This window comes from Gadus macrocephalus, chromosome 11 (genome assembly GCF_031168955.1).
Source record: "Gadus macrocephalus chromosome 11, ASM3116895v1".
Classification (NCBI taxonomy): domain Eukaryota; kingdom Metazoa; phylum Chordata; class Actinopteri; order Gadiformes; family Gadidae; genus Gadus; species Gadus macrocephalus.
The window spans coordinates 23,993,990-24,066,078 of NC_082392.1; the positions used below are offsets into that span (position 1 = coordinate 23,993,990).

General features: G+C 46.1%; 1 long non-coding RNA gene across 2 annotated transcripts; it reads right to left on the bottom strand.

Moving 5' to 3' along the window:
- Positions 1 to 16,538: 16,538 nt before the first annotated feature.
- On the bottom strand, positions 16,539 to 18,949 carry LOC132467233 (uncharacterized). Of its 2 annotated transcripts, none has more exons than XR_009527974.1 (3): positions 18,638 to 18,949; positions 18,133 to 18,226; positions 16,539 to 17,490 (listed from the first exon to the last, which is right to left on the bottom strand). It is a non-coding gene; the product is annotated as an uncharacterized LOC132467233 (long non-coding RNA). The 2 variants fall into 2 exon arrangements; XR_009527973.1 differs by having other exon boundaries at positions 16,539 to 17,694.
- Between the last annotated feature and the right edge of the window lie 53,140 nt (positions 18,950 to 72,089).

Consider the following 72,089-nt stretch of genomic DNA (forward strand, 5'->3'; position numbering starts at 1 on the left):
TCTCGCTCCCTGTCTCTGCCTGCCTGTCTGTCTGCACCTTTTACAGTCTATGGTCTGCACACTACACGTGCACAGTATTGTTGCGCACGCAGCACGCACAAAAAAGTAAACAAAGCAGATACAATATGAAACGGTCGATAGTTGATTATTTTAAGAAAAAAAATTGCCAGAGGAAACAAATGAGGCTAGTGGTGCAACGGTTCACGGGTTTCCCGTGATCCGTACGGATCAACCCTCACGGTTCGGGACGCAAGTGATCCGCGGATCGGCTGATAAAAAAGAAGAACCGGGTTTTGAACCGGAAACCAGAACCGGAAGCGGTCATATTTATGTTTGGTTGTAGTCTTTTCGCTCGGTTCTCCGTATCAACAGTAGGGCTAAAATCGAGCGAAATGACCCTTGCAATGATCAATGAGTCTTCCAACCGAAATCAATGGATTTACAAAATGCCAAATAAAACACGACAGAAACTGTATTTCGCTACCATACTTGATGAAAAAAAAAAAGAAGATGAGGATGTCTGCATTGTCTTGGGAGAGTGAAGACTCTAAACTCTCCCCAGGCAATGCAGACATCCTGAATTTAAAGATGTAAATCCAGGGTTAGGGATTATTTACTATCCATGATAAAAAGAAGAAGGAATAATGGCTCAGATTGCAATTTTTTTAAATATTGACTATGCTTAAAGGAAGAAGGATTATTACCTATTTTTTCACTTTATTTAGTTTTTACACATTTGAAGATTTATTTAAAGTCACATTAGTCTAGTTATCTTTTTTGCTGTTGTTGATCTGAAAATGATCCGACCCGTGACTCAAAAACCGTGACACGATCCGAACCGTGAGTTTTGTGATCCATTGCACCCCTACTGTTGTTGTTGGTGGTGGAGAAGGGTTAGCAGAGGAAGCGACAAGTTGGCGAAAAAGGCGGGGGGCAGTGGGGAGAAAAGAAAAAAGTACAGTTTTCAACAACAATGGCTGGTGCAGTTCCCGTGGTTACGATATGAGGGACAAGCCATGGTGTGTGTGTACTGCAGGACATGTGGCCCGTCCGTTGCAGGCAGGAGGACACATTTTGTAAATTGATCTACACAATTCAAAGTTCAGTCATTAAAATTACACAACAAAAGCCAAAAGCACAAGACGTGCAGGGACCGCTGCATCACACGAAGCTCCCAGCCCCTCCCCACCTCATTTAATAGGATAGATGAGCGCAGAATGAAGAAATAATCATCAAGTTTAATACCGCCTACAACATCACTAAAGAGGAACTCCCGTTCACAAAAAAAAAAAATATGGTGCTACCTAATTTGTTTTGGTGCTACTAAATGAAAAGCTAGGTGGCACCAGTGATACCTGTGAAAAAGTTAGTCTGGAGCCCAAATGAGCGCAGAATGAAGAAATAATCATCAAGTTTAATACCGCCTACAACATCACTAAAGAGGAACTCCCGTTCACAAAAAAAAAAAATATGGTGCTACCTAATTTGTTTTGGTGCTACTAAATGAAAAGCTAGGTGGCACCAGTGATACCTGTGAAAAAGTTAGTCTGGAGCCCTGCCATCAGGAGATGTCCACGGAAAGCTTGTTGTACTGATATTCCAGACATCATATGTTGGACTGCATTTGAGCCATAGGCAACTTCCATGATGTTTCTGAGTCCTGAGCCTTCCATCAGTGTTCCAATTGCACCAAGTAGGTTCATGAATGTGTGGAAACATCCAAGCATCAACACAATGCTTTTAAGCTGGCTACTCTCTGGTGCATCTATGATGATCTCTGCAGCTTTCCAGTACAGTGGCTGATCGAATATGATAATAGGTGTGACATGGTGTTTGATGGCAAGATCACAAATGAAATTTAGCGTAGATAAAATGCATGTCTTGTCCCCAGAGTACAAGTCAATCATAGGAAAGAACACAACAGATGATTGGCCTGTGTGTTCTTGTCCTTGGTGAATGATATGCATCATTCCCTGCCACCCAGGGGTTTCTTGTTGGAAGTTGAGTGAGAGCTCCCACAGTACATCAACTGTCCTATCACAGTTGACTAATGCCGGGAGTTTTTTGAAGACAATGTTTTTGCGTACATGTTTCGCAAATTGATGTTCGATGATTGGAATTGTATTCTTCTCTAGAAAATCCAGGTTAGTAATTTGTCTCCTTGGAATGACACAATCCTTCTTTCGCCCTGGTGTGAGTGCTGCTACAATACCCATTCCGTGGAAAGTCCCCCTACCATCAATGGTAAGAATATTGTGGTCAACGTTGTCACCGCCAAAAAGAAGTGCTATGTCCGGCAAATCTATGTCATCCGCTAACTTATCAGGTGCAATTGAAGCTGCATTCTTTTCAAAACGCAAGACTTCATTACACAATGTACTAAATCCCATCCCATGAAGGGTGTCCACAAGGAATCATGGCCGATACAAATGGTGTACCTGCACTGCCAGACCAAGTTGTAATGGAGCTACAACGGCATGTGGCCGGACTGCTTGGACAATTGCCCGACCAATTGCTGCAACCTTTCGGTTTGTCTCCTTACCTACAAAAAGACAATTTAACAATGTCCGAAAAAGTTCCAGGAACAAATGAAAGGGCATAATCAAGCTCAAGCGACTTTGCACTTGGATATTCATTGGTAAGAGATGGGACATTGGACTTGATATCACTTTCAATCAATCGTGCTGCTGTTTCAATGATCACTTGTTTCTGTGATTCCTCGTCCTTTGCTGGGGCTTTGAAATAAGATCTCAGTAGCTGTGATGTCTTTTCCTTCATAGTCACTAAGTCTTGGAGGCCTTCCGTTTCAGCAAAATGTACACTCTCCCCATACTTTTCTTTTAGCTTTGACTTGAGGTAGGACTTTCCAAATGGTTCGGAATCAGAATTTGTCAGAAATTCCTTTATTTTATCGTTAAATTAACACTACATATCTGATGGTAAATACTGTCCGCAGCATGTAGATCACAGCCATAAAATTCAATGCTGCCTTTCACAGTGAAGGCCCATTCATCTGAGCGATTGTGCTCTAGTGCTTGCTGCAAGTTCACTTTAGTCTATCAATGAAATCGACAGCCATTGTTTAGACGTGATCTCGCAGGACTCGGGTAGCTTTAGTTCTGCACGAAACTCTGAGGGAAAACTCAGACCCAACAGAGTGTTCAGAGCACTTTCGTCCGAGCTTAAGGTCGGAACCTCAGAATCAACCAAAAGGGGGCGTGCCTCCGTGAAATGTCGCAAGAAAGCTGGGAGATTTCCCCACTTACAACTCGGAAGGCTGGTGTCCGAGGCGTCTGGATCACACCATAAAGCAACAGGGCACCGACAAAGTGTTTTCCGACTCTACGCAAAGACTCATGAGAAACAGACCTTAGTGATTCTCACCATTGGCGACAACCTGATTGAGATCAATACGACAAGAACGCATGGATCGAAATAGCACTTGTTGTAGTCCATCTTCGGAGAATTGTAGTTTCAAGCTAGAGACACCAGAGGTCAGCAATACTCGCCATCGTGCAATGACGTCGGTTAGGAAGAGTGGAGTCTAAATACATTTTAAACAGTGCTGTCTTTTCCTATGTTCGAAAGGAATCACCTTGTCATCTCTCCTTGACCCAATGACGTTTTTCACAAAGGTTAAGGAAAGGAGGCATAAAGGTTAGGAGATTTGACTTTCCGAATTGGACCCAGCACTTTAGTAGGCATACATTGACGGTTGCTATTGACCCGAAGGGTAACATTACAACCGCCAAAAGGCTGCAATGGCTACAGCACTCTCACTCAATAATGTACTACATTCTAAAGTTGTTGTCCTCAGAAGTAACTTAGACCCAAAATTATGATGAAAATTGGGTCCAAGTTGAAAAATAAAGTTATCCTATCCCCAGGAAAGTTTTATCCTCCTTGCTGCCATGGAAACACACCAAAAGGGGTTCTGATAATCTCTCTGGTGATATTATATCATTATTTTTTAAATTGTACAATACTGTCCAATCTAAATGGTCAGTTGTGAACTTGTAACATTTTAACAATTTAAACTCTTCAATTGAATATAAAAGTATTTTATCAAGGAACTTGCAAGTTCAGGTATACATACACATATGTATACAGTATATAATCCTATACAACATATTGAAGAGTCCTTCTTAAACTGGGTGAGCTGGGTCCGGTCACCTTGGTCTTCTGAATCACAATCACATCTCAACACTGTATCGCTCCACTCTGGGTTCAGTCTTCCTCTGCCACACCCACAAACAGCAGTTATCGCGGTTTTGGTCACGTCCACCAACCTCAGATGGACGACCTCAAGCAGGACTGGGGAAATGTGTAGTTCAGGTTAGAACCACAGAGGAAGAACAGAAGGAGATTTAATCTCTGACTGAAACATTGGTTCATCTTAACATCCAACACATTATTTTTGTATAACAGCTGTCATTAAGAAACAACGGTTTTACGGTCTGCCACATTTATTGGAATACATTCTACTTCTTCTACTCAGAACCACATCCCCGATCACCAACACTCGTGCGTGTCATGTTTGTCAATGTCTTTGCACACTAACTGAGTTGTCCGGATCTACACCTTGCAGACCGAGTCTGATGCAAAGTGGACACAGCACATGACAGTTTTCCACTACCATGTCTTAAGTCATGTTAAAGGTCCCATGACATGAAAATCTCACTTTATGAGGTTTTCTAACATAGATATGAGTTCCCCTAGCCTGCCTATGGTCCCCCAGTGGCTAAAACTTGCGTTTGGTGTAAAACAAGCACTAGTTGTTCTGCCCGCCTTTGAAAAAACGGAGGCTCAAGTGCGCTGATTTGGAATGTCTGTGTTTAGGACGTCATCAAGCATGATGACGTCCTAAACGTCATCATGCTCCTCCCCTTACTCTGCCTGGCCCGCCCAGAGACGTTGGCCTGCCAATGAGACTCGACCCTGCGAGCGCCACATGTGTGTGTGTGAATACACACACTGTAACGCAAGTGTTTCTTGTCGGTTCTTTGACGTGTCTTGTATTTCCACAACGAGACTGTTTTGGGGGTTATCTGAGCCATGGTTGAGAAGGAATTGGGGGAAAGGAACTTTGGCTTTGACTCGCTGAAGTACATGAACTGCGACATGCTGCCTGTTGCCGCGAGGCACCATCGCCCGGCAGCGGGCAGCCGGCAGCAGGCAGCGCGCGGTTCAGTCGACTTCAGGTTGATGTGAAAGTGGAAGAACCAGAGACGTCGCAGAACCCGACAAAGTCGTTTGTGATTCATAATATCGTCTGGAGGCGCACACAGCTTTTGGCCATGATAATATGTATTCTATGATATAGATATCTATGTATTATATGATATTATTTAGATATAGAGCTCCAGGACTGTAACGCAAGTGTTGGGAAAAATAACCTGATGAGCACATCACATGGCAGGCACATTAATATATAGTCGACTCTTGCTCTAAACCCAACGAACACACAACACAAACATGATAATATAGTCAGGTCAAGGCCAGAGCCGAAGGCCCCATTTCCCAGGCAAATGGTTGACACTCAGACAATGCACCAGTGATCCTCAAGAACGGGAGAGCCACATTAATTTATCACACAGGAGACACCTCGAAGCTCTCCCCCACTAGAAGGAACACATGCAGATACTAGGGGCCTCAGAGCCACATTCAATTATCACACACGAGACACTTCGGGGGGCACTCCCCCGTTTTAATTTATCACACCGGAGACACGAGGAGCTCTCCCCGTTAGGAGAAGACCCAGGGCCTGGGAGCCAAGGTGCAGCAAAAACACACAGAACCGCACACATCTCAAACGCACACACCTCATCGAGAGGAGGATACAGCATAAGACTGCATCACACAGGGACTCTTCATCTTCTTCTGAAGCAGACCTTCCACGGAGGCGAAGCTCCGGACGAACCATCAGCGCTGATTAGGGACTTAGACATATTCGATTTCTCACGCTTTATGACTCTGTATAACCGTTGCCTTTACTTAATAAATCCAAGGTCCTCGTGCCGACAGACTTTATTACCTCTCCGTCTCATTTTATCTGGTCCAGTAACTAGACAGACCGTTTTTCCCCTCAATTTGGTGACCCACAACGTGATATTTTTTCTGAATTGAACCGCAACTGGGAAACGAGAGACGGAGAGCGGCACGACCTCGGGACCCCGGAGCACCGGACCGGTTCCTGCAGTCTCACCTCGTGCACGCCCAACAAAAGGTAGGCAGAACCTGTTGATAAAATCCAAACTCTGCATAGTTATATAGGAACCACATTAGGAGGTGAGACTGTGAGAGCGGTTCGCTACGGGATATCTCGTGGGGACGAATAGGACTGTATCCCAGCATTTCCCCATAAACCCGATTGACCCTGAACGCGTGACACATCGAATATCGGCTCGTTGCATGGTGAAAGAATACCCTCGAGACCATAGGGCCTATAAGAATCGGGCATAGTGATACAAGACTACCGATGGCCATGTAATGGATGTGTAATAAATGGACCTGTGTCTTAAGGGGGTTAAAGTCCCTCGGCTGGGGTTAAAGTCCCCACCTGTGACTAAAGGGGGTTGGAGTCCCTCGGGGTGGGGTTAGAGTCCCCACCTATGTCTTAAGGGGGTTAAAGTCCCTCGGCTGGGGTTAAAGTCCCCACCTGTGACTAAAGGGGGTTGGAGTCCCTCGGGGTGGGGTTAGAATCCCCACCTATGTCTTAAGGGGGTTAAAGTCCCTCGGCTGGGGTTAAAGTCCCCACCTGTGACTAAAGGGGGGTTAGAGTCCCCTTCTTTGTTTGTGTATCAAATAATTCTATGTGGTAAGAAGGTTAGAGATAAACTAGGCTTGTTGCGTGGTGAAAGAACACCCTCGAGGCCTAAGGCTCGCCGCCCTTGATAAGTGAATCTGAGGTGCCCGAAGAAGCACAACGATTTCTTGGCCATATATTCATTGCATATGCGGGGACTGACGGACAGACACCTGAACTGACGCAGACTAGGGATAGCAGAGACCTCTCACCCCCACCTTCACGACCAGAGAGCAAGTGCGTGTGTATGGAGTCGAGAACGAGAGTCAGCGTGGGTGGAAGAATAGGAGAGCATGGGTGAAAGGGAGACAGAGTGAGAAAGACTGTGTGCGTCTCTGTGCGCGTGTACGCAAGAGGTGATGTTTCTGTGTGTGCGTCTGCGGGAGACAGAATGAGAAGTCTGTTGATATGTTTCTGTGTGCGTCTGCGGGAGACAGAATGAGAGGTCCGTTGATATGTTTCTGTGTGTGCGTCTGCGGGAGACAGAACGAGAGGTCCGTTGATATGTTTCTGTGTGTGCGTCTGCGGGAGACAGAACGAGAAGTCTGTTGATATGTTTCTGTGTGTGCGTCTGCGGGAGACAGAATGAGAAGTCTGTTGATATGTTTCTGTGTGCGTCTGCGGGAGACAGAATGAGAGGTCCGTTGATATGTTTCTGTGTGCGTTTAGAGGAGACAGAGTGAGAAAGGCTGTGTGCGTCTCTGTGCGCGTGTACGCAAGAGGTGATGTTTCTGTGTGTGCGTTTGGAGGAGACAGAATGAGAAAGGTCTGTTTAGGTGTGTGTGTGAGAGGGAGCGAGAGAGATAGCAAGGAGAGATAGCAAGGAGAGCTAAAGTCGAAGGACGATCGAGAGGGACCATTTTCCCTCTAGACAGTTGGAGGTAGCGATAGAGTGCGTTTTTTTCTAACAATGAACGGTTGTTTCAGGACCACGAGAAGGGGCTCTGTATGGTTTTCAGGCCCAGAGTGTAATCCCCTTTCCCATATGTGTAGTCCTCCCATTTGAGGTCCCCGTCCACCATATTTGAAGTCCTCTACTCCACCTCATGTTGTAGTTCCCCTCCCTAGAATTGTATGGAAGTTCGAACCTGTGAGGGTGTTTTGGTTCGGCCTGACGAGGCCTGTACCAATTTCGGTGGTCAGCTTCGTAGTTTTGTGTATATAGAAATTTGGAAAGGGGGAGCAGTATTAAAGTTATTTATAATAAAGTGAAAAGTTATTTGGGAATGGATGCGGCAAGATGGGATTGTGAATGAAGGGACAGAAGGATCTTTTTGTGTGTGAGAAATAGTTATTAGGTCTTGTTCCATGATGGGGAGTTGAGGATGTTGCATTCCAGGCTTATCTGTTAACGGTCCTAGCTGCTGCTTGACCCTAAGGGGAGTGAGGAAGGGTGAGAGAGAGAGAACACATTTCCCCCCCCCATTTGTCGACCTACACCATTCAGGCAGTACAGAGAGACACACTAACACACAGTACAGAGAAAGGAAATAGAGTGCGTTCAACTGAAAGCGTGTGGTGGCCATACGCCATAAAATACCACATATCAAAGGAATGCAGGTAGAGCTCTGTTGAGTTTTCAGGCTTTGATAAATTTGTAGTTCCCTGTCTGCCATGTTTGAAGTTCTTTGTCGTCTCTGTCCATAGGTTTCACCTGAACAACCCCTCTGCTGGCCGAGAAAAGGAACTACCCATGGTTTCTCTCACACCCAGCCCCCAGAGCACGCTCGCTTTCAAGGCGTTATGGCCGCACCCAACGTGGGAGGGAGACACCCTTATCTGTTGTCTTGCACCAAACAGCACCCCATACTGAGGAGGGAGAGAGAGCGTGTTCTCCTGAGGGAGGGAGAGAGTCACAGGGAGACACGCAGTGGATATTCACATTATGGCTAATTTGTTTTTCTTTAAGTTTAGTTTTAGTTTTGTTTTTTATTCAGGATGATGAACATCCTGACACAGTTATCATTCAGGATGATGAACATCAAAGTTCATGAGGAGGTTATAAGGACAATAACGTTGATACTTTAATAGGACAACAGTGATGATAATCTAATGCAATTGGACTAAAGAAGGTGTTGCTATTAACTAAGTGATTCATATTATTTTCACACAGGAACGAATAATTGAATAAATATGGATATGATAAAGATGAGGATAATAATTAAAAAATATACATAAAGTAAATACGTAATCTTGATAAACTGTACAATAGGACTACACCAATTAAAATATAGGGTAAATCTCTTCGGTCAAGGATGACGGGGATTAGCGCTACATCTGCTGGGAAGGGATCCTACATGCTATGTTGTCAATTTGGATTCGGAAGTAGTGGGTTTACCTTTCAAATGCCACTACTGCTGCTGCAACACTTTAATAATTTTAACTCTGATAAATTACCTTTTGTTTTATAGTTTCCCTGATGTGAATCCAATACGCACACACTTGGCTGCATAGGGCAGATGGGGCTGAAGACTCTGTCTCCATCCCTCCACTTTGCGATCTATACCACCATATAGGTGGGGATTGATTGTATCCCAAGTATGGCATCCTGCAGCGAGCCAGTATGGAAGGCTGGTTAGCCAACGACGGGTAAGATCCCACCTTGACACCCGGGACGACCTAAGGCAGGCACAGTCACGATTACTTGGCAGAGTCGCTGTGGGCACTGGCTCACTTGATCATGAAGTCACGAGCTGCAACAATCATAGGAAGTGCCGGGTGGGGTGTGAGGTGGAGGAGGAACAGGAGTCAGACATGTCAGCTCTGGCAGCAGAGGTGGTCTTGGAACGGGGCATGTCGCGTTTTATTTTGTTTTATTTTACCTTTGTGGTATAGAAGCCCACTAACGCATGTACGTTTTTCGGTTTAGTGCATGACTTTGGAACAGCGTGGTCTCAGGCGGCTGATGGTAAACCCACCCATATTGGGCTTTGGTTTTGGACATACTGGTTTCGATTTCCCTTCCCAAAAGATTGGTTTTAGTTGGCTGATGGTTAAGGTTAGACGTTTCGACGTTGGTTGCACCAACGGCGTTCTTAGATTTGCTTATCATTTAATGTGCATGGTTTTGACCATTGCCCAAGGGGGGAGGTATTGAGGAGAATAATAAAAAAAAAAATAATAATAATAATAATAATTAGAAAACATGGTTTTTCTTCACCATACTTGCAAACAATGATTGACATCCAGCTACATGAGTGTGAAATACAGTGTTCAACAGATGGGTAGAAGCAGTCCCATCAAAAGACCAAAGTACGACTACAGTAATCAAGTTTCTGACTGGAGAAGTCAAGGCGAGGTTTGGACTTCCGTCAGAAATAAGCTCAGACAAAACGTTTATTCAGAGAACACTCAAACATGTGATTCAACATTTGCATGTCAAATAAAGACTAGATTACGCCCCAATCCTCAACCACAAGGTATGGTGGAAAGAGTGAATGGGACGCTCAAGACAAAAAATTAACAACATTTGTGCAAGCACTAAATTGAACTAATGCACTACGACTGACACTAATGAGTTATCGCATGAAAACTAACAGAACGACGCATCTAACCCCGCATGAAATGCTTAAGGGTCGACCCATGCATTCACCTAACATTCAAGGGTCCCAAAAGGGACTTCCATTAGAGTAATTAGAAATAGAATTAAGGAAAATATGTTTAAACATCTAACTGTTGTACATAAGTTCGTAATTCCAGCAAGAGAAACACAAAGTTCCAGGGCCGGAGGAGGAGCCAGATGCAGACACGCCCGGAGCCGACGAACTACCCAAGGATGATGCAATCAGATTTCGCACCGGATGGGTCGGTGGCCAGGGTGCTGGCAGGGTTACAGTCCCTCAGATTAGAGTTGGCAGAGAGCTCCGGCATTAATGACCCCTTCACAGGATGGATGGAGAGCCCAATGAGCGATGGGCGCTACAGGTGCAGCAGGTGCCATCCAAGCTTACCTGGGGATCGAGTATACACCGGAGAGTTTGGACGAGGGACCACCAGAGGGGCCCGACCTGATCCGGCTGGAGAACATGATGGAGCTCGGGGATACACACGGGCGAGATTCCAGGGGCCTTGATTGCCCGTTTATCAGGTGAGGTCCTGAGCGCAGTTGAATAAAAGGGTCTAATGCTCAGGTGGCGCCTTGCGACCACCTGCCCGTGATGACGCTCAGGACTATTCCGTGGTTTCAGTTGTTCCCGTGCCCCGGGCCTACCCTGAATACCCCATGCGTGTGATTGCTTATTGTTACACGACCAGTTAACTCCTCCTCACATCCTTAGTGTGTGGTCAACTAGGGATGGGTTGAGGGGGATTGCCATTCGTTGTGTACCTCATATCTTTCTGATATTATTATTATTATTATTTAGGGACACGTTTCATGGTTACATTTCTTTCCTGTGATTGTTATTGTGTAGTGTTTGTGTGATTGTTGCATTTTGTTTAGATCATTATTGTTTACTGTTAGTTTTGTTGTTGCATTTTGTTGTTGTTGTTATGGTTTGGTGTTGGTTTTGTTGTGTATCATCTGCTGCCAGTATTGTTGGTATTGTCTGCTCGCGATGTAAGGCCGGGGTGGATGCCACCCCTAGGTGGGGTGTGTATGGCATACCCATGTCTGAAGCATGGGTAGCGTTTCTCCCACGTGGTTTCCCCATACACCAGGTCCAGCGAGTTGTTTTAGTCCCATGCTCATGGTTGTTTGTTTTTATGATCATTTTGCCTTCTTTCTGTTATTTCTAATGGTGTTATAATGGTAGTCCCGCGCTGGAGTCCTATCCCTCGTACCCCTAATGAGTAAAAGTCGTCTTGCGACGACTTGAGGGGGATATGTTGGGAAAAATAACCTGATGAGCACATCACATGGCAGGCACATTAATATATAGTCGACTCTTGCTCTAAACCCAACGAACACATAACACAAACATGATAATATAGTCAGGTCAAGGCCAGAGCCGAAGGCCCCATTTCCCAGGCAAATGGTTGACACTCAGACAATGCACCAGTCATCCTCAAGAACGGGAGAGCCACATTAATTTATCACACGGGAGACACCTCGAAGCTCTCCCCCACTAGAAGGAACACATGCAGATACTAGGGGCCTCAGAGCCACATTAAATTATCACACACGAGACACTTCGGGGGGCACTCCCCCGTTTTAATTTATCACACCAGAGACACGAGGAGCTCTCCCCGTTAGGAGAAGACCCAGGGCCTGGGAGCCAAGGTGCAGCAAAAACACACAGAACCGCACACATCTCAAACGCACACACCTCATCGAGAGGAGGATACAGCATAAGACTGCATCACACAGGGACTCTTCATCTTCTTCTGAAGCAGACCTTCCACGGAGGCGAAGCTCCGGACGAACCATCAGCGCTGATTAGGGACTTAGACATATTCGATTTCTCACGCTCTATGACTCTGTATAACCGTTGCCACTTTACTTAATAAATCCAAGGTCCTCGTGCCGACAGACTTTATTACCTCTCCGTCTCATTTTATCTGGTCCAGTAACTAGACAGACCGTTTTTCCCCTCACAAGTGTTGTACACTTCCTTGTTATTTGGATAAGCGTTCTGCTTTTGGTGTTATGGCGCATAACACGTCGGACTCTCGTCTCTGGTATTTCTACAACGAGACTCGTATTGGGGGTTATCTCAGCCAAGGTTGAGAATGAATTGGGGGGAAGGAACTTTGGCTTTGACTCCCTCAAGAACATGAACCACGACATGGAGGAGAAAGGGATTGTTGGCGGCGAATGTCTCCCGCTTGAGCCCCGCTGAGGGACCACCGCCGGAGGCGGAGGTGCCTAAAGGTACGGCCACACCAACCGCGTTACTCGCGTTAGGGGCGTTGAAAATCGGCATCTTTGCATAGGGAACCATTGGTCTAGGCGCGTTACACGCGTTGAAGCGTTGCGTTGGGGGCGTTAGACGCGGCAGTTGCGCGTAATTACGCACGTAAACGCAGTAACGCGTCCAACGCACCAACGCCCGGAGTTCAGAAAATTGAACTTTCAACGCTCCAATGCGTGACGCTTAGCCGCGATAGCCAATCAGCGTGGAGCTTGACCCGACGTCACTGGCAGAGAGTAGTGAGCTTGCACAGAAGCATACGGCCGACATCTTTCTTTATTCTGGGTGGAAATAGTAACATAGTTACGCCATTAAATGCGTTTATGGAAACATTTCTAGCGAGAAATGTGCATTTTACTTTCATAATGTTCGCTCTGTGAATGTGAAGGATGTTTGGTTTGATAGTTATGACGAAGAGGGAACGCTCCGTTCACTTGCATGGACAGAGTCTATGGTTGCTAAGCAACCTCAACGTCTTGGCGGACTATATCTCTGCTGATCAACACTGCGAATGCTGGAAACACACCAGACACACCATGTGAAGTTATTTAACCCGATTATTGTTATTTATATCCGAGATTATTTAATCTAACCCGATCTAAACTCTATCATGCACCCAAACACGGCGGCGTTTGGGTTTCCTACCTCGGACTCCAGCGCAGCCACGGCCGACATCTTTCTTTATTCTGGGTGGAAATAGTTACATAGTTACGCCATTAAATGCGTTTCTGGAAAAAAATTTAGCGAGAAATCTGCATTTTACTTTCATAATGTCCGCTCGGTGAATGTGAATGATGTTTGGTTTGATAGTTATGACGAAGAGGGAACGCTCCGTTCACTTGCATGGACATGGACTCATCTAGCTGCGTTGACGCGTTGGAAGCGTTGAACCACCACACACTGATCAAGCGTCAGGTTAGGCGCGTTAGGGCCGTTACATAGTCGACGCGGGCAACGCATACGCGTCCAAAAGGCTACGCGACGCGACGCTTCGGCCGCCATTATGCGTCGACGCATAGCAAAACGCGTCCTCCAAATTTTTGATACGCGACGCGCCGATCCATGCAATACCATGCGTTGTCGGTGGGGGCGATACTGCAAATATTGTACATTATTGCCACTATAGGTTATATTTACAGAAGAACATATGAGAGGATGCGGGAACGTGATAAGAATGACTTGACGTCTCTTTTACTAATTATCTGTGCCAATTCATGCGAACCCTTCCACAGGGGCAAAGTGCTATTTTGATGCGCGACATCAAACAGCTGATGCGGGATTTTGAGCCATTTTAATGATCTTGTCACCCGATATTCGTTCTATTACTGGCCTTATTTGTTTTAGTGTTAGCCTATTTGAATTAATTACGTAATGTTTTGTGTTCACGTTCTATGTGAAACATAAGTGTTCATGTTCTGTGTGAAACATAAGTTCAGTAGCCTCTTTGAGTGAATGAAATTTGAAAGCGTGAGTGTGTAGTGAATGAAAAATGTGTGCGTGTATGGTGGGACTATTTTCTGTATTTTATAAATAAACCCCTTTTCTCTAATAATGTTGCCTACCATATAATTTCTGTGGACATTATGCGCTATAGCTTAAAGCCTTTGGCTATAGGCCTACACTTAAATAATTCATTCATCTGTCAAGGCAATAGCTCGTTGTATAAACATTTTATATGGATATGAATTAATGAGTTTGACGTAAACCAAATTAGGTAACTTGTGTAACATGATAACTAATGAATCAAAAGTCATGCTTCCATGTGACCAATGTATAAATTTATTGGTCAGTGCGCATACCCAATCGTAGCACATTGTACTGGTGGGGAAACACGCCAGCATCTGACAAAAAGTAATCTGCCAGCTGCTCCCTGACAAGGGCCGGTTTTGGTGAGAGTCGGGAAGATATCGGATGACTCGCGAAAGGAGATCATCAAACTTTGGCGCCGACTTCCGAAAATACTGGAAATGCCTCTCCTCGTCCATGCTTCGCATTGGAAGCACCAGAGAAACAAATTCCCCATCCTGATCTCGTGTGGTATTTAAAGGGCGCACATACCACCGCCTATCTCTGCGCTTCATCACTCTTCTTCCGTAGCCACTTTGATCGGAACGTCACCTGGAACGTCCCCCCGCAAAAACACCGGTGACTCTGCTGCCACCCATGGCGTGAGTGGTGTATTGCATGTCATGCATTGCCCGCGACGTTCGCGTATGCTGTGTAGACTATGAAAGGAAGCGCGTCGCTCGCGTCGTTTACGCGCGTTGCCCGCGTCGACTATGTAACGGCCCTTACTCGTGTTATCCAACGTGAGTAACGCGGTTGGTGTGGCCGCACCATAAGCGCTGCCCGGCAACGATCCCTTTCTCCTCCTTGTCGCGGTTCAGTCTACTTCACATTGATGTGGACGTTGAAGAACCAGGAACGTCGGAGAACCCAACGTGGTCGTTTGAGATTCATAATATCGGCTCACACAGCTTTTGGCCATGATAATATATATTATATGATATAGATATCTATGTAGGCTATATGATAATATTTAGATATAGAGCTCCAGGACTCCCGTGTGTTCTAGAATATTTACAGAACATGGCTAAAGGCTGTGTGCGCCTCGCCATTGCATACATCCACTGTAAACAGAACGCATGGTACCGTGGCTGCAAGCTGCTCAGGGCCACACCCCCACCCTCCTCCTTGACCCGCCTCGCTCCTCCTCATTTGCATTATAGCTACAGACACAAAAACAGTGCATTTGGGGGAAGCTCAATGTGCGACTGGCTCGGAGTGGCTGTAACTCTGCACCACGGCTGAATTTCGGGAACGTCTTTGAACACTGTGTTAGTTGCCCACTAATACCTATATTAAAGAATACATAAAATAGCATGTCATGGGACCTTCATGTTAACAGCAAGGAGGCTTGATTGGTAATCTACCCTGCGCATTCATTTCCTATTGGTCCCCTGTTTAACTGAAGAATTAAAAAATGCGATCATCGCAGTACAACAGTATAGGGTTAAATTGATTGTAAAAAGATTATATTACGTTTTTTATGGCCGTAAAATACTGATTTTGGGTGCAAAGCTGTTTACAGTGTGTTTATTGACCTCCATGCTGCAGGCATGGAGGTCTGCAGCATGTGTTTATTGACCTCCATGCTGCAGGCTAGCAGTAAGGGAGCGCGGTGGGCCACAGAGGTGACCGTGCACAGGGTGGACCTTGATGGTGTAGATCTGCTCAAGGTCCAGGTCACCTGAAGAGGGTACAAGAGTAATTATCTTCCTCATTGTAATATCCTCATCATCATACTGTGGCTGTGTCTCAATTCATAGGACGCATCCTTCGTAGACCGCGTCCTTCGAAGGATGCGGCCTTCGTAGACCGCAAAGGACACTCCGAAGGCCGAAGAAATGGGACGGTCTAGCCTACGGAGCATTTCCGGTTTACGTAACAAACCGTTACCGCCCTTTATTTTGCGTGACCACGGGCTGCTCCTGTCACCTAGCAACCCTGACAGCTGACCTGACCTGTTAGTAAACAGAAGTTAAACCGGACAGCGCGAAAAAAATAACTAAGAAACCAACAACAATTAATATTGATCGTTATGTTTTTGTATATACTAGTTTTATAATAATTGTTGTAAATAGTCACATGAATGTTTTTTGTTGTAAATAGTATTATTGTTGTATATATGTTTTATAAGTTATATACGAATACATTAGTCAATACAAAAAAGTTAGTTAGGGTTATAATAAATAGTTAATCAAAAAAGTTAGTTAAATAGTTAGTTAAATAAGTTAGTTTCAATAAATATGTAAATAATAATAAACAATGTGTTAAATATATGTTTTTGTATATACTAGTTTTATAATAATTGTTGTAAATAGTCACATGAATGTTTTTTGTTGTAAATAGTTTTATTGTTGTATATATGTTTTATAAGTTATATACGAATACATTAGTCAATACAAAAAAGTTAGTTAGGGTTTTAATAAATAGTTAATCAAAAAAGTTAGTTAAATAGTTAGTTAAATAAGTTAGTTTCAATAAATATGTAAATAATAAACAATGTGTTAAATATAACAGAACATAAGTTATTTGTCCACCAAACGCTCAAATTGAGAAAAACCTATCCATTCTTTCCCTTCTCTCCTGGGCTCTTCTCTCCTCTGCCTCCCTTTGTAGCCTCATGTCCTCTTTTATTAACTGGAACATTTACATTTTACATTTAAATTTAGGGCATTTAGCAGACGCTTTTATCCAAAGCGACTTACAATAAGTACATTTGTCATAAGAAGTGCATCAATATATCGCTGTCGGTACAGAAAGGATGTTCATAGAACCAAGTGCAAGTACCACAATCGGCTAATCAATTCCCTGTGTTACAGCCATGATAGCAGCTACTGCAGTTGTTACACAGTTAAGTACTGTCTATAATACAATACAATACAATACAATCCAACACAGTGTACATTGGTGGCCAGAAGGGGGAGGGTGGCTATGCAGAGTCGAGGTGGACTCTGAACAGGTGAGTCTTGAGTCCTTTTCGGAAGATAGTGAGCGACTCTGGAACATGTCTTCCTCTCTGTCCCTCTTTCTGGACCTCTGCCCTCGCTGTCTTTCCTCCTCCTGATCCTTGTCCTCCACCTCCTGATCCACCACTGCTGTACTTGCTGTACTTGGCCCTGGTGTGTTCTCAGGGATGGAGGCAATTAGGACAGGGGGGTTGGTGGAATGCCTCTGTCCCAATACCTCATCCATGAGGACCAACCAGGGCCAAGTTGCAGCAGTGGGTTTCCCACCTACCCCCTCTCCTGACCCTGGATACTTGCAATCCTAAGGCAGAGGAAATCAATCATGGCTGTTAACAACAGCAGTATTAAAACAAATTTCAGCATGGTTAACTTGCATGGTTAAAACAAATAATGTATATTTAAAATGACATGTACAAACTTTATATATTTTTTTAAATTGTCCCATTTTTTCTTTGCCTGCAGGGGAGTCACCTTCCCCTGCAGGCCTATTTTCTCCAGAATTGTCCTAAACACAGACATTATTAATCAGAGAAAACAAGAGACACATTTACCAATCATGTTAATAGCCCATGTTAACAATAGGCCATTTATAATATATATATTTGAAACATCTTGTAAAGGTTACATTTAAATTAGCCCTCATCCTATATGAAGCCCATAATAATAAGACAACCAGTAGAAGTCAAAACACCCTTTTTCTTTGTGTGTTTTTCTAGTGCTGTCTAGTACTGATGCGAGCTGTGACTTTTTTTGTCTTTCTTTCTTTAATAACCCAAAATAGGACATCGTAGTAAACGATTTCTGGGGATGTTGTATCTTTCCTGCTGTTTAATGAGGGCTAATTTAACTAACCTTTACAAGATGGTCAAATGTAGATATATAAATGGCCTAATATAATTTTTATAAACTAACTTACGATATAAATAAACGATTGTTTCCTTACCCCCAAGCCACACTTGCTGAGTATTTCACCCCGGTGAACAGCTCATCGTTCTCCCCCCTCTATAGAATAAATCGAGCAGTATGCTGCTGGCTCCCTAAACCAAAACCAAATGTTAGAATTAGTTTTGCTTTACACTACCAAACAAAAGCAGCTTAAATAGCAAAATAACCAAGTTAACCGTGTATTCAATCCCAACGTCTGTAACGTTACGGTCTGAAAACCAGGGTCCACAACCTGTGTTCGCGTTGGTCCATTTATCTAACGTTTCAGAATAGCAAATTATCTATATAATCGCCACAATTTCGGTAAATATAACCATTTTGACCTCTTACATTTGAAACTATAGGGCTTAACGGGTGTTCTTAGTTAACGTTACAGCGTCACTAACTGTAACGTTACCTTACTTATATTGCCTATTACTTTAATGAAAAAAGTTTTAAGGGCCCTTGTTTTTTTTAACATTTGTATTGTTAAATACTCCAGTGACTAGAAACCAAATACTTACATTTAAATGCAAAACTTAAATCGCCATTCTCCGCCAACTCCATTGATTGAGTGCGCAATGAATCTTGGGAGGGATACGTTGGGCCGTGAAGGATCTTGGGATACGTTGGGCCGTGAAGGATACAGCCGATGCATCCTTCAAATCCGGGAAAAGAAGGCTGCATTCGTAGGCCGCATTTGAAGGACCCTTGGAATTGGGACAGCACTTGGCGCGTCGCTGTGACGCAATCGGCGTCGACGCATCCTTCGAATGCAGCCTTCGAAGGATGCGTCCTAGGAATTGGGACACAGCCTGTAATTGTCAGACAGATAACTAGCATTGTAGGAGCGGTCAGTAAATCAACGCGCATTCATTCTTTCGTAGTGTCACGATGTGATCTTTATTGCGTAACCGTAACAGCAAAATAAATTAAACTCATCTGAAACAGAAAACTCGATTCATCTCGTCATGCGGTTGAAAATCGTTTGCCCCTCCGCTCTGTAGCCAAAAACACCTGTGCCCAGGTGACGTCTACATATAGAGTTACCACCCCCTGACATCATCATTGCATCATCATCATCATCATCATCATCGTAATCATTGCGCGTCAACATGATCAATAGTATTTCATCATAAGTTACTCACATGAATATGATAAATCGGACATAGGTAAAACACAAATCAGTGTAATGGCTTCAACACTCCGGCCCCTAATTGACCGGTATAGGACAAATCATACATTTATATCGGAAGCATACACATTTTTTTTTACCACAGAATTTCAAAAATAAGACAAAAAATAATCCAAGGTAGTTCCAATAGTCCATTTCCGAAGTTCATAAAAAAAAAGATTCAACGCAGGTCCTTGTTTGAGAAAAAGAGAAAAAAGAGAGAAAAAAGGTTCAACTAAGGTTTCAGGGGTCAAATAAGAAAAAAGGGCATAGGTCCGACCTGTCCGTCATGTCTTGTAGAAGGCACAGCTTTGTGATGGACCTTTCCAGGGTGCCATTTTGTGTTTTGAACGTATATGTCCCTTTTTGTCGGGGATGGTTTCTGTGATTCTGCCCATGGGCCAGGAGTTGCGTGGTGAGCTTTCATCAATGATCAGCACTGTGTCTCCATTCTTTAGATTATTTTTAACCTTATTCAATTTCTGTCTCTCCTGTAGCAATGGGAGGCACTCTCGTGTCCAGCGTTTCCAGAAGAGATCAGCTATGTATTGGGTTTGTTTCCATCTTCTTCTGGAATAGGTATAACTTTTGTTGAAGAGTCCAGGTGGAAGAGTAGGCAGTCGCTTCATTTGAAGCAGGTGGTTGGGTGTCAGAGGTTCTGGATCCTTCACCTCCTGAGATAAGAATGTGATGGGCCGGTCATTCATGATCGCCTCTACTTCACATAAAGCTGTTTGAAGACTCTCGTCATCCAGGGTCTGTTCCTTTGTGATGGAGTAGAGGATCTTTTTGATTATCTGGATGAGCCGCTCCCATTCGCCTCCATGATGAGGACCATAGGGTGGATTGAAAAGGAGAACATTCGAGTGCGGCAACTAACGTTCAAACTTTTTTTTTTTTTCAAGTCAAGTCAAGAATTACATTTAACTTTTGCCTAGCAACGACACAAATTATGCTGTAAGTCGTTAAAGTACCACTCGACTACGAGCAACATGAGCGCACACCTCCATTCTGTCACGGTCTCTCCCACCGGATCCTAGCTGCCGCTAGTTTTCTCTGTTTGTCTTGTCTGTCTGTCCATGTTCTGTTTCATGTACGGGGGCGTGGCCTGCTGAACTCCCCAACCCAGCCATGGTGATCACCCGCACCTGACCATCATCACCAATCACGCCCACCTGTATATCTTCCCCAGTCATTCAACCTTTCGTCGCCAGATCGTCAACTACACTTACCTAGTTAAGTTATCCTCCGACCTCTCTAGCCTTTTCCTAGTATTCTCGTTGTTCTCGTTCACCACTCGACTCTCCTCTCCTGCAGGAATACTAGTTCCTCCGAACCGTCGAGGGTGACTACCTGTCCGGCAATCCACCCGACCAACCATCTCCGGATCGCCACAGACATTCTCCTCTGCTCTGTGTAGCAATAAACTAGCAATTGGTTAATTGCTACCAACCTCTTCCTGTCGTCATTTGTGCCGTGCGTTTGGGTTCACCCCGTCTTGCCCCGTAACAGTACGATCTGGCCAAAAGATGGACCCAGCCGACACAAATGACGCAGCCGATTCCTTGGCCGCTCGCTTAGCGAATTTAACCCAGGAGGTACGCCGCCAAGGCGGCCTCGGGGTAGAACATTCCCGGAACCTGAGGGAGGCTTCCGCAAGCCTAGCCCGATTTGCTACGGCATTGTCGTCCCTCGAGTCCCGGCTGACACTCTCGACCCCTCCCTCTGGTTCGTCCGCGGATCCCCCCGCTACGGTCCCTATCGTTCGTCGGGAGCCCTACGTCCCAACCCTGGCACCATATGGGGGTGATCCTGGAGCCTGTCATGGGTTCCTTCTCCAGGCGGGAGGAGTTTTCCAGCAGCAGCCACTCACCTACGCCACCGAGACCTCCCGCATCGCCTACCTCGTCGCCTGCCTTCGAGGGGTGGCGCTTACCTGGGCTTCGGCTGAGATGGACCGCGGGGGTCCCGAGGCCTCGAACTATTTAGCCTTTACTACGGCGCTGCGACGGACGTTCGATCATCCAGTTCGGGGCCGAGAGGCTGCCCAGAGACTTTTGGATTTACGCCAGGGCAGTCGCAGCGTGGCGGAGCTGGTGATTGACTTCCGTATCTACGCAGCAGAGAGCGGCTGGCGTGACGACGCTCTGAGAGACGTTTTTCAGCGCTCCCTGGCTGATCATCTACGGGATGAGATCGCGTTGCGGGACGAGCCGTCCGACTTGGAGGCACTCATTACTCTCGCCATGCAGTTGGACAACCGCATTCGGGAGCGAAGGAGGGAGAGTGTCGTCCGGACCCCGTCATCGTTTCCTTCCCAGCACACGACAGTGAGACCTCCGCCGCGGATTACCGAGGCCTTTCGTGAGCCTCCGAGCCTTCCCGAGCCAGAGCCCATGCAGCTGGGGCGCGTCCACCTAACCATGGAGGAACGCGACCAGCGCCGACGGACGGGCGCTTGCATGTATTGTGGGAGGACGGGCCATATCCTCCTTCACTGTCCCCGGCGCCCGGGAAACGGTCCGGCTCGGTCATAATGGGAGTTTATCGATCGAGTTGTGTCCCTAACTATTCTAACTCCCGTACTCTGCTGAAGGCCACTCTGTCTTGGCAGAACCACTCCTTGCCCCTCTCCGCCCTCGTCGATTCCGGAGCAGACGAGAGTTTTTTGGACCGAAGGGTGGCTCGACAGCTGGGAGTAGACCTCATCCCACTCGACGTGCCTATGGAGGTGAGTGCGCTCAACGGATTGCACCTGGACAGAATTGAGCACAAGACCGCTCCCATGTCCTTGCTGCTCTCCGGTAACCATCAGGAAAAGATTTCCTTTCACCTCATTGACTCACCCCAGACTCCTGTGGTCCTGGGCCATCCCTGGCTTCGTCTCCATAACCCCAGTTTGGAGTGGGTTTCTGGTAGGATCACTGCTTGGAGTACCCATTGCCTATTGAACTGTTTACGCTCCGCCTCAGCACCTACGGCAGTCTCCCCACCGACGGTTCCGGAGTCCCCGGACCTTACGTTGGTGCCCCTGGACTATCATGATTTAGGACCTGTATTCAGTAAACAACATGCACTATCTCTGCCACCACATCGCCCTTATGATTGTGCCATTGATTTACTTCCTGGTTCCCCTCTCCCTAGCAGCCGCCTGTTTAACCTCTCACTTCCAGAACGAGAGGCCATGGAGGGGTATATCCAGGACTCTCTTGCCGCAGGGATTATTCGGCCCTCATCTTCACCGGTAGGAGCAGGTTTTTTAGGTAGGAGCAGGGATAAGTCCCTTCGCCCCTGCATTGATTATAGGGGACTCAACGACATTACGATTAAGAACAAGTACTCGTTGCCCCTCATAGACTCTGCCTTTGTTCCCCTGCGGGGTGCTACAGTTTTTACCAAGCTGGACCTCCGTAACGCCTACCACTTGGTCCGCATCCGAGAAGGGGACGAGTGGAAGACAGGCTTCACTACCCCATTAGGTCATTTCGAGTACCTGGTGATGCCTTTTGGTCTTACAAATGCCCCTGCAGTATTTCAGGCCCTGGTCAATGACGTATTGAGAGACATGCTCCATCAGTTTGTGTTCGTGTACATTGATGATATCCTGATTTTCTCCCGGTCCCTCGCAGAACACAAGCTGCATGTCCGTCAAGTGCTGCAGCGCCTCTTGGAGAATCGTCTATTTGTCAAGGCGGAGAAATGCGAATTCCATGCGCCATTCCATGTGACCTTCCTGGGATTCGTTATCGGCCAGGGGAGGCTGGAGATGGATCCAGGGAAGGTAGCTGCTGTAGCTGATTGGCCTACTCCCACCAATCGCAAGCAGCTCCAACGCTTTCTGGGGTTTGCAAACTTCTACAGAAGGTTCATTAGGAACTTCAGCCGCATCGTCGCGCCCCTCACAGCACTGACCTCCGTCAAGGTGACCTTCAGATGGACCTCGGAGGCCGCGGCGGCCTTCGAGGTGTTGAAGCGACGCTTCGTCTCCGCTCCGGTTCTCACGCAGCCCGATGGCAAGCTGCAGTTCGTGGTGGAGGTCGACGCATCGGACACTGGGGTTGGAGCTGTACTGTCCCAACGCTCAGCTTCGGACGGTAAGCTTCACCCTTGTGCTTTCCTCTCTCGAGGGCTATCTCCCCCAGAGCGGAACTACGACGTGGGAAATCGGGAGCTCCTCGCCGTCAAGCTCGCGCTCGAGGAGTGGCGTCACTGGCTGGAGGGGGCGGAACTGCCGTTCGTCGTGTGGACGGACCACAAGAATCTGAGTTATATCCAGTCTGCAAAACGTCTCAACTCCCGCCAGGCAAGGTGGGCGCTATTTTTTGGTCGCTTTAAATTCTCCCTTTCCTATCGCCCGGGTTCCCGCAACACCATGCCGGACGCATTGTCCCGTTTGCACTCCGTGGACGGGGAGTGTTCTGTTTTGGACTCCATTCTACCACCCACTTGTGTGGTGGGCTCAGTGGTCTGGAGGATTGAGTCCTTGGTTACCCAGGCCCAGGCTCATCAGGCCGATCCGGGCACGGGCCCTCCCGGTCGGTTGTTCGTTCCGGATGCAGTCCGTTCAGACGTGTTACAGTGGGGTCACTCGTCGAGGCTGGCTTGTCATCCCGGGATCAACCGGACTCTGGCTTTCCTGCAACGCCGGTTCTGGTGGCCTACCATGGACCGAGACACCCGGTCTTTCATCGCCGCATGTACCACCTGTGCGCGCAACAAGACAACCAACAAACCCCGGTCGGGACTGCTTCGCCCGCTCCCCATCCCCAGTCGTCCGTGGTCCAACATCGGTCTTCCTCCATCCAGAGGTAACACCACCATACTCACCATAATTGATCGTTTTTCGAAGGCAGCCCACTTCATCGCTCTACCCGGACTTCCCTCTGCGAGAGAGACTGCAGAGCTGATGGTTTCTCAGGTTTTCCGAATACACGGCATCCCTGCGGACATCGTGTCGGACCGGGGCCCCCAATTTATCTCCCAGGTGTGGCAAGCCTTTTGTTTGGCCCTGGGAACCACAGCCAGTCTCTCCTCTGGATATCACCCTCAGACCAACGGCCAGGCGGAGCGGGCAAACCAGGAACTGGAGGGCATGCTACGCTGCGTCACAGCCGCCAATCCCGCTTCATGGAGCCTTCATCTTCCTTGGGTTGAGTACGCACACAACACACACAGAAATGACACTACTGGAATGTCTCCCTTTCTCTGCTCCCTGGGCTACCAGCCCCCGCTGTTTCCCTCGCAGGAGGCAGAGATTGCTGTTCCTTCAGTTCGGTCCCACATCCTACGCTGCCAACGAACATGGAACAAAGCTCGGGCTGCGCTGCTTCGGGCTTCCACCCGCTCCCAGCGGCAGGCCAATCGCCACCGGACACCGGCACCTCGTTACGTCCCCGGCCAGAAGGTCTGGCTCTCAACTAAGGATCTCCATTTGAAGGTAGCCTCTCGGAAACTCGCGCCCCGGTTCATTGGACCTTTTGAAATCGAGGCCATCATAAACCCTTGTGCTGTACGTCTCCGGCTTCCTCCCTCTCTTCGGGTTCACCCCACGTTTCATGTGTCATTGATCAAGCCTGTCTCCTCCAGCCCTCTGGCGGTCGCTACGCCTGCGCCACCTCCACCGCGCATCATTGACAATCACCCGGCGTGGACGGTCCGGCAGTTGCTGGACATACGTCCTAGGGGGCGTGGTTTCCAGTACCTGGTGGATTGGGAGGGTTACGGACCAGAACACCGGCAATGGCTGTCACGGAATATGATCATGGATGATACATTGATTTCGGATTTCCATAAAGCGCATCCTACTGCCAGACGTCCGCCAGGAGGCGTTCGTAGAGGGGGGGGTACTGTCACGTCTCTCCCACCGGATCCTAGCTGCCGCTAGTTTTCTCTGTTTGTCTTGTCTGTCTGTCCATGTTCTGTTTCATGTACGGGGGCGTGGCCTGCTGAACTCCCCAACCCAGCCATGGTGATCACCCGCACCTGACCATCATCACCAATCACGCCCACCTGTATATCTTCCCCAGTCATTCAACCTTTCGTCGCCAGATCGTCAACTACACTTACCTAGTTAAGTTATCCTCCGACCTCTCTAGCCTTTTCCTAGTATTCTCGTTGTTCTCGTTCACCACTCGACTCTCCTCTCCTGCAGGAATACCAGTTCCTCCGAACCGTCGAGGGTGACTACCTGTCCGGCAATCCACCCGACCAACCATCTCCGGATCGCCACAGACATTCTCCTCTGCTCTGTGTAGCAATAAACTGGTTAATTGCTACCAACCTCTTCCTGTCGTCATTTGTGCCGTGCGTTTGGGTTCACCCCGTCTTGCCCCGTAACACATTCAGTGCATTACTCGGAGTACGCAGAACAGTTAGCGGCTGAGGAAGAGCCACGGTCAAAACAGCCAAGAATAACATCGTTTTTGCCTCCCTCCTCATCTCGTTGTCTGCCAGCTGGGCGGCAAGAGACAATAACGAAAAAGCTGACTGAGTTTATCTGCAAAGATATGACGCCAGTTAACATCTCGCAGGGGGACGGGTTTAAGGAGTTCATCCGCGAGATTGAGCCACGGTACACGATTCCCTCTCGTGGGACAATTACCAACAGAATTGTAAAGCTGTATGATACCACTAAAGAAAACATCCGTGAAATTATTAGTGGACAATCGATCGCCCTAACCACAGATGGATGGACATCAGTGACCACGGACTCATATGTGACGGTCACGGCACATTTCATAAACAAGGACTGGGAAATGAAGGATATCGTTCTCCAAACGACAGAATTAAAAAAAAGCCACACTACCGAGAATGTTGCCGAGGTCATAGATAACATCCTCCGAGAGTACAACGTCAGTCATGAGTCAGTTCTTGCCATCACTACAGACAACGCTGGTAACTACGTTAACGCCGTGGAGAGGCACCTGCAAGTCACCAATCTCCCCTGCATGGCGCACACTATTAACCTGGCTGTGAGGAGGGGGCTGGGAGTGCGAGCTATTGAAACACCGCTCAGCAGACTTAAGGCCACAGCACTGCATTTTAACTGCATCAGCTTCTTCATTAAACATCATTGCTTGAATATTTCTGCCGTTATATCTTACCTATTTATATACGTTTTGTATTGATTTGGTAAAACTTGTTGCAAATGTTACATAACAGATTTGGTTGACGCGCCCTCTAGTGGACGCGGGACGTAGGCCTAATAATAAGATGGTATCGATGTATATAATGATAAAAAAATAAAAAAATAAAAATATTCGAATATTATTCGAATATTCAACATAAGAAGCATTAGAAATTCGAATATGATTTGAGGGGAGGATTGACAGCCCTAGTACTGAGTATGTATCATCTTTTGTAAGGGTGTTTTAGGTATGGTTCCTATCCGTGCAAACTCCAGTTGTGCTAGGCTTCCTTCTATATTGTCAGATGCGTTTATTTTTTCCTCCATTTCTTTTCCAGATCCTGATGCCTCATCACTTTCAAATTCTTCCAGAGCCTTTAGCCTTGCATCGGCTGCAGCAATATCTGCCTCCAAGTCCAGAGATTCCATTTTTAAACCCAGCTGATGCTTCTCCATTTCCAGTTCATGTTTCCTCTTGAGAGCTTCAGCTCTGGCCTGCAGAGCAGCTTTGTCTGCAGCAGCCTTCATGCGTGCTTAAACAACAGATGATGATTTTGAACTTTTGGAACCTTTAGAACTTTTAGAACCTTTTGAACCCTTTGAACCAGTCTGTGAGACACTGTCCCCAACATCCACAAGAGCTTGTGGGTCAGGCTGAGTTTTTATCCATTGACCCACCTTAGTTAGGAAAGCATCATAATCAACCATTTTTGGCTCATACCAGTCCAGAGTTTCATTCATTCTTACATCCTCAGGCAGCAGTTTTTGAACAGATTCATGACACCTTTTAAATTCATCCAGCAGTCTCAGAAATTCATTTGCACCTTCATTAAGCGCTTTGAGTGTGAGAAAGCGACGTCAAAGACTTTGGCGAACTTTGGCAAACAATGTCTCTGCTGATCAACGCTACGAATGATAACAAATACATTGGAAAAAGATTGTTTTTTCGATTTGGCAAGTAGCCATTACTATAATAGCAATAATCTTTGGCTGGGATTATGAGGCATCAGACAATCAAGTCATTTTAGCCTGAATACATAGGTAAAAAGCACCAGAGCAGGTTGCTAGTAACATGGACAGTATCAGAACGATAACCTGTTGAACTAAATGGATGTGGTAGGCTACACCACGGGATGCATCTGCAGACCACTGCCACATAAATGAAGGTCAGACGCAATATTTATTGATTAAGATTTGCTGGTGCTGTCGCAAGGTCTTCTGTGTTTTTTGTTTTCAAGTGGTCGGCTGTTTTAACTTGCAATTGATAGTCGGTGGAGTCAGTCTCTTGTTGACACAAAGTGACTTTTGGTCATTCTTGCTTTGCTTGAATTCTGGAATAATTGTGGGGGGGGAGTGCATGAGTTTTGGTCAGAATGCCTGATGTAGACTAGTTTTGATGATATGCGTGTTGTGAATTTAGAACAGCCAGCTCATGATGTGATACAGTGTTCAGCTGTGCAATAAATATTTTTTTCTTTTTCAATCTTGACGACTTTTGTAGTGCTGTGTGTAGCCACACGTTTGGCCCTTCTGAACTTAAACACACAGTTAAATTCCTTTCCTAGCTCCTCTTGTTTATGTTGTTAGCTTAGACATATGTCACGTTGTCAACATTGCAATGGAGCAGAACATAGTGGGTCATATGTCCGATTGCTTTTTGGAAAGGTATTCTTCATAAAACGTACCAGACAGATTTTGTATACATTTTATTCCTTAGTAATTAGCTACATCGGTATGCCGTCTTTCAGAACCTTTCATTACCGGTGTTACACCGAATTCTGCGACCCACCGAAAAGTGTGACCCCAGGGGGCGCTGTTGCATATTTTCTGCCGGTGCAAGTACCATATCGGCTCGGCTTCCAGATCGGCTCGGGGTCCGTCGTCTGCTGATTACGTTACACAATATCATTGGCTGTACGCTTGAATGGGCGTACATTGTGACAGACAGTTGTGATTGGCTGTTTTGTGCTGTAGCTCTGGCTGTAGTCATAGCAACCACGAGGCAACAGCGAGCACATGTGTGAGCGCGAGTAGGTCTATGGCTGTTTCCCAAAGTGAAGGCTGCAGCCTTGCTAGGACGCGTCCTTGCTAGTCGCGTCCTATGGCGATGAGACTAGAGTGCTAGCTCGAGTGCTTCCTAGCCGTTTGTAACGTCTGACTTTGGGAACGACTTGGTAGTGTGGAAGCTAACCCTACTATGAATTGATTGAATAAACTGCGTAATCCGAACGCACCCCTGGCTCCAAACACAAACTGCTAGTGAGGAGACGGGGTGGGTTAACAACGAGATAACTGATTATGATTGGCTAAGGCAGAGTCATGTTTCATGGTAGCCAATCGGAGCCAGTGTTTTTACACACAATCCAGGACATGCGCCACACACACGCACACACCAACAGATTCGATGAAGCAGCAGAAATGGCGAGTCCGGAGAAATCTGATGAAAAGTTAGCATTTTCTATTCGGCAGATGTTCCACAGCCTTTGCAACCAAGCAAATAAAAATTCAGTTGGAAGTATATCAGGGCCTTGAATGGGCAGTTCAACCATTTAACACATTAAGGCCAAGTGCTCAGAAAGATCCAAATTATTTGACATATAACAACTTCCTTTTGTTCAGAGCTGCAAACTTGTCGCTTTTCGGCGACAATCGCCGTTTTCTTGGTCAATTTGGTGTCACATGCTGGCTCTAGCATGCAACATGAAATGGGGGAGACCACGCCGTTTTACAATAATAAAATAGTTTATTATAGTAAGAAGATAATTTTACATATAATTAAATAGAATAAAGATAAAGAAGTGTGGTGTAAATCAGTTAAATGTAAAGTAACCCAAAGTGTCATGCAAAAGTCAGTCTGTGTGTAACCAAACAAAGGACAAAGAAAACCAACACGCCGGGAAGAGGGAGCGACCATGACTGTTGTGAAAGCAGGCTTTTAACCTGCTGCCAACACAGGCACACCTGAACTGCATCACCTATTAAGAGAGAGAGAGAACAGGCAACCCAAACAGCCAGGGTGGAGTCAAAGACTCACCAGGGTCGTCACATCCCCCCCCTTAAGACAGAAGCCCACCTAAGTGGGATTCTGCACTTATGGTATTCAAAAAAAAAAAACCCCAACCACACAAGCACTACCCATCCCCTCAACCAACACCAGTTACATCAACACTCCTACCGGATCAACTAGAAACCCCCCCCATACACACACTCTCACCACTCCTCACGCACAATCAGTCACCCAACCTCCTGACCCACAGCAATTCCGGGCCCTGGAAAAGTAATCTAAGAGGGACAGGGGCATAGAGACAGCACCTACAGAGGCCGACGCTAAGGCGAAGGGCTACGAACGACGGACGACGGACTACGGACCTACGGACTACGGACCTACGGACTAAGAACCTACGGACTAAGGGCGACCAAATCATGGCAAAATCTCACAACATCTGACTTAAGTCCAGGCCGAAAGAAAGAACGGAGGATACGGCTGTAGTTTTTTCTAATACCTAAATGACCGGACATGCTATGGTCATCAGCCAAACCTAGCACCTGGGGACGAAACTGCTGTGGCACTACCACCTGAGTCAGTCCCATAGGCTGGACCAGAACGAGGACTCCAGCGGCGCAGCAGAACCTCCTCATCTACCAGGTAGGACCCAGACTTATGACATTTTGGATCTCTGGAGACGGGAACACTTTACCACCGGCCAGATCATTTCCGAGGATCAGATCAATACCAGATATTGGCAACTGGGGTCTCACAGCGATTTTGAATTTTCCTGACGCAATCCCAGAAGTTAACTGAATGAAATGCAATGGGGCAAGTCCAGCACTTCGCTCCACCCCCCATGCTATAATGTCAGCACCAGAGTAAGACTAAGCTGAAAAGGGGAAAACACCTTCACATATGAGACTGTTTCGCCCCGGTATCCCGCAGGATAGTGATTGGAACTGGCTTATCCACACCCTCAAGGGAAACAGAACCTTGTGTAACAAATGGGTGTGGGGCAGGAACACCAGCGAACAAAATAACTAACCAGATCTCTGGCAACCTCAGAGTGTTTGTCTGTCAGCTTTCCTCCAGTTTCTAAATCGCTGAAGGTGTTGTCGGGTTTTGCTACCAACAAGCACGGTGACGCCCAACTTCCACTCCCAACTTCTCCCATACCGACCAACTCTTTACCATACCGACCAACTCTTTACCATACCGACCAACTCATCTCCATACCGACCAACTCATCTCCATACCGACCAACTCATCTCCATACCGACCAACTCATCTCCATACCAACCAACTCATCTCCATACCAACCAACTCATCTCCATACCAACCAACTCATCTTCATACCAACCAATTCATCGTCATACCAACCAACTCTACAACGAGACAAAGCTCTTCACAATACCTGGTGTCTAGGACAATCATTTTTCCAGTGCCCTCGCTCATGGCAGTAATTACAAATTCTACCTTCTGCATGCCTCAAACCGCTTTTGCTCCATCTGTAATTTTAAAAGCTGCATCTGTTGCTCAAAACTAACCGCATTTTTATCAGAAATGAACACTTCATCTGAGCCATTTGGATTTGTCCCACTTGGAATTACCTCCATAATGGACCTCTCTACTAACACAGATTTTTTAGGACCTCTTTTTTAAGATCTCTCGGCAGATCAGTCAATTGATAATGTTCAGCCACTTTCCTTAACTGTTCCTTTGTGAACTTATCAAACAGTGACTCAGATGGAGACGCATAAAATTTATCCAAATCCATTTTATACTAGGAATGTTGACTAACAAGCGCTCGGATGGATATTGTGACAATTCTTTTCCAATGTTGGGAGACCAATAAGCTGACGGCTATTACGCGCAGCCGGCAACTGAATACAGGTGTACCAACCCCTTTCCCCCCCCAGACTAGAGCAGCCCCGCATCTAACTTCAGACCACGGCCCTAGCTCTTTCCTAGCTGGTCTTCAGTGTGCCCTCATGCAATTGAGTTGCAAGCAACCCCAGCGCGTTCGACACACCAAAAATAACAAACACAAAAATAAAAAAACAAAACAACAAACAACGGTAAGCGCTCTATTCCTAGCGAGGGTTCACGTGTGCTCCGGTAGAATCTAACCTACCACCCCCCCACAGTTACAGTTACACCTGCACCCAATTCGCCTACCTGCAACGCAAACGTCAGAAACCGCAGGTAGCCTCCCAAATGGCACTCCTCCTCCTCGGCAAATCAACCAAAGCAAACCACTATCAAACCAAATTAACAACGAAATCTCAATGAACACCAAAACACTAAATTATCATTTACCAACTACAAATTTAGCGTGTGTCTCCCCATTTTCTGATAATTTGACTGCACAGGCAATTTATTCCCGTCAGTACAATCCAAAAGCCAATTCAACTATACAGCCAAGTCAAAACAAAGCATACTTACAATTAAGTTACCTTACCAAATTTTGGAAAATTAATCCCGGACGAGCCCCCATATGTCACATGCTGGCTCTAGCATGCAACATGAAATGGGGGGAGACCACGCCGTTTTACAATAATAAAATAGTTTATTATAGTAAGAAGATAATTTTACATATAATTAAATAGAATAAAGATAAAGAAGTGTGGTGTAAATCAGTTAAATGTAAAGTAACCCAAAGTGTCATGCAAAAGTCAGTCTGTGTGTAACCAAACAAAGGACAAAGAAAACCAACACGCCGGGAGGAGGGAGCGACCATGACTGTTGTGAAAGCAGGCTTTTAACCTGCTGCCAACACAGGCACACCTGAACTGCATCACCTATTAAGAGAGAGAGAGAACAGGCAACCCAAACAGCCAGGGTGGAGTCAAAGACTCACCAGGGTCGTCACATTGGTCATTCACGTGAATCGTGTAAATTGCGAAAAATTATTGGATCATTCTTATAATTGACATTTCTCTGGGCCAAACGGAATCTTGAAGCATCAGCGCCAACTGAGCTCGCCATTGGATGAGACGGTCGCCTGGCTACCGCGCGGCCAAACAACGCAAGAGAGCTTGCGAAACACTCGTCCAGAGGGGTGTTCCACGAACTGAGGTTTTAAGGCCTATTTAGGGTCGTTTTAGACGCAGAGACGTAAGCACGTAATTTACACAAGGGACTTGTTTTAGACTAGTTTTGATTTACGGTTCCCGTAAGGTTCCTTAAGGATTGCGCGTGTTGCAAGGGGATTCTCCGCCAGAACAGTAGGGGGAGCAACGAACGAATCTGTGGAAGTGGAAATCGCTGGCTTGTTTATATTTATAATCATAGCCGCGGAAACGTATTCTCAGCAGGGGGTGCTGGGAAAAAAAACTCAGCCTGGACTAGACTCGCAACTCGCTACATTGATAAAAAAAGATATATAGCAGCGCAGCTCAATTACACCAGTGCATGCGCGCACAGTCGAAAATCGATCGTTGTGTTCACACCATGGTTCACATCCAGCTGCTCACAGAACAAGTTTAGCGCGCCACCGCTCCCCTCACACTTTTTCATATAACTTTTTTTCAGCACTAGGTCATATGAGCATTAAATACATGCTGCGTCTCAAAATGCCTTGGACAGCAGCGACGATGACCCGCTTTGCCACGGGCCGAAACAGTGCGGAGCGACCACAGCCAGAGCGAACACAGCGGGGCAGAGGAGTGTCAGGAATAGTCTTTTGTGTACACATCAGTACGGCCTATTTGCACTACTGTTTAGTGGCAATGCAGTGTTTTATTCTATGCCTTTTAATTTTCGTATATTATTTCAATGAATACAATTTATTTATTTATAAAAACAAGATCTGGTCTTCAAATCTTTTTTCCAAACATAGGTCGGGTTTGTGTTTATATTCGGACCAATACGGTACAGCGGGCGCTCACATGACGTTAAGCATTTCCTGGTGCATAATGTGACGCTTCAGAACCTAAAATCCCGTTTCTCCCCGTTGACACAACACATAACCGGCGTTTTAAGAAATCTCCACTTTGGCCGGAGTTTTTAGAAATAATCGTTTTCTGTGATAAGACAGGGCCTCAGACAGGGGGTGCGGCAGCACCCCCAGCACCCCTACTTCTCCCATAAAGACTCGATCACTGATAATTATGAACAGGATTTATTTAAATAACGACATGGGAATATTTTGCATGGTAAATCTTTGGCATGAGCCCCGTCACTGATCCAGGGTGACGTGCGGACTCGGCGTATCCTGCCAGGACTAGCAGGGGCGGAGCCTTCCCCTGGACAAGTAGACTGAGGCCGACCTGGTGGTGGTGGGGTGGATGGAGGTGCGTCGAACGAAGACCTGAGCAGCAAAGACATATGTTAGACTACTCTTTATAGAGCAGGTGTAGGCAGGTGATTGGTAGCTGGTGATTGGTGGCCAGCCGCGCGTGATTTGAGTCCTCCTGGTAGAACTACCAGCAAGCTTAACATTTCTCCCATAAAGACTTGATCACTGATAAGTATGAACAGGATTTATTTAAATAACGACATGGGAATATTTTGCATGGTAAATCTTTGGCATGAGCCCCGTCACTGATCCAGGGTGACGTGCGGACTCGGCGTATCCTGCCAGGACTAGCAGGGGCGGAGCCTTCCCCAAAAGAGAGGACGTAGGCCTACGCCGGAAATAGGTGATAACTCGGCATGTCCTGCCGGGACTGGCAGGGGCGGAGCCGACCCCAAAAATAGAATAGCGAAAGGGGGTAATGAGACCATACATACCTGCGTAGAAGAAGTGGACAAGGATCTATACTGCTTCTGGAAGATAAAAGGCATACCCAATATACGACATATTAAGAGTCAATCATACATACCGTAAAACGATAAGCTTAAAACCGTCAGCGAGATCGATGAATCACGTAAAAGCAGTTGACATGAAATGAAACGAGATCAATTAAAATTTAGAGCACTCTGCAGCTGTTACGCAGCGAGCCACGAGTGCTTTCGTGCTGTACCAACTGCCGTGGTCGATTCACTCTCCGGGGTCGCTGCGTGACCTGAGTGCTTTCGCGTTGAACCACCGACGTGGTCAACGAACTCACGAGTGCCCTTGATGTGCCACCGACGTGGTCACGCACTCACCGGTGTTGTTGCAGCAAGTATTGTGAACTTCTATGTTGAACACCGACGTGGTCAACGAAATCACGAGTGCCCTTGATGTGCCACCGACGTGGTCACGCACTCACCGGTGTTGCTGCAGCAAATATTGTGTACTTCCGTGTTGAACACCGACGTGTTCAATGAACTCTGAGTGCCCTGCACTTGAGTGTTTGATATTATGCCACCGACGTGGTAATTAAATTTGCATGTGCCCGAGTTGTGCCCACCGACGTGGTCAACGCACTACCAGGGTTGCTGCAGCGAACGTGGAGTTCTGTGTTGTACCGCACCGACGTGCGCAACGAACTCACGAGTGCTTGAGTTGTTCCCACCGACGTGGGCAACGCACTCACCGGGGTTGCTGCAACGAACTAGAGTTCTGAGTTGTACCGCACCGACGTGCGCAACGAACTCACGGGTGCTTGAGTTGTTCCCACCGACGTGAGCAACGCACTCACCGGGGTTACTGCAGTCAAACCATGAGTATTAGATAACGTGCCACCGACGTGGTCATACTCACGAGTGCCCGAGTTGTTACCACCGACGTGGTCAACGCACTCACCGGGGTTGCCGCTGCAACCTTGAGTTTTATTTTCCTATTTACGCCACTGACGTGACAGCGAACTCAAGAGTGTTTTCTAGATGATCCACCGACGTGGTCACACTCGCCGGGGTTGCTGCAGGTTAACCTGAGTTATGAAACCGAATTTTGCTTCATGAATTTAGTACCTGATAACCACCACCGCCGGTAGTTGCAAATAGTGTTGCTTTTGGCAATGAAAATTATGACTAAGTTGTCATCAACAAACCTTTATCGCGTGAGAAAAACGAGACTGGACGCAACGTGGATGCTGGGCATGCGACAATAGCAGTGATTGAATGCATAGTACAATATAGTTGGCGCATAAACCAAGACTAAAAAGTGTTTTACGAAAATAAGACTGCTAAAATGCCTCTTCATTTTCGTTGACCTAAACTAGGCGATAAAGACTTATAACGTTATTTTGTTCGACTGAAACTTCAACTGTTCCAGACATAACATCAATTTTCAACCATTTACCTTATTTAACAAAACTACGCACTTGTAACTTCGATAATATCTAAATGGAAATACGATAACACTGGAAAGAGTATGAATGTAACTAAAACTAATAAAAACTAAAATGACAGCTTGACGCAAGACTAGACCAACACTAGAAAGGAAACAGGCCACCAAAAACAGCTATGGTTGCAAACGTGTAAAACCTGTCTTAACCGACGTTAGAGAGCATCGTGTGCGCTTGAAGAAAGAACCTTGAATTCGACCGGATGTAGGACGTCGAGTTCTGTGTTGTACCGCACAGACGTGTGCAACGAACTCGCGACTAGTGCCCGAGTTGTGCCCCAGTTGTGCGTTGACGTGGTCAACGCACTCACCGGGGTTACTGCAGTCAACCATGAGTAATAGATAACGTGCCGCCGACGTGGTCATAGTCACGAGTGCCCGAGTTGTTACCGCTGCGCTTTGGTCAACGCACTCACCGGGGTCGCCGCAGCGAACCGAGTTTTATTTTTTCCATGATATGCCACCAACGTGACACCAAACTCAAAGAGTGTTTACTAGATGATCCACCGACGTGGTCGAACTTGCCGGGGTTGCTGCAGGTTAACCTTGAGTTATATAGCCGAATTTTGCTTTATGAGTTTAGTACCTGATAACCACCACCACCAGTAGTTGCAAATAGTGTTGCTTTTGACACCGAAAATTATGACTAAATGTCGTCATCGACAAACCTTTATCGCGTGAGGAAAACAATGCTGGTCATATGACAATAACTATAATTAAATGCGTAGTGCGATGTTGTTGGCGAATACAAACGAGACTGAAAGTGTTTTACAAAGTAAGACTGCTAAAATGTCTTCATTTCCGTTGACCTAAACTAGGTGATAAACTGTAATAACGTTTTGTCCAAACGGAACTTCAACTGTTTAAGACATAACAACATCAATTTTCGACCGTTTACCTTATTTAACAAATCTACGCACTTGTATCTTTGATAATACCTAAACGGAATTTCAATATGTTGCATATTCTTGAAGAAAGTTGTCCAATCCCGGGATGCTTTTAACTGACTTCATTTATTATAAAGTCGGCATGTTTCGGTATGGTAACTGAAGCTTAACGGAGGGAATTGTATCTAACGCGTGTGAGAGGAAAATACCGTGATCTACTTCGAGCCCCCGGGCTTAGGCCCGGGGTGGCTCTCTGCCGTCTACCTATTGATCTCTGGCCTCTCGAGTTCGAAACCACCCGCTAGAGAGGACGTCAAGTGGGCGTGGCCTAGTGGGCGTGGCCGGGGTGACGTAAAGGCTTCGGCTCCTTCTGTGGTGGAGCAGCCTTCAATAAGGTCTTGCTCCCCTTGTGGCTATGTGAGGGAAATGCAGCTCCTTAAAATACTTATCACATATCACTAGAAAGAGTATGAACGTGTCTAAACTAATAAAAACAAAAGTGACACCTTGACACAAAGACTAAAACTAGAATGGAAACAGGCCGCCAAAAACAGCTGTAGTAGCAAACGTGATAAACCTGCCTTAACCGACGTTAGAGCATCGTGTGCGCTTGAAGGAAGAACCATGAATTCGACCGGATGTAGGATTCGTAAGCTGTGGAAGACCGCCTTCCCAGCCGTTTGATAGACGCGACCGGCAACCCTTGTTCAGCGGCTGTGGTTGCCGCTCCAATCCGGAAGGAGTGGCCAATGTAGGGGGGAGATGGTGGGCCGCACCCTTCTACCACCGTCGCGAGATTGACTGAACCACCCTTTAGTCATTGGCAGGCCGCAAATAAACAGGTGATTCGGGGACGTGCGTTGCCGAAGCTTGAGATAAAGGAACATGGAAGCGTAAGGACAGAGAGTTGTTGATTCTTGAAATGATAATAGTAACAGCTGCTCCTAGGCTATCGCTTTTAGATGAAAAATGCCTTGCAGAGAAGGTGACATCAGCGAAAGTCAGGCCCCATGTAGGGGAAAAAGTCTGAGTAGGAGACGTGTACGCATAAACCCAACGCATAAACCCGCGAACGCATAAACCCGTAAAACGCATGAACCCGTAAAACGCATGAACCCGTAAAACGCATGAACCCGTAAAACGCATGACCCGTAGAACACATGAACCCGTAGAACGCTGTGAGAAACACTGACTCGAGTAATATGTTAAAATAAGGATGAAAACTCCCAGAGAGCACACTAATCTATTCAAAATATCGAGTGAGTTGGAGTGGCCAACACACATAAATAATTGTAATACACCAAAATTGTTAACTGACATACATGGCTAAACAAGCAAATGAAAAATTAAATACCCCGTGTAGGGGAAAAGTCTGAGTAGGAGACGTGGACGCATGAATGCATGAACCCGAGAACGCATGAACCCGTAGAACTGTGAGAAAACACCGTCTCGAGTAATATGTTAAAATAAGGATGAAATCTCCCAGCTCTGAGAGAGCACACTAATCTTTTTGAAATATCGAGCGAGTTGGAGTGGCCTACACGCGTAAATAATTGTAATAGGCCTACACCAACATTGTTAACTGTCATACGTAGCTAAACGAGCAAATGAAAAATTAAATACCAACGCGACTGAAGCTATTAACAATAAGACTATAAATAATCATATAAAATGATACCATAATGTACCTGTTCTTTGTCTTTGGATCTTTTGAATAAATTGAACGATATGTGAATCGCATTGCGAGCAGAGGAACGTGAGAGTTAGTGAGCAGCAGCTGAACCAATCTAAAAGGCCCTTCGTCAATGAAAACCTTTTAGTAATAATCAGTTACCCCAGTGCCTAGAACCCATCAACTTCATTCATGTTAAAGTGAAGGGAAAAACCTCAGACACAAGGAGTTAACCAAACAGTGCACGGTATAAAGATAATTATGAACCTTTGATTGCGAACGTAGAGTTCTGTGTTGTACCACACCGACGTGTGCAACGAACTCAACGAATTCAACCGGATGTAAAATCCGTATGCTGTGGAAGACCACCTTCCCAGCCGTTTTGACGCTGCTTTGTTATCGCAAAACATGGTTAGACGTTAACACCGCCATGCTTTGCCCCACAGAACACTAGCTGCTGCGATAGGGTAAAGCTCGAACAGCGCAGACGACTCTGACCCGAGGGCGAACGTACCAGCTTCGACTGGCCATCCCTCAGCAAACCATTGCCCTTGGAAGAAACCCCCTAACCCAACCGAGGGAGCCGCATCCTGAAGCTGGACTGGTAGAGCTGTGAGAGAAAATACGCTGCGGGGGCTAACGCGGGGACTGCAGTAGCCATGGTAGCAGGGCACGTGCAAGGTGCGTAGCCTGTGAAGGCGGAGGAAGCCGAGCCTGATGGTTGCTGGAAGTAGAAAGGCGCCGTGGCGACCGACGACAGCGGGTTGGGGCCTGGACCCGTCCGGGAGTTCCGCATGCGTTTCGACGGCGTCCATCCTGGCGCCAATGCTTTGCACCAACTCGGCGAGGGTTTGTAGAACCGGGCGGATGTCCGTGTTGGGAACTTGTTGGTGGTGTTGTTGAGGATACCGGGGACTAGGGTTGCCAACTTTCAGAAATTAAAATAAGGGACGCCCACCACGGGCCCGACTCCTGTGGGGCGGGGCGCCCGCAGCAGTGGTATGTTTTATTTTGTGCTGGTGTTTTTAGTAAAGGGTTGATCAAGAAAGGAATTGGTCATACATAAATCTTGAAATGCTTTATTACCACATAACAATCTCTTATAAAGTGCAGTCAATTAAATCTTGAATGAAATCTCTGTGTGGCGTGTGCAGCAATGAACTTTTAAAATATACACTAAATAAACGGAGAACTTCATGTTACTTTTTAAGTGCATAACTATAGGGACTCTCTTTGAACATTTTTACAAAAAAACCCAGTACAAATAAACAACAAAAACACTTATAAACTTATGTAAAAAAAGAAAGTGCAAAACATTACTCCTTCCCTCAACATTACTCCTCCCCTCAAAACTGTTACTTCTTTTTCCAGGTGTACTTCTTGTTACTCCTTGCAGCACTGAGTAACTCTTTGTCTTTCAAAGCGCTGTTGTAAAACTCTGAACAGGACTGCTCAAAGTTGAGAGTGATCAGGAGCTCACTTCTCATGAGCTCTGTGGCGCACCTGTTCCTGCAGTCACTCCATTTGTTGGCCATTCTGGAGAAGATCCTTTCCACACATCCAGTGGATGCTGGGATGCTCAGGATGTGTCTGGTGATAGACAGCATGTTTGGCAGGTCAGCTACTCGAAAGAGAGCCACCCACCTGGCAGCCACACCTTTGGACTTCCATTCATCTTCAGCATCTTCTTTGAGCCTCTTCAGAATGGGTTTTGCTGTGGAGCATTCATCATAAAGTTCATCCATGTTGACTTTATGGATGAGGTTGAGCTTGGTGGTCACCCTCTCAATGTCAGTAAAGGTCATGGTGCCATGGTGCAGAGAGAGAGGTTGCAGTGAGAACAACCAGTAGTCTTCAGAAAAGTTGAACCATTTCTCAACATATGAGAGTGCTGTGTTGAGGAATGCAGTAAAATCCAGTGGTGTATAAAGTACTCAAAAGCCATACTTAAGTAAAAGTACAGATACCTTACTGGAAAATTACTTAAGTAAAAGTAAAAGTCACCTTTTAGAATAGTACTTAAGTAAAAGTATTAAAGTATCTGATCTTTACTGTACTTAAGTATCAAAAGTACTTTTCTGATATTAAATGTACTTAAGTACTGAAAGTAAAAGTACAAGTAACTGCTGTTAATAAAAAAGCAAAGGGTCAGAATTTTTAGAATAATGGAGTTTATTTCAACTAACACAAACACAATAGGCAAAACTCCACAAGGCCATAAACACTTCCGGTCCAACCTACCTCCAGGACCTCCTCACCGCTCATTTTAAATCAAGGACACTCAAACCTCCTTGCAGTGTTAAAGTGTGCTATACAAATTAAATTAATTAGGTCGTGAAGTTTCTAATTTTTTGATTGAGACCTGTATGATTTTGCTTCGATTATTGTTGTTTCCCCTTCGTTGTTGATCTTTTTTGAAAACATCCTTCCACTGCATATTGCAGTCCATTTTGCCATGATCTGGATGCTGTCGCGGAGTTACTCAAAAAAAAAATCACTGACACTGACAGATATCGTAGCCCGACCTATTATCCCGCAAGCAAGCGCTGGTACACGTTACTTAATATTGATTTTGGTGTCATCCAGGATCGCGGATTTTCGGAAAACGTAAGTCCCTGCCCAAAAAGGGTATTTAAATTAGCTTTGTAGCAAAAATGGCACATATACAGCGTATTGAAGTGTATAAGATAGTGTTGTAATACTGCGTGTACAAACCAGCCTGATACAAATAGTAGAATTTTGATAGCCCTTGCCCTCGTCCTAGCCATGCATTTGTGTGTTGACAGTCGTAGGAGTTTTGATCGACGTAGCAACAGTAACTAAGCAAGGGGGCTTTGCGAACGTGCGCTGGGACAGCTGATTCGCCAAACAGGCTCGCAGGCTGTGTTCTACCACAGTCCCCGACGTTATTCTCATATCTCTTATGATTCTTTTTTTTTTTTCTAAAGATGAGTTGATTTTGTAACGAGTAACGAAGGTTTCAAGGGAAATGTAGTGGAGTAAAAGTATCCGTTTTCTTCGCAAAATGCAGCGAAGTAAAAGTAAAAGTACAGAGAAATATAAGTAGTAAAGTAAAGTACAAATATCCAAAAAAACTACTTAAGTACAGTAACGAAGTATTTCTACTTCGCTACTATACAACACTGGTAAAATCTGCCCTTGCCATGTCAGCATCAAGTGGACGGAGACGCTGCAGCTTCAATTTAGTTAAGTAGCCATAGAACTGTTAATCTCGTCTCTGTGTGAGCTTTTGCTTGAAGTTTTCCATGATGGAATATAACTCAACACAGGTGGTTTCATCACTCTCCAGCTTCTTTACAACTTCCTCAAAGAGAGAGAGGATATTATTGCAGAGAAGAAGGTTGCATGCTGTCCTGTTGCATGCTGTCTGATGTCAGACAGCCCACCGTGCGCCACTGAAAACACTCGCTGACATATTTTACAACTTGCCTTGTAAACATCTCCACTGACGCTGTCCAGCCAAGGATGTGCGTCTTCCCACTCACGTCCGTACTTCTGCAAGCGTTTACGCTTTTGAGGACGTGGTGGAGTATCGGGTGTGGCGGACATTTTTAAAAGGCGCAGGTTTTGTGAGCAGCGCCGGTGTGTGGTGTCTGTCGCTAGGCAACCATGACCACCACACGCATGCGCAGACACACAGATGACCGGAGCGGGTCTTGCGTAGATCCCGCCGCGACAATTTTGCTGACCGTAGTATTCCCTGTGTTTTGTTTTGATCATTATTGTTAGATTTAGTATTTGTGTGTGAAAGACATGTGTATTGGACATTTATGGAAATACGGAACAAATTGCGTCCCGTATTGGTTCAATACGGGACGCAACATTGAATTGCCAAATAAGGGACGATTCCGTATTTTACGGGACGGTTGGCAACCCTACCGGGGACCGAAAAGAACGGCTTTCTGCGCTCGCTTGCCGGGACCAGAAGTAGTAGGCCGACCAGCACGAATCCGAAGTTATGACCTCTTGGTGTGTATTAACCGACGTAGCAACTAAGCGACGAGATATGCGAGATAATCAGAAGCACAGTAAAGCAGCAGCATGCGTCGAACGAAGACCTGAGCAGCAAAGACATATGTTAGACTACTCTTTATAGAGCAGGTGTAGGCAGGTGATTGGTAGCTGGTGATTGGTGATTGGCGGCCAGCCGCGCGTGATTTGAGTCCTCCTGGTAGAACTACCACCAAGCTTAACATTTCCCGCGGTACTGTTTATAATTATCATAATTCGTTCTTGTGTTTTCTTCTTCTCCTTCTTCAAAATTCTTCATTCGCTTCTGTCACGGCCTTTTAAAAATGGCGCTATTATGCTGTAAAACCGGAAATGTGAGACTCCTGAAAGGATGTGGTTAGCTGGCCAATCACAGTCTTTGCGAGCTGCGTAGGGCGTTTTAGTCGCATAGTCAGGAATTTGGGCCGACGCACTTAAGCACGTGAGGGGGGATATTTTACCGTGCAAGGGGGGGTTATGTATCTTACGTGCTTACGCGTTACGTCTAAAACAGAGCATATATCGGCCTTAACAAACACTGAGTTAACGCTGAACTCTAGGTTGATTTACCATGTGACGACTAACCCAGAGTTTTCGGTTCCACAGCAGCGGTTATGCATTAGTTCAATCAACTCAGGGTTGTGCGCGTCCACGCGAACCTAAAAAGACGTGATATATGGATCATGGAAACCCTGTTCGAAATGGCGAAACGGGCCTCTTATTTAAATGAAATGGAACTCCAGGTTCCCCTGGAGAGCTATGACGAGGAGAAGGACATTATCACAAGAAAAGGGAACGCTAAAGCCTCTGCAACCCGGAGAACCAAAGCCTGGCAGCGGATCGCTGACCGCGTAAATGCGTTAGTAACACGTCAAAAGCATGATCCTTAATATTTCAGCCATGAATATATAAATATCCCAGTTAAGCATTCTTAAAGATCCTACCACATAACCCCTTTCTTCTAAAAAAAAATATGTACTCCGATGGCTTCCAAGCGGTCAGCGGATCAAGTATAAAAATGAAGTATAAAAAACATACAAACTGGAAAGCTTTTCCCACCATCGTATTGGTATACATTTAAATAAGCCATTTTTTTAAGCCAATCGTGAAAAGGCCGACAGTCGGCAGACTGGATCTGGCCCTCAAATTGTCTTGACCCCGAGCTGTTAATAAACATAAATTCAGGGCGCCCTGGCATGGAGGGGGTAGGCTACCTGGAGGTAAAGTATACCTCCTCAGAGAGTCAGGGGCCATACCCCACTGGTAACAGTAACACATGCAAGCCATGTGCTTGCAACAGCGCATACTATTCCAAATGTTTATTTTTTTGGTAACTGGGTAGAAAACCTAAAAGTGACAATTCATTAACTTCACAGATCAAGATGGATTAGTGCGTGTAACGATCAAACATTCTCCAGTGGATGCAAGTCCACTGGAGACTAAAGTATAAAAGAGAGACTATAGTATAAAATAGTCCTCCACTGAGGACTATTTTATACTTTGTGTTGTAAGTGCCTCTCGGCATAGTACTCAGACAATATTGCTCTTTGTATGATAGGAGGCCGATACAAATCTTGGATGGGTCATCTGAAAGGACTGAGATGTGCTCAGCATCTCCAACATTATAGCCTAGATAAAACTACCTTTTGCAAAAAAACGGAGGGCTACGCAAATAGTCTGGAGTGAACTGAGGCCAGGTCCTCGATTGGTAGTGTTGGCTATGTAAGGCTATTTAAAGATTTTAAAGATTTGCGCGAGAATCTATAGGCCTATCTCTCCACTCCAGCAAAAAGTCATTTGATATGCCAAGATGTCGAGCCGTGGTCTTATCAATCGCTCCCGTTGGATTGCACGTATAATTTCAAAAGGGCATGCCATTGTGAACACATGAAATCTGCGGTGAACGCGGGTTTAAATACCCAAAACCGGGTTACGTTTCAAATTTAACCTGCGCAAAACCTGCTCCGACCAGGTTTGATTCAGAGCATATGTTTCTATAGCAACTAACATACCGTGATCCTTTTGGAACGGAATACCTAGGGTTACAGCAAACCCTGGGTTAACTTGTTATGTGATAACACCGGCTTTGTGGAACATCCCACAGGCTAAGAGACAAACATTTTTTTTGACAGTTTATAAGCCTCAAGGATGTTTTGACATTGATTTTTTGATGAAGTATGCTGAGTTTTGTTAAGTCACGCTCAGACAAGTGTCATTTGCATATTACAATTAAAAAAAAATCCCCGCGTGACACTGTCACCTTTTTTCCTCTGAGGAGTTTGCAGGTCTGTTTGTTACAGTACCGCAAATAGTTACTTTCCCTGGTAAGGTAGTTACTTTCATTATAAAGTAATTCAGTTACTAACTTGGAACAAGTAGTGAGTAACTAGAACTAATTACTCTAATTATCTTGTTATAACGATAATTGAATAAAAGCTATCGTCTACTGATAATATTATAACTAAATAATTGTATATTTCTATCTATATATTTATTTCTATATTTTTTAATATTTAATTAATTAAATACAATAACGGCTTTAAATATGTGACATGCCTACCTTTTTTTGGCCTTTTTCCTTTCATTGCAGTTTAGACTTATAATTAATAAGTTACTTTTTTAATGGACTCGTTATTTTATATCGCTGTCTGATGTTACGTCACTCTGAGAGATGCGCATTGACAGATTTTATAGTGACAGCCTATTCTTGAACGCAAAACACCAAGCTCATTGATTTAACGAGGCAGGGTTATTTGACAATTAACAATGAACTATTAATTGAATATGTGTGAGAGGTCATTCCTCCTCTTGAGTCTGCTTCCTATTTATGTCTGTCTAGTGTACACCCCTACTGTCCACACGCACCCCCCCCCCCCCTCCCCATATGGATTTGGAGAATTGTTGCCACGTCCCAGTGGTGGTGTTATCATATATATGAAAGAGGGCATTCAATTATACTACAATGATCAATTAGGAGGCCGAAGCCCTAAAGGAAGTGATGCAATAGGTGACGAGGATATTAAGGCCCAATCCCGTTTCTTTGCTCACTGTCTCAACCCTACATCTCAACCCTAACCCTCATTGCTCATTGCTACCCCTCATTGCTACCCCTCATTGCTACCCCTAACCGATCCCCTACCAAATGGGACAACCCTACCCTGTGACGTCATCATGGCCTCCCCGTGCCCCCTAGCAGATAACCAGACCCCTGGTAATGTTACAAGTGACAGACTGGCTGCCATTGTCTCGGGCAACGAGCAAGACCCATTGTAAAGATGTTTAACCTGAAATGGTATTTATATTTTGTAATTGGCATGTTTAAATAAAGTGTTATAATTAATTAATTAAAAAAATAATACTATTTGTCCCTCGTAATATACCTCTATTTTGAATGTCACTTAGCTACATGTTAAAGGTGGTATTAGGGTGCACTCACACTAGGCCATCTGGCCGTGGCCGTTGGCCGTTTTCACACCTAACCGTGCTCAAATGGCCCCATTGTTCTCTGGCCTGCACTCACACTAGGCCGTCTGGCCGTGGCCGTTGCAGCTGTGGCCTGGCCACGGAAGGCTCTTGTACATACGTCATCACGTCGTAACACGTCATCACCAAGCGTCCGCTGCATGGACCATAATAAAGTCTGCTGCCAGTCAGAGTTTTAACAACAATGGACAACAACACAGAGAACACACCAACAGTTGAACCGCTTGACGCGATGTTTACCGTTTAATGGGAAAGAAGGCTCGTCGCCTTTATTATGTCCGTGGTCGTCGCATTGACTATACGTCATCCAGCTCAGGTTGCGTAGCGCGTGTCGGCTCATTAGCATCTGTACCGTAGCGGCCCGTGCCGTAGCAGCACACCTCTCCCAAGTGGCCAAATTGGCCCGGCCTGGCCAGACTGGCCACACTCACACTGGCAGATTTGAGCACGGTTAGGTGCTAAAACGGCCACGGCCAGATGGCCTAGTGTGAGTGCACCCTTAGATAATCGGTTATGAACAAGAACACTTTGGAAGAAACACTTTATTTAAATAAGAAACACTGAACCACACATCTAAAAATACACACACATGCATCTAAAAATACACACACACGCACACCTAAAAATACACACACACACACACTCTCTCAGCTTTTGAGAGAATGGTGGAGAATCACATCTTCTCCACCATTCCGCCAACTTTGCCTCGCTCTCCTCATGCCTCGCCTGCCCCCTGGCACTCTCCTCTTGGAAGGGGGTCTGGGGTGGTGGAAGAGGTGCCTGGGGTGGAGGAGCATGAGGGAGAGGTGGGGGGGGCTGGTGGCAGTGGACTCAACGAAGTCCTGAAAGAAAACGAATAAGAAGGAAATAGGAATTATATGCCAGAACTGGTTGATATGGCCATATGTTATGTACAATATTTAATAGCTATGTACACAATATAGTCCTGCCAAAAAATACATTGATTAACCATGTAATATTACTAATATAATATAATATATTAGTATATATACTATTACTTAGAGAATATTACTAATATAATATAATATATTAGTATAAAGCTTATTTTTAACCTGGAGTCACTAGAACATGGAAGATCTGGATATCATACGACATGATATCCAGCCCGGTCGTATGCAGCCCGGTCTGCAGCCCGGCCGTCGCCCGGTCTGCAGCCCGGCCGAATACCGGGGTCGTGCGGCCCTTGAAAGTCGGCCGCGGACTTTCGCGATCTTCCGCGAAAGTCGGCCACAGACTTCCGCGATCTTCCAAGAGTCCGCGGCCGGGCTTCGCAGAGTATGCAGAGTATAATTAATAAAATAATTACTAGTTAATTACAGAGAAAACACTTACATTTGTGTTTTTCCAATCCTGTCGCATCTTTTCGCCCTCCATCTTGTCTAGGATATTTCTTGATTTTCCGTTTTCTCGCAAGGTATTGTGGGAGCAAGTCAGAACTGAAGCGCTTTGAGGGTGCCCATCGAAAATCTCGATTTTGAGGGGATGTTAGCCCTCCCCCTACCCCTTAAGCTACCTTTAAACTGGTATTGGGACATGGCTCCACGGCGCGTGAACGCGCAACAGCGAGGGTTAGGGCTGAGATTTTGAAGCGAGCAAAGGATTGAGATTCAACCTAACAAGTAAGCTACAGACCTGAGGTCTCTTTTATATCAAAGGGGGTCTCAAAGGTCGTATACAACTATCAACTTGTGGTCTACAGCCCTACAGGAAAGGCTCACACAGCATCATCAAATGCTCTATTGAAACGCATTGGCAACAAGCCGTAGAAATTAATCTAAATAAGTTGAATAGTACTAGAAACTTGTCCATTAGACCTTCAACCAAAGTGCATCTTGGGATTACTCTGTGAAAATTGTTGGTCTCTGGGAAAAAGCCGGCCCTAACCCGAAACCTCAGACCCCCCCCTCCCTGCCCTCGAGGTCCAACCGGGCCAAGTTTCGGTGTGGGGGTCCCAGTTAGGCCCTAGAATAAGGTATTAAAATTTCAGTCCATTTTTTTTAAAATTTTCAGTCTTTCCAGCACATTCTGAACCACTAGGTCTTGCAGGCAACACTTCTGAGAGGCTTTGTCAAAATAACAGTCCATTTTGGGAAAACCTTTTTTCTCTAAGGGCGCCAAATCTTGGATATGAGATTCATACATGTTGGCATCTCTAGCCATCTCAAAAAAGGCGGGAAAATGGGCATGAAATCCAACAGTAGAGTAAATGTACATGACAGAGGTTAGTTTCTAGTCCCGATTTTTTGTGGGATGGAGGTGTACATTTGTGGCTTAAAGTGTGTAGACACAGCTGGCCTGTGGCCTCGCTTTTGAAGTCTGGGGTCCAAATGTAACAGGGTGTGTTATATCCTTTAAATTATAATTACACAATTGCCTTTGTTTTTCTGTATTACCTGAAGTTTAGCTTTCCATGCCGCCTTAAGCTCTATTTTATTTATTTTTTTGATTTGGCTCCACCTCCTTCTATACTCCCGCCCACATTCCAGAGAACCCGATAAGTTTCCCGCGCCCCCTGCCCTCTTCCCTTTGTTGCGATACCCTTGGGAAGAGGTGTGTACATTTATATTGTAATCAAATCTTTGACCATCATATAATTTATCATTATTTATATTAGTTATTTTGATTATATATTGTTTAATTGGAAGTCTGGGGTTTATAATCTATCCATAGTTATTAGATAGATTTCTGTGTTATGGGGAACTTTGTGTTTTGTTGCGATGTACTAGCATATAACTGACCCTCGTGTAGTCATGCTAGTTCCCCTTCCCCCCCTGTGTGTTTCGTAGAGTTGGAGTAAGGGCTCAAGGGCTAAGGAAGCTATTTGTATATGTGTGTATTCAGGTATGTCTTTTATTCCTTTTATTTCAATCATTTCTGTTGTAATATTGTATGTAGTTGGGCCTTTGTTGCGATACCCTTGGGAAGAGAGTTGGAGTAAGGGCACAAGGGCTAAGGAAGCTATTTGTATATGTGTGTATTCAGATCGAATAAATGGACGTCGGAGTGCCCGAGTCCAGACACATCGTGGGTCACGTCATTCATAATTAGAAAGAAACACAACGCAGAACGAACCGGTCACATTTGGTGCCGTTTGACCCGTCGGATCGCCGACCATCATCGCCTGCCTGGTCGTCGGGGTGCGCCCGCCGCTGCCTGCCCTGCTCTGCTGCTCGGCCCTATCTCCATCGTCTCCTCGCCGTGTTCGCCGCTGTCTGCCCTGCCCCTGCCCCTGGTATTATAAGTAGGGTTGGGTATCGTTTGGGTTTTATCCGATACCGGTGCCTACTCGGTACTTTTCAAACGGTTCCGGTGCTAAAACGGTTCTCGAACCGGTACTTAAAAAAACGAAACTGCACACACTTGCATGCATGCACGACTTGTTATGAGTAATAATAATAATAATAATATTAATTACTTGCTGAAAGCAGGCAGGCACGCATCATGGCGCAACATTATTGCCAAAGTCATATTAAGTAACATAACTCAGGTGCGCAAGGCAGCCACAGGAGACGCCAACATTGTTTTCAACCGCTCGGTACCGCGCTGTATTAATTCCCAACTTTTAAAAAGTAAAAGTGTTTGAAGCGAATAACGACAGTTTTTGATTGAAACTTTCTGTTTATTTGGTTTTGAACAGAAAGTTTTGGATGCATGCATCGGCTTTGAGTTTGTTTGTTTGTTACTTTAAAATTACATTCGCTCGCAACACACACACACGTTCATTCACGTTCACCCACTACAACCTGCCGATCGTCAAGTCCGTCCCGAGTCTCGAGGAGCCCATAGGCTTTATGGTTTATATGTTTGAAAGCAGTGACACACTCTTTTACCAGTTGGCCTGAAATACCACGCCTCGCAGTCATGGACCTATAAAGAAAGTCGTAGTCGTACCATGCGTGTTTAGCGCAACATTGAAAAGGGTCCCGTCTGAAACAGTGTCGCGCAGCGCTGCGTTCCGAACGTTGTGTAATCAAATACACCGGTATGGCGGTATATAACAAAAGCATTTCCTAACGAAAATACACACTATTCAGTCTGAACCGGTATAGCGCCCAGCACTAACGCAAGTTGACGCCGCAACACCATGGGGGCGGGGCAGGGGGCGTTAAAAAACGCCAGGCACCGTTATGAGGAACCGAAATGTGCGTTCTTATTCGATCTCGTTACAACCGTTTACGTCGGAACCGGTTCCCTACTGGAACCGAATTTCGGTGCTCAACCCTAATTATAAGCGCTGAGTGCGCGTGAGGTACACGGTAGTCGTTAAGAGTGCTTAAAGGGGAAGTAAATACTGCGCTATTTTGCTATAGTTGGGTGCGTAGGAAATAAATAATTATATATATTTATATATATATATTTTTTTTTTTTTCTTTCTTCTGTTTTACATTGGGGTTATTCTTTGGAAGTGTATTGTCGTGTTTAGTCTCTCTTACTGTGTGTATTGGGGAAGGGTATTGATTGTAGAGGTTTTTATTTTTATTTTGTTATGTGTTTTGTGCAGTTGTTTTAGTCACCAAGACTATTATTTTCTGTTAGATTTATTTTATTTATTTTTTTTTGTCAGAGGGTCAAATATCTCGTTTTGTAAGATGTCCAGTGGGGATTCTTTCAGTACAGATATTTTGGCTGGTCAGGGCCCTGTTGGGCGTAACGTCACTTTTGGGTTGGGGAGGGGCCAGAGGGTCACTCCATTTGGGTTTGGGAGGGGTAGGCCGGTAGCCCCTGGTAATCAGGAGTACTCTGTTGACCAGTCAGAGTTTAGTTTACCAGTAGGTCCCGCCGCCAGCTCTACACCCATGGCACCCATAGCCCCTCAGCCTACCCAGGTTGTTACCGTAGAGTCATTGGGTGGCCTAGTAGCTGATTTGGCCAAACAGATAGGCGATAGCATTATAGCCAGCCTCAACACCATGCACCAGCCCAGTAGTACTCTGCCCCAGTCCCCGGGCCACCAATCCCTTGGCATTACTGATCCATCACAGCTGAAGGTGATTGTTCAGTCAGACCCTAGAGCTCCACCATACTTCAGGGGTGACCACACGGATACATTCTCCATTCATGAATGGGAAGACATGATGAAGTGTTATCTGGGTAGGATGAAGTGCAATACGCACACTGAGGTGGTTGATTTGATTATGGCGAGACTGACTGGTAAAGCGAGAGACGTGGTGAAGGTATCTCTTCGCAGCCACCCTGAGTTAGATTCTAGTGAATTCCCAACAGCTGTATTTGACATTCTAAAGCACAACTTCAGTGAGCTTACGTTCTCAAGCCTCCCTATGAAAGACTTTTACAGCACTGCCCCGAGGGCTGGTGAGGACATGATGGATTACTGGATCCGCCTTAACAAGGCTGTTGATGTCGCTGATGAGTGCCTCCGTAGGCGTGGAAAGGGCGTTGAGGACCCTAGTACTGAGGTGGTCATGATGTTCATTACCCACTGCTCTGACCCCGGTCTCGCCATGTCGTTTAAGTTGAAGTCCCCTGAACTGTGGACCGCAGCGGAGGTTCAGGAGAGACTGGATGATCACATGACGGGTCTGAGAAGAAATACAGCTCATGCCCAAAATGCAGTGAATGTGTCGGTGTGCAGCCAGAGTCCTGTGGCTGTGTCTTCTCATCGTCCCCAGCATAGTGAACCACATCAGGCCCCTTCGGTGATACACCAATCACTGCCTCATTCTGTCTCTATCGCTCCTGTCTCTGCCCATTGCCAGCCTCAGTCAGCCCACATGATAATGAACCCGCCCCAGGCCCCTCCTGTGTCCCCCCTCTATCCTGCTCCAGCTACTGTCCCTGTTCCCGTCACTGCCAGTTCCTCTGGTGTTGAGCTTGGTCCTCAGCAGGTGGTCGCTATGTTTGACAGAGTCCTCTCTATGTGTACTGCTTCTCTTGCCACTGGTCAGAGGGGTCCTTGTCAGAACGCCCGGCCACAGAATCAGCAGAGTTCTCTGTAGAGTATGTAGCTCTGGGGATCACACAACCAATGCGCACTGCAGGTTTCATAGGCTGTGTCTCAACTGCTTCAGACCGGGTCACTTCAGGCATGAATGCCCCAATGCTTCCCAATCTCCAGCTGTGTCGACAAGCCGTCCTTCCAGCGCACCTTTAAACTAGCCAGCCCACGTAGAGAGAGGGATAGCGTGGGCAGTGATGGAGTAACCCTCATTGGAGAACGAGATTTGCAATCTGTCTATGTAAATAGTTGCAGCCAGCTTTCTGAAGACAAGACGGTCATAATGGTGGGGTCGCAGAGAGTGGACAGAGCTAGTGAGTTGTTTTATGCTCCAGTGTCAGTCGGTGGCCAGTCTATATTGAAAGGAATGTTAGATTCGGGCAGCATGTCATGCACGCTTAATGAGGAGGCAGAATCCAAATTGAGAGCTGCCGGTGTTCTCCCTTGTCCTCATCCTGTGCCTGGTAATGTGGTGCTGATCGGTTGTGGTGGCCTCACTACACGGCCAAAGTGTATCTACGATCTGGATGTTGATGTCTATGGATTTAAGTTCATTGTGCCGACATTCGTTGTTCCTGGACAGAGAGATGAGTTCATACTTGGGAGCAATGTAATCAGACCTATCATACAGGAGATGAAGTCCACTGAGAGGTACTGGGAGCTCATCTCCTCCAGTAGCAGTGACCCAGAGTGTGAGCAATTCCTCCAACTCCTGAGCTGCGTTTCACTGTGGTCGGGCCCTGAGCTGCCGAGTAAGATAGGCACAGTGAGGCTGAGGCAGGCCGTCACTCTCCTTCCTCAGCAGGAATATGTGGTCTGGGGGAAGTTGCCGAGCAACGCTCCTGTGTCCCCAGGGAGCACTGTGATCGTGGAGCCCACCTCGGCGCGGTCAACCCCAAATAATATTCTGGTGGGGCGTCTCGTGACACCCATGTGGGGGGATCGTTGGATTCCTGTCAAGGTCCTGAACCCCACACACAGCCCTGTGACGCTCCGCCGCAATGCCAAGCTGGCTGACGTCTCTCCCTGTCTGGCTGTTGAGGACCTGCCCATCACTCAAGGTCTGTGCGAGACACAGTCTGATGTTTCTGGTTCTCCTACTCCTTCGAAGTCCATGCTTGATCCTGTGCAGCTGCTGAAGGATCATGGGTTAGCAGACATAGACATTGGTGGCTGTGAAGTGTCTGCTGATTGGAAGAAGGAGCTGGCTGAGCTGTTGTTAAGATTTCAGGATGTTTTTTCCAAGGGCAAGCTAGACTGTGGGGAGGCAAAAGACTTCGTCCACCGCATCCACCTTTCTGACGACCGTCCCTTCCGACTGCCCTACCGTAGAGTCCCTCCTGCTCATTACCACCACCTGAGAGAAGTACTGTCTGAGATGGAGATGAAAGGTATCATCAGCAAGTCTCTGAGTGAGTACGCCTCTCCACTAGTCATGGTGTGGAAGAAGAACGGAGACCTGAGAATCTGCACTGACTTTCGCTTGCTCAATGCAAAGACCATCAAGGACGCCCACCCACTGCCCCATCAGGGTGACTGCCTTGCCGCCCTTGGGGGAAATGCCTTTTTCAGTACCATGGATCTGACATCAGGGTTCTATAACGTCCCTCTCCATGAGTCTGACAGGAGATTCACAGCCTTTACGACACCTCTGGGCTTGTATGAATACAATAGGCTCCCCCAGGGCCTGTGCAACAGTCCAGCGTCCTTCATGCGGATGATGCTTAGCATCTTCGGGGACCTGAACTTCTCCAGCCTGCTTTGTTACCTGGATGACCTGTTAGTCGTTGCTCCCTCTGAAGGCGAGGCCCTGAGTCGTCTGGGGGAGGTCTTCTCCCGGCTGAGGGCCAACAATCTGAAGCTGGCTCAAAAGAAGTGTCACTTTCTAAGGAAGTCTGTGAAATTTCTTGGCCATATGGTGGACAGCAGTGGCGTCTCAGTTGACCAGGAGAAAGTCAGAGTTATCTCTGGTTTCAGTAGGGAAGATCTGATGAAAGCTGATGGCTGCACACCATCACAGAAGAGGGTGAGATCTTTCCTCGGAATGGTCTTGTACTACCAACACTTCATCCCTGGGTGTTCCTCCATCGCAAAGCCCCTCTTTGCCCTGACAGCGGGCCAGAAACGGAAGGGGAGAGGCACTGGTGGTACCAGGAGAGCTGGCACCTTCCGTGAGCTGACTCCACAGGACTGGACCCCTGTCTGTGAGAAGGCGTTTGATGATTTGAAGAGGGTGCTCCTCGATTCTGTGGTGTTGGCTCACCCAGATTTCGATAGGCCATTCATTCTCTCCACCGATGCTTCATTGGATGGCCTAGGTGCAGTCCTTTCGCAAGTTCCTGCTGGCGAGGAGAAGGCCAGGCCCATAGCGTTTGCCAGCAAGTCCCTCAGTCACAGCCAAGCAAATTATCCTGCCCATCGACTAGAATTCTTGGCTCTGAAGTGGTCTGTGTGTGACAAGTTCAGCCACTGGCTCAAAGGTCACAAGTTCACTGTCTGGACTGATAACAATCCTCTCACGTACATCATGACCAAACCGAAGCTAGACGCCTGCGAGCAGCGCTGGGTCTCTAAGCTTGCACCATACTCTTTCGAGATCAAACATATTCCAGGGAGACTGAATGTGGTGGCTGATGCCCTCAGCAGGGACCCCTTTGTGAAGCCTCTGAGCCAACGTCTTCTGTCTGAGCCATACTCCGGGCTGCTGGAACAGGTGTGTGAAGTGGAGGAGGGATGTGTGCAGGACTCATTCCGCCTGACATGTCAGCCTCAATCATTAGGGAGCGTTGCTCCTTGTGCGGCCGTCGATGTGTCCATGTCAGAGGATGACGTCTCCTCTCTCCTCTCCTCTTGTGATGACTGGGACTCAGCACCGAGGCAGAGGGCTGCTTCTATGAGTGACCGCTTGAGCTCATTGATCCCTCCTGGCCAGGATTTGTTCTCCTCTCTCTCACTGGCAGACCTGCAAAACCATCAGCAGCAGGATTCGGTCGTTTCGAGAGTATTCAGCTATGTAGATAGGAAGCAGAGACCCTCCAGGCGTGAGCGCTGCAACGAGAGCCAGTGTACTCTGAGGGTTCTGAAACAGTGGGAAAAGCTCACTATACTGCATGGAGTCCTCTACAGGGTTACCAGGGATCCACTGACAAAACACAAGAGGTTCCAATACATCCTGCCTGAGTCCCTGAAGTCACAGGCATTGTCTGGTGTTCATGACCTGGCTGGTCACCAGGGTCAGCCTCGTTCTCTCTCTCTCGCCCGTCAAAGGTTCTTCTGGGGTGATATGGAGAAGGATGTACGCGATCATGTCCGTAACTGCCACAGATGTGTTCTCAGCAAAACCCCGGAGCCCGCAGCAAGAGCCCCTCTGGAGAGCATTAAGACCACTGCCCCTCTAGAGCTTGTTTGCATTGACTTCTGGTCAGCCGAGGACAGTAACAACAAGTCTGTGGATGTGCTAGTGGTCACTGACCATTTCACCAAATTAGCACATGCTTTCCCCTGCAAGGACCAGACGGCGAGGAAAGTGGCGAAGAAGCTCTGGGACAACTTCTTCTGTGTCTACGGCTTCCCTCAGCGTCTCCACTCTGACCAGGGTGCGAACTTTGAGAGCGAGCTCATCGCTGAGCTTCTGGAGCTGGCTGGTGTCAACAAGTCTCGGACCTCCCCATACCATCCCATGGGGAACGGCGGCACAGAGAGGTTCAACCGCACTCTGGGCAACATGCTACGGTCTCTCCCTCCCAGATCCAAACAGAAGTGGCCCCAAATGGTCCAGACGATGACGTTTGTCTATAATTGCACAGCACATGAGACAACTGGCTTTGCGCCATTCTATTTGATGTTTGGGAGGGTCCCTCGGCTGCCGGTTGACCTCCTGTTCAAGAATGTCCTCCGTGACGAGACAGTCTGTGACTATGATGCCTATGTGAAGTCTCTGGCGAGCGACCTCCACTCTGCTATACTCCTGGCTCAGAAGAACTCTGCTATTGAGCAGAAACACCAGTCTGACCAGTATAACAAAAAGGTTAAGGGTCTGCCTCTCTCCGTCGGTGACCAGGTTCTTGTAGCAAACAAGGGTGGCAGCGTAAGCTTGCTGACAAATGGGAGCCGGTTGTTCACACGGTTGTGGCCTCCAAGCCTTCTCTCCACGTCTATAAGATCAGGGATCGAGTCGGACATGAGAGGGTGGTGCACCGGAATCTCCTGCTCCAGGTCAGCTTCCTCCCCTTGGATGAGAGTCTGGATGCCCTGGGCGTCGGCAGTCTGAAAGATGGCTGCCCCAAGTCAGACTTACCTGAGTGTGAGGAATCAGCAATTGAGACGGACTGTGGTGCAGCTGATCCCACTATGGCTGATTCGCTCTCCTGGGTCAGTGACGGTAGTGATGACCGTACAGCTTTGTGGGTCCGTGAACAGTCCCCAGTCAGGGATGAGGATGACAATGGCAGTCGTGACTTAACCATTCTGATGGTCCCTCCTGCATTGGATGGGCTTGCTGGTGCTGTTAGTGTTACCCTGTTGTCATCCCCCTCCTCTGAGCCCCATGTGTCTCCGGTAATTGATGCTCATCCTCAGGGTTCTCAGACAAGTGATCGCCTCACTTCAAGATTTGGGAGAGTTATCAAGCCGGTCTTTAGGTTGATAGAGTCCATGGCACAACTGGAAACGATTCTGGGTGTTCGGCCAGTATGCACTGTGATCCATGTTTGAGCTTATGTGACAGGTGTCTCCTGGTATTACTCATGGCGAGTGAATTATTAGTGTTTTTATTTATTTGTTTATTTGTTTTATTTGTTATTATTTGCCCGGTCCGAGTATGGCCTATGTATGTGTGGTGTAAATGGCACTTCACGTTGTCTATAGTGTTCCCAGGGGCTTAGCTAACCTCTGGGTGCTCTTAACTCTTTATTGGGTGGCACCTATTGCCGAAGTCGTGGTTTTCTTGTGGTCGGTTTACAGTCCGGTCTGGGCAAGTTTTATTTATGGTTCAAATGTTTGTGTAATTCTGGGGGGTGAGTGTAACAGGGTGTGTTATATCCTATAAATTATAATTACACAATTGCCTTTGTTTTTCTGTATTACCTGAAGTTTAGCTTTCCATGCCGCCTTAAGCTCTATTTTATTTATTTTTTTGATTTGGCTCCACCTCCTTCTATACCAGGGTAGCCGCGGGGTCTTAAAAGTCTAAAAAATGTCTTAAATTTCATGTTCCTAAATTAAGGCCTTAAAAAGTCTTAAATTGCGTTACCCAAGTCTTAATTTTTTAAAGATGGTCTTAAATTTCCTACTAGGATATGTTTTCGTAGTCAACCGGACTGTAACACAAGGGGAAAATAGGGGGCGTTTTGCGTATCTGGGTTTTGCGTAACGTCAGAGAACGTCTCATTTATTGGAGTATGCGCGAACAATACTTTGGGTTTTCGCGCCGGCAATCTCAACAAACATAATCAGTCGAGAGGAGACGCCACATCATGGGGAAGCAGGGCTCTCAAGTCTCACGCATTCGGCGTGAGACACGCAATTCGACCCATGCACACGCTCACACGCCACACTTCGTATTTCTCACGCAGAGAAATGACCAGGATAGCGCCCACCAACTTGCGCCACTATTTAACAGTGGAACAGGTAGGAATCAAATGGGTTCCCCTTACGAAGGGTGACCGGACGTCCTCTTTTGCCCAGACATGCCCTCTTTTTGAGACACTTATAAAAATAAATGTGTCCGGGCGGAATTTCAAAATCGTCCGGGATTTTATTAAAGCCTCATACATGTTCACATTGAATTTGCGTTGCGTTCCTCTGGGTCGGTCACAAACTACTTAAGCTACGCCCTCCCCACCTCAGTTCTGTTCGCTTTGCATTGCTGGAAGTGAGTAGGGGGAGTGGTTAAGTAGAGCCTTCAGATTGGACGGTTTGACTTTAGAGTTACCGTCATGTTTTGTATATATTTTTTTGTTGCCATTATTGTTTTATAGGGACAAACATTAACAAATTTCTCCTACAGGGGATTGATAAAGTTCTATCTATTGAACAGAAAGAAACACTTGGTCATACTTTACACACTTTACCACAGCATTGGCCTACTGAATGCCACAGATATATTTTAAGCATTGGACTGAATGCCACATAAATATATAATTATGTTTTTGCACGTTTGCAACGTTTAAAAGTTCAGGGAAAAGTATAGCCTCTACTGGTGTTGCTCAGGCCAATATCCTTTTGAGGCAGTGTTGTTTCCGAATATTAGTGTTAAGGGCCAATAATGCTTACTATCATACATTAGTCACCATGTCTGGACGGGTTAGGGTTAGGGTTAGGGTTCGGGCTGGCTCCATACATTACGAAGGAGTTAGTAAAAGAGGTCAACGAGGCAAGTGGTGGATTCATTGAAATGGTTGAGGAAATTTGAATGCTGAGAAACTACAGCAATTTGAAAAGAGTTTGTTTGTTTATATTTTATATTGTGTGTTGAAAGTTTGATATTTAAACCAAAAATACAGCTACACTTTCACACCATCACTTTGTGTATTGTTTTTTTAATCTTTTATTATAATTTCTGGGTACATGGTCTTAAGAGACATCAGGCCTCTAGACTTTGAGTTAGGCCCTCAGTTTGGCTCTTTGATTGGTGAGTGCACACTTATCCTTTGGCACATTCATTAATGTATTGACATGAATGTTTCATATGTTCCAAAAAAACATGAATAACATATGCACGACCGCGTTTTACGACTGCTTAATGGGTGCGATGTAGGTCTTAATTTTCATTGAAGTGGTCTTAAAAAAGTCTAAAAAAAGTCTTACATTTGGGTTGATCAAACCTGGGGAAACCCTGTATACTCCCGCCCACATTCCAGAGAACCCGATAAGTTTCCCGCGCCCCCTGCCCTCTTCCCTTTGTTGCGATACCCTTGGGAAGAGGTGTGTACATTTATATTGTAATCAAATCTTTGACCATCATATAATTTATCATTATTTATATTAGTTATTTTGATTATATATTGTTTAATTGGAAGTCTGGGGTTTATAATCTATCCATAGTTATTAGATAGATTTGTGTTATGGGGAACTTTGTGTTTTGTTGCGATGTACTAGCATATAACTGACCCTCGTGTAGTCATGCTAGTTCCCCTTCCCCCCCTGTGTGTTTCGTAGAGTTGGAGTAAGGGCTCAAGGGCTAAGGAAGCTATTTGTATATGTGTGTATTCAGGTATGTCTTTTATTCCTTTTATTTCAATCATTTCTGTTGTAATATTGTATGTAGTTGGGCCTTTGTTGCGATACCCTTGGGAAGAGAGTTGGAGTAAGGGCACAAGGGCTAAGGAAGCTATTTGTATATGTGTGTATTCAGATCGAATAAATGGACGTCGGAGTGCCCGAGTCCAGACACATCGTGGGTCACGTCATTCATAATTAGTAAGAAACACAACGCAGAACGAACCGGTCACACAAAGGTCAAAAGGAGTCGGCACCACGCCGCTTATATGGTAACAAAAAGTGAATATGCATTTCTCTCATAGCTTTTTGTCATTATTAAAGAGAGGCCTGATTTTCAGATATGCATGTTGGATGGCTAGGGTATAGGTATTGTGGTAACCCGGTCCTCGGTTGGACCGGGTTCCACGGACAGAACTCGCTTGGCTTAGGGGTTTTGGCCATTTCAGGCGTTTATTCACAACCAACTTAACAAACCAACAATGACGGAGACTCGGTCTCTAGGGCCTCCGTGGGCCTCTAGGCTCTCTCGCTGCCATGAGCCCTTCCTTCCTGCACCCGAGCCGTGCTGTGCTGTGCTGTGCCTCCTTTTAAAATGGCCCCCGTGCTTTCGGCCAGGTGTCCCCCAATCACCCTGATTGGGGTGCCGAAAGGGCTGCTCTCCCTCGCCGGCTGGTGGGTGGGGGTGGTACACCCCGTCCTCCACGGTACCCTGGGCCCGTCCAGGCCGAGGACCACGTGGCGGGATGCCACACTCCTCCACCCTTTGTCCAAGCCCCAGGTAGCCGAGGGACCCGCCCAGGATGGTGTCTCGCCAGGGCCGGGTGTCTCCTGCGGCGCCGGCTGCGTCGTCTCCGGCCGCGTCGTCTCCGGCCGCGTCGTCTCCGGCCGCGTCGTCTCCGGCAGCGTCGTCTCCGGCAGCGTCGTCTCCGGCAGCGTCGTCTCCGGCTACCTCGTCTCCGGCTACCTCGTCTCCGGCTGCCTCGTCTCCCGCCGCCTCGTCTCCCGCCGCTTCGTCTCCCGCTGCTTCGTCTCCCGCTGCGCCGGCGGCAGCTGCCTCTCCTGCCGCGGCGGCGACCGCATCTCTCCTGCCCCGGGACTCTAGGACCGGGTCCCACCACCGGCGGAAAGTCGGACAGTCCCTCCCGATTACCACGGGGGCCGGTAGGTGGGGGACAATCCCCGCCCGGATCGTAAACACACCGTGTGTGGTGCGGACAACCACGTGACACGTGGGGTAGGTCCGGGTGTCCCCGTGGACGCAGGCCACCTCCATCGGCTCCCCTGCCTTCCCACCCGCCAGGTCGGGGCGAAGGAGGGTAACCGCACTGCCGGTGTCCAGGAGGGCCTGCGTGTCCTGGTTCATCACCCGCACCGGGATGGTCGGACTACCAGATGTTCCCTGCGCCCAGCAGGTCGCCAGCATACAGGGCCGACCCGTCCCCACGTCCGCGCCGGCCGGCGGCGCAGCCCCGTCCCGGCCTCGCGCTGCGGCCTTCTCTCCCGCTGCGGCGGCGGCGTCCCTTGCGGCGGCGGCGGCGTCCCTTGCGGCGGCGGCGGCGTCCCTTGCGGCGGCGGCGGCGTCCCTTGCGGCGGCGGCGACGTCCCTTGCGGCGGCGGCGGCGTCCCTTGCGGCGGCGGCGGCGTCCCTTGCGGCGGCGGCGGCGTCTCTTGCGGCGGCGGCGGCGTCTCTTGCGGCGGCAGCAGCGTCTCTTGCGGCGGCAGCAGCGTCTCTTGCGGCGGCAGCAGCGTCTCTTGCGGGGGGTCGTAGTGGGATCTTCGTGCCTGCATTCTCCACCATGTGTGGTAACCCGGTCCTCGGTTGGACCGGGTTCCACGGACAGAACTCGCTTGGCTTAGGGGTTTTGGCCATTTCAGGCGTTTATTCACAACCAACTTAACAAACCAACAATGACGGAGACTCGGTCTCTAGGGCCTCCGTGGGCCTCTAGGCTCTCTCGCTGCCATGAGCCCTTCCTTCCTGCACCCGAGCCGTGCTGTGCTGTGCTGTGCCTCCTTTTAAAATGGCCCCCGTGCTTTCGGCCAGGTGTCCCCCAATCACCCTGATTGGGGTGCCGAAAGGGCTGCTCTCCCTCGCCGGCTGGTGGGTGGGGGTGGTACACCCCGTCCTCCACGGTACCCCGGGCCCGTCCAGGCCGAGGACCACGTGGCGGGATGCCACAGTATGGGAAGAACTTCAGGCCAAATTCTTGCAAGCGAGCCGCTGGGTGAGGTGCAACGAGATGGAGCACTTGCTGAGTTAATTCCTTTAGGGCTGGAGCCACAAGATGCGCATGCGTCCTTTGAGACCCCATTTAATATAAAAGAGACCCCAAGTCTATAGCTTACTTGTAAATGTCCTCGACTCAAGTCACCTATTGCATCACTGTCTTCTGTTTTGGGCATTTCCTCCCAGTGCAAATATGTTAAAATTAGTTACAGAAAGCAGTGTTCTGAAATGGGATCAAATAATAGTTCTTAAACCTATGTTGTGTTTAATAGAAAAGAAAATATCTAAACGATTGTTGCAAGTGGTGTTGTTGCTGTATGCATCGCCTTCACATGGTTTTGCATAGCTGTACATGTCTTAAAGATATTGATCTGGATGGTTTCAACATTCTCATATATTCTCGTTTTTTACATTTCTCACAGTGCAAATATGTTTTTGAGTGAGTTTCTGAAAATGGTGTTTTAAGATGGGACATATGTAATTATAATTTGTAAGCCCATGTTGCAAATATAACAACCAAAAATACATTTAAAATGTTGATGCATGATTGTGGACTACGTGGAAATAGTAAAATTCCAGGTCTTGTTTTTGGTCGCTGTGTCATAATTCAGTTTCATTTTTTATATATTGTTGCTTAAGGCACACTCATTAACGAGAACATTTCAAACTGGCACTGCATGTTGAAAAGGTTGCTGACCCCTGCTCTAACAGATTGTGACGGCCGCAAGGCCTTGCCTATGATTGTCCTGTCTCCCAATTAGGACTGGTATGCCTGTCTCCCAATCAGGACTGATGAAGAGGGGCGGAGTCGCCGCGTTGGTGGCCTATATGGTGCGCCCTGTTCCAGCAGTCCAGGCCCCTTTCCTTTTTGGCATCTCTACCTGCTTGCCACGCTGCTCCTTTTTGTTATGTTGTCAAATAAACCGTGATCATTGTGAGACTGGAACCACGCCTCTGTCCTCCATCATTGTCTGGTTACCCTAGGACATGACACAGATCTAGCTATTGAATAAAAGCTACATGGTCTACTTATATTATAACTAAATATTGTTTTATTTATTTATTTAAATATAATATATAGCCTATATTTTAATATGTAATTAATTCAACATTAAACCAATTGATTTCAATCTGGAGATTTTTTTCGACTTCATTAAGGCGGCGCAGTGCATGCTCTAATTATGGATTGGTCAAAACATCAACCGATTTTTGCAGCAGACCCCATCAAAAACTGAAACTAACCACGTCCCTTAAACCCAGTCTCACACCAGAATGTAGTATATAACTACGTTGGTCCACCGCGGAAAACGCATTACAATAACGGCTCTAATCATAACATACCCTATTCTTTTCATTGGGGCTGCGTCCACGTCACTTGACTGTCATGGTTGCTATGGTGGTTGCTATCCACCGCCCCATCTGCTCCTTACATGGCTCCAAAAACCACACGGCAACGGAGCTGCCGTCAATTGTGTTGTTTTGTTGTAAACTAGAGTCTGCTGATTAGGAAATAGACAGATATTCCAAGGTTTCCTTCAAAAGGCACCTTGGATGTTTCCATTTTCTGCAGTTTAGACTTGTAATTAATAAGTTTGTTTTTTAATTAACTTGTTTTAATCTTTGTCTGGTGGCTTGTTACATCACTCTGAGAGCATGGACAGATTTCATAGTGACACAGTCTATTCTTGAAAGCAAAACACCAAGCTGATTGATTTAACGAGGCAGGGTTATTTGAAACAATTGATTATATGTGTGAGAGGTCATTCCTCCTCCTGATTGTGCTTCCTATTTATGTCTAGTGTACACCCCTGTGGATTTGGAGAATTGTTGCCACGTCCCAGTGGTGGTGGTATCATTCTGAAAGAGGGCATTCAAGGCTTTTATTTTTTATTTTTTAGTGTGCCAATGATTATGCTGCCCAGTGCCAGTGGTGGCACGCGTGCCGTTGCCGACCCCTGTGTTAAGGCCGATATATGCTCTGTTTTAGACGTAACGCGTAAGCACGTAAGATACATAACCCCCCCTTGCGCGGTAAAATATCCCCCCTTACGTGCTTAAGTGCGTCGCCCAAAATTCCTGACTATGCGACTAAAACACTACGGCCCTACGCAGCTCGCAAAGACTGTGATTGGCCAGCTAACCACATCCTTTCAGGAGTCTCACATTTCCGGTTTTACAGCAACCTTAACATCGTTCAGAGTGTGGAAAAAGACCGCTAACCTAAACTTAGCTACTGCTACTCTCGTCGAAAATACTGGAAGTGCATAAATATAAACAAGCCAGCGATTTCCACTTCCACGCCCACAGATTCGTTCGTTGCTCCCCCTACTGTTCTGGCGGAGAATCCCCTTGCAACACGCGCAATCCTTAAGGAACCTTCAAGGAACCGTAAATCAAAACTTGTCTAAAACAAGTCCCTTGTGTAAATTACGTGCTTACGTCTCTGCGTCTAAAACGACCCTAAATCGGCCTTTAGAGCGTGCCCTGCGCAGCCCGCCCCCCCTTCTTACGTCGAAATGAATCACCCGATTGAAATGCATTGGTTTAATATTAAATTAATTAAATATTAAAATATAGATTACATATATATGTATAAACATATAATTATTTTGTTGTAATATTATAAGTAGACCATGTAGCTTTTATTCAATTATCGTTATAACAAGATCTGCATAGAGCGTGTGCAGCGCAGCCCGCCCCCCCCTTCTGAAGTCGAAAAAAATCACCAGATTGAAATGCATTGGTTTAATATTGAATTAATTAAATATTTAAATATATATTATCTATAAATATAAAATTATCTAGTTATATTATAAGTAGACATGTAGCTTTTATTCAATTATCGTTATAGCAAGATCTGTAGCCTATCTGCACTTCCACCAATGTGTAGGCCTAACGCACATGACATATCTGAGATTTGGAGTTCTAATCGAATGCCCTCTTTCATATATATGATACCACCACCACTGGGACGTGGCAACAATTGTCCAAATCCATATGGGGAGGAGGGGGGGGGATGCTTGTGGACAGTAGGGGTTTACACTAGACATAAATAGGAAGCACACTCAAGAGGAGGAATGATCTCTCACACATATTCAATTAATTGTTTCAAATAACCCTGCCTAGTTAAATCAATGAGCTTGGTGTTTTGCTTTCAAGAATAGGTTTTAGGCTGTGTTCTATATTATAGGCACTATAAAATCTGTCATTGCGCGTCTCTCAGAGTGACGTAACAAACCACCATACAGCGATTTGAAAAAACGAGTTCATTAAAAATGTAACTTATTAATTACAAGTCTAAGCTGCGGAAAATAACATATTACAAGGTGCCTTTTGAAGGAAACCTTGGAATATCTGTCTATTTCCTAATCAGCGGACCCTAGTTCACGTGACGCTGGGTCACGTGATGTTGACGCAGGCCCATTGAAAAGAAAAGGCCAAAAAATCGTAGGCATGTCACATGTTTAAAGCCGTTATTGTATTTAATTAATTAAATATTAAAATATATATTATAGCCTATATATATACAGAAATATACAATTATTTAGTTATAATATTAGTAGTAGACCATAGCTTTTATTCAATTATCGTTATAAAAAGATCTGTATCATGAGCATTGACCAGCCTGAATGAAATTCATATTGACGGTATGGCACTAATAATAATAATAATAATAATAATACATTTAATTTAGAGGCGCCTTTCAAGACACCCAAGGTCACCTTACAGAGCATATAGTCATCATTCAAAACTATGTAAAACAGACTAGGAATAAAAGGAAAACAGAGGTTAAACATGAAGAATAATAATAATTAATAACACTCAAAGACGCCTAAAGTGAAGGGGGGACCTCACTAACCACCACCAATATGTAGCACCCATTGGGTGATGCACGGCAGCCAATCGGCGCCAGAACGCTCACTACACACCAGCTTGAGGTGGAGAGTTAGGAGAGCTATATCCCTATTTTCGCACACCCATCTTGAATTTAATAGACCATTCTCGTTGCTTTGAGGAAGTCTGGTGGTCTCCGTAGCCTATATAATAAATAAATAAATAGCCTAAAAACGATCCAATGGGAAAGATGCTCAGGGTCTTAGAGCCGTAGTCGGATTAATAGTATGGGATCAGAACAGTCTCATTAATAATGAATACACAGCGAAGGATTCACAAATGTATTTTGTGATTATATAAATTACTCTCTTCTCACAAATACATTTCAATGCACACACAAATGGATACCGGTATAAATGTAAAATAAATCCATCAACAAAAATAAGTTTCACATACACATTTTTGATCCCCACACAATTGTGCCTTGTTTGAAATAAATGTAATATAAATCCATAAATGTATTAATTAAAAAAAGTATTTGCAATTTTCATAAAAAATGTATTTGGATGTCGTTACATATGCAAACTGTTAAACTTGAATTTACAAGACGCTTTTCATTTGTGACTCTCCTGACGTCGCTGGATTCACAAATGCATTTTTTTCAACAAGGAACTTTCTGTAGCCAATCAGATGCCTCCCTTGTTTTCTCTGAGTCCAGCCCGTCCAGCCTCCGAGCCTCCCGGTTCCCTCGGTCAAATGTATATGGGAAATAACATGGTTTATTTTTTTTTGTGATCAATTTTTTATTGTATTTTATATTTCATACACGAAACAGTTACACATATACACAAGTAAGACAACATAACACATATAATACTCAACCATACTCCCCCCCTCCCCCCCAAGCCCACCCACCCCCAGGTCTTGCCTCCCACAAAGACAGAATCAATAATTTGAGAAAACTCAGCACATTAGTTCAATAGGCCTAATACTAACATGTGAAATAGATAAAGAAACAAAAAGAAAAGGAAAATGATGAAAAAGCAGTGAGTAAGGCGTAGATACCGTAAGCCATGACTACCCTCCCAACATACTGTTAATAAAGGTGGACCATAAGTTAATATTTCTAAATTGGGCGCCATGCATGCTGGCCACAGATCTCTCTAATTTAGCCAGATCTATGACTGTGTTCACCCAATGTTGGTAGGACAGGTCATGAGGAGCTTTCCATCTCTGTGCTACAAGCTTTTTAGCAGCAGTAACGGTGCGGCCACACCAAGCGTTACTCGCGTTATCCAACGCGAGTAACGCGCCTAACCTGACGCTTGATCATTGTGTGGTGGTTACTCGGTTCAACGCTTCCAACGCGTCAATGCGCCAACGCAGCTAGATGAGTCCATGTCCATGCAAGTGAACAGAGCGTTCCCTCTTCGTCATAACTATCAAACCAAACATCCTTCACATTCACCGAGCGAACATTATGAAAGTAAAATGCACATTTCTCGCTAAAAATGTTTCCATAAACGCATTTAATGGCGTAACTATGTTACTATTTCCACCCAGAATAAAGATAGTTGTCGGCCGTGGCTGCGCTGGAGTCCGAGGTAGGAACCCCAAACGCCGCCGTGTTTGGGTGATAGAGCTTAGATCGGGTTAGATTAAATAATCTCTGATATAAATAACAATAATCGGGTTAAATAACTTCACATGGTGTGTCTGGTGTGTTTCCAGCATTCGTAGTGTTGATCAGCAGAGAAATAGTCCGCCAAGATGTTGAGGTTCCAGACACTCTGTCCATGCAAGTGAACGGAGAAGGGTCCAGCTGCAGGCAACGCCCATTTGTGTCTGCAGTCGGATGATATTGAGTGAACGGAGCGTTCCCTCTTCGTCATAACTATCAAACCAAACATCCTTCACATTCACCGAGCGAACATTATGAAAGTAAAATGCACATTTCTCGCTAAAAATGTTTCCATAAACGCATTTAATGGCGTAATATATGTTATTATTTCCACCCAGAATAAAGATAGTTGTCGGCCGTGGCTGCTCTGGAGTCCGAGGTAGGAACCCCAAACGCCGCCGTGTTTGGGTGATAGAGTTTAGATCGGGTTAGATTAAATAATCTCTGATATAAATAACAATAATCGGGTTGAATAACTTCACATGGTGTGGCTGGTGTGTTTCCACCATTCGTAGTGTTGATCAGCAGAGAAACTCTCTGCCAGTGACGTCGGGTCAAGCTCCACGCTGATTGGCTATCGCGGCTAAGCGCCACGCGTTGGAGCGTTGAAAGTTCAGATTTCTGAACTCCGGGCGTTGGTGCGTTGGGCGCGTTACTGCGTTTACGTGCGTAATTACGTGCGTCTGTCGCACGCTTCAACGCATGTAACGCGTCTACGCGCCTATACCAATGGTTCCCTATGCAAAAATGTCGAGTTTGGACGCCCCTAACACGAGTAACGCGTTTGGTGTGGCCGTACCGTAAGGCCTACCAAAAACCAGCGTTGGTGCATCAGAGAAAGATCTAGACCCGTAAAATCACTCAGAAATAAGATAGTTGGGGAGCAGGGGATGGTACGCCCAAGTACTATAGACATCCTATTGGATACCATACTCCAAAAGTCGCTCACCCCAGGGCACTCCCAGACCATGTGAACAAAGGTACCTATAGTACCTAGAGAGCATAGCTGGCAGTTAGGAGATGGATTTAATTTCATCAAGAATAATTTATGAGGAGTGCAGTAGAGTCTGTGTATGAAATTGTAGTGAATCATCTGATGGTTGGGATTACGCGAAGATAGGTCAAGCTTTGACCAGACTATGGACCAATTGATTGTAGAAGGTGCAATTGAGAGATCATGGCTCCAGCGACTATCCACTTGCAAAGGTTTTTCTGCATGTTTGGACATAAATGTGTATAGAGCAGAGACCAAGCCTTTGGTAGATGAACTACCACATATTTTATGAATTGGATGCGGCACCATGTTTTCACCCCAGGGGACTCCGTATGCCCGTAAGGCGCTGCGGAGTTGTAGGTAGAAGAAAAAGGAGGTGCCGGGTAAGTTGTAATGCGATTTCAAGTCCTGAAAAGATCTGAGCGCATTATCTGACATAATGTCGGAAAGGGTATTAATCCCTTTATCCCTCCACTGAGGGAAGGACATCGGGTGACCACCCAAGCAAAGGGCGAAATTATTAAATAAAGGAAGGTGAGGATGGAATTTAAAGTGAGTGCTAGAGTGTGATTCCACAGTTCTCCATACGGCAACAAGATGTGAGATTAAAGAGCCAAATTTGGATTTACACATTTTGAGAGGGATGTTTGAGTAAATAACATCCTGAAGCCTATGTGGTATTACTAGATGTTCCTCTAAAGGTACGGCCACACCAAACGCGTTACCCGCGTACCACGCGTATAAAATCGGCAATTTTTCCATAGGGAAGCATTGGTTTACGCGCGTATGAGGTGCGTACACGCGTATCATGCGTACCAAGCAACATTTTACTCGCGTTAGGGGCGTATGAGGCGCGCGTACATATACGCGCGTACATATACGCGCGTACATGAGGAGTTCAAAAAATTGAACTTTTTACGCTCATACGCGTGATACTTAGCCGCAATAGCCAATCAGCGTGGAGCTTGACCCGACGTCACTGGCAGAGAGTAGTGACCCTTGCACAGAAGCATACGGCCGACATCTTTCTTTATTCTGGGTGGAAATAGTAACATAGTTACGCCATTAAATGCGTTTATGGAAACATTTTTAGCGAGAAATGTGCATTTTACTTTCATAATGTTCACTCGGTGAATGTGAAGGATGTTTGGTTGGATAGTTATGACGAAGAGTGAACGCTCCGTTCACTTGCATGGACAGAGTCTCTGGTTGCTAAGCAACCTCAACGTCTTGGCGGACTATTTCTCTGCCGATCAACACTACGAATGCTGGAAACACACCAGACACACCATGTGAAGTTATTTAACCCGATTATTGTTATTTATATCCGAGATTATTTAATCTAACCCGATTCAAGCTCTATCATGCACCCAGACACGGCGGTGTTTGGGTTTCCTTCCTCGGACTCCTAAATCCAGCGCAGCCACAGGCGCGAAGCTGCGTATGTAGGACCATTTTTGACACAAAATGGTCAAGCAACATTTTAGCTGCGTTACGCGCGTACATGGTACGCGGGATACGCTTTTGGTGTGTCCGCACCTTAATGAACGCCAGGCTACCTGAGCCTCTCGATCTAACCAGGTATGAAGAGAACGAAGGGTTGAGGACCAAAAATAAAACTGGAAATTTGGAAGTCCAAGGCCACCAGAGAGTTTGTGCCTCTGCAAAATGGACATTTTAATCCGTGGGCGTTTCCCTTTCCAGACATACCTGGAAACAAATGTATGCAGTTTATCCCAGTGACCAACTGGGGGAGCTAAGGGAAGCATTGAACTACAGAAGTTGACTCGCGGTAGGATGTTCATCTTTACGATAGAAGCTCTTGCTCGAAATGAATTAGGAATGGACGACCAACGCTCCAAATCGGATTCCACCTGCCTGAGAGTCGAGTTATAATTAACCGAGACTGTAGTTTGTAATGAAGGAAAAATCGATAGACCTAGGTATTTAAAATTGTCAACTACTGGAATAATGTTTGGTAAGGAAGCATGCCTCATAGTGTCGTTTAGAGGAAGGAGAGCTGACTTAGACCAGTTTATTTTGTAGCCAGAGATACTCCCGAATTTATCAAATATAGACAAAATATGTGGGGTAGATTTAATTGCATCACCAAGATAAAGCAAAATATCATCACAATAAAGGGAGATGAAATGATCTGTTCCATGGACAATAACAGGAGTATGGGTTGACTGACGCACCGTCTGGGCCAGAGGTTCCAAAGATAAAATGAATAAAAGTGGAGAAAGAACGCAGCCTTGTCTAGAGCTGCGGCCCACTGGAAACAACGAAGAACAGATATTGTCAGTCATTACCATGGCTGAAGGGGAGGCGTAGAGCGTTTTAATCATGTTGATGAAATGGATACCAAATCCCATATGCTGAAGGACAGCCCATAAATAGTGCCATTCAAGGCGATCAAAAGCTTTTTCTGCGTCCAGAGATAATACAGCACAGGGAGTTTGGACCTCAGCTGAAGCTTCGACAATGTGCAAAAGTCTGCGAACATTATCAGAGGATAAGCGAGATTTTACGAAGCCAGTTTGGTCAGGGTGAATGAGCTTATTCATAAGGGGCTCAAGCCTTAGTGCAAGCACTTTAGCAAAAAGTTTAACGTCAGCATTCAAGAGCGATATAGGACGATCATTTGCACATTCATTTGGGTCTTTCCCTTTTTTATGGAGTAAGGTGATTGTAGCAGTGTTAACATCCCTTGAAAATGAACCACTTGAAATGGCATGATTGATCATGTTCAGCAATAGAGGGCCAAGTTGAGACCAACACTGTAAATATAGTTCTGGAGGAATTCCGTCAAAACCCGCTGATTTGCCTTCATTAAGACTGCGTAAAGCCCTCTCCAATTCGAGTAGGGTAAATGGTTTGTCCAGCGATGTAGCCTCATGGGGCAGCAATTTAGTAAGATTTAAATTCTTGAAAAATAAATCAAATTTAGAAGAGTCATGAGGAACTTCAGAACTATACAAGTTGGAATAAAAGGAGCGGAATGTCTCATTAATTAATTTGGGGTCCGTTACTAGAGCGCCAGCTGGTGTTTTAATGGCGGGTATGTGCGCAAAGTTTTCACTGGCACGAAGGCTTAAGGCAAGTGACCGGCTGGGGCGGGCCCCCTCAAAGTAATGGTGCTGGCGCGTACGATGGATAAGAAATTCAGCGTGCCGTCGGGATAGGGAATTCAGCTCCTCTTTTATTTTATTACGTTGGGTGATTGAGTCAGGAGTTACGTTGTTGTGCATAGTACCTTCAAGTTGCCCGAGATCACCCTCCAGCTCAAGAATCCTGCGTTGACGCGTTTTGTTTAAATTAGAGGAAAACGATATGCAGTTACTTCTAATATAGCCTTTTACAGAATCCCATAGGATAGGATACGAGTGTCCTCTACTGAATGCAAGTTAAAAGATATGAATTCTGCTCGGCCAGATTCAAGTTGCACCAAAAAGCTCTCATTGCGCAGCAAAGAGGTATTGAAGCGCCAGCGTGGGGCACGGTCACGAGATACGGAAAGGTTAGCCCTACAGATGACAGCCTTGTGATCTGAGAAGGCCAGGGGGAGCATGTCCGTGCTTACCTTTTCGAGGAGATCCTTCGATACAAAAATGAAGTCTATTCTGGAAAATGAATGATGTCTTGCGGAAAAAAACGAGAAGTCTTGTTTATTGTGATTGGTAACGCACCATATATCTATTACTGAAAATTCCTGAGCCCATTTCCTCAATGCAACCGACGCTGATCTCTACTACAGCCGTCCTGTCCACAGAGTGCTCCCAAACCGCATTAAAGTCTGCCCCAATAAATAATCGGTAATCAGACAGGTCATGCATGATATTGGACAGACGTACATAGAAATCAGGATCAAAGCTGTTAGGTGCGTAAATAGATAAAAATGCAATTTTCTTGTTTTCTATGATGGTTTTCATAAAAGTGATTCTACCATCTGAGTCGCCCCCAACACCTAAATTGGTGACCTGAAAGTTACGGCGGACCACAATTACTACGCCTTTTGTTTTATTGAGGGCTGAAGCATTTGTCTTTACAACGTAATGTTTATTTTGTAGCTTATGGACATCTTTCTGAAGCAAGTGGGATTCGCTGACCAAGGCTATGTCCACTCTCTCTCTTCTTAGTACATCCAGAAAACTTGTGCGTTTATGGGGCAAATTAAGGCCACGTGCGTTAAAAGAAATCACGGTTAATTTAGTCATTCAGGTGGTGGTACATAAGATAAGGTATGAGCTGTAAATAACAGAAAAAAGAGCAGGCAGAGCAAGACCTGTATCCCCCCCCCCCCCACACACACACACACACCCACCCACCCACACACACACACACACACAAACGCAGCCAAACACGCGCGCACACACATAATACCCACACACGCACACACATACACGGAACAAAGCAGCAAGTGAATCCCCCCCCCCCCCCCACACACACTCCCACAGGACAAGACAAAACAGTACCAATACAT